This window comes from Apium graveolens, chromosome 7 (genome assembly GCF_009905375.1).
Source record: "Apium graveolens cultivar Ventura chromosome 7, ASM990537v1, whole genome shotgun sequence".
NCBI lineage: Eukaryota > Viridiplantae > Streptophyta > Magnoliopsida > Apiales > Apiaceae > Apium > Apium graveolens.
Window position 1 is genome coordinate 57,235,359 of NC_133653.1, and position 72,089 is coordinate 57,307,447.

Here is a 72,089-nt window from a genome sequence, read left to right on the forward strand (position 1 = left end):
GGGGGCAAACGACTATACCATCTTTGAGCCATACCCGACAGGGTTTAAGGAAAGGCCCGACACTTAATAGCATCATTCACGGACTGCAACAACAGTGTATTAGAGAATGTTCTGACATGATTAGCGGGATCTCCCGTGCCATCATAAGCTTTGATAGTGGGCATCTTGAACTCCCTTGAGATATGGGCATTCATTATCTCTTCAGTAAATGGTGAAGTAGGATCATCAGGATCTCCAAGGGGAAGAAGATTGCTTGGATCAGCTTTTAGGACTACAGCCCTTCTTTGTGACGGACCATCTAGGTCTATGATTGGAGGAGGATTTCTCCTCCTAGGTAATGGGAGTATGGGAGCCTGGTACGCCTCCAAGTCGCGCTTCAGCCTTTGAATCTTGGCCTCGTGGGCCTTGATTCTCTCCTGCACTTCTTGGGGATTCACCCTCGGGTGCTCCTAGGACGTTGGTTACCATCAGCCATCGGCTCTTTGCTACCACGTCTTCTTCTCGGGGCCACTTCATCATCTGAAGATTCGGAGTCTCTTTTAGTGTAAGGACCAGAAAATTCCTGATCCTCTGGGATGAGCTAAACCTTGTATGTAGGGGGTGTTCGCCCTCGTCCTTTATTCCGTTTGGCATGTCCACTTTCTCCAACCTCGGGGTAAAGGGGCATCCCATAAGTGGGTTAGTGGTCACAACAGTTGAATATTCATACCCAACGGGTCGAGAATTCACAGGTGTATGTAGTTGTTGAAGTTCGGGATTCGTACCTTGAGGGGTCGGGGGAATCGTCCCTTGGGTTGAGATTCAGTTGCCTCTACTTGGGCTCCTCCTTGGGTGGCAACATAGGTTGAATGCGGAGGTACCTTCACGGTTGATGAAATCGTTTGGGTTGTCCCCGCTGGTGTTCCTCCTTCAAGGGCGCTGCTTGTTCTCCGTGTTCTCGCCATGGTTGTTGTTGTGCTTTCCCACAGACGGCGCCAAATGTTATGGATAAAAAACGTAGGATGTATTAACTGCTGTATTTATTACTAAGGTTCGGGAGCTCAAGGTCTTTAATGGTTGCTCTCGTGTTTCGTAACTTAACTTTGCCTTTATGAGATGCCTACGTATCTCTGTTAATTAGAGAATCAAGCCAAAAAACGTAGTTCTGATTGATGGGGTGAGTCCCTTTATATAGATGTTGAGAGTCCTTGAATTGGATTAGGGTTAGGAGACTTGTTGATCAAGTTCTCAGACTTTGGATAGACTTTGAAGTCTTAGAATAGAGGAATCAGATTCCTAGTTAGTGTAAATGCCCTTGAGGCTATCTTTTATAGAATTATATCATCGTTAGGACTCATTTAATGAGCTGGTAATCCCCCTTATTTATTAATTACGAAATTAATAAATAATCAGGGTTTTGGACCTCATTAATTGGGCTTCGTTATTGGACCGTATCAGGTCTAATCAATTCAACATTAAATATACTTCTAGGATAATTTTAGGCCCATATCAAAATGCTATTAAAATATGTAGTTAAAAATCGAAGTTAAGTATAACTTTAAAATTTCACCGTATAGTTCTAGTTTTGCATGCACCTAATTACTAATATAAATCTGACGTGTTAACTTACTAATACGATTATTTTAAAGTAAACCGACGCTTGAATGTTCAGCAACAAATAAAAATTGAAGGAAAATAAAATTTACAGAGAGTAGAAGTTAATTTTTGTCAGTTGAGATTTTATAACATAAAATTTTAAAAATAGTTGTATAATTTTATAGTGAGTACCAAGATTTGGGACGCTTATTAATATAGATAGTTGATAACCCGTGCGAAACACGGGCCCGAAACTAAAAATATCGAATTAATATTTGTAGAGAATTATTCATAATCCGTGCGAAACACGGATTAAAATTAATATATTAATATCAAATATTAAATTGTTACTTGCAAAAAATAGTTAATAAATCTGTTACTGTTAAAATATATTTTTTAATTTAAAGTAAATAAATGTTGTGATGGGCAGTAACAAATACGATCGTTAAATTAATAATTTTCAGTTTAAAAGTTAATAAATGTTACTAAAGTCATTTGCTATTACTTAATTATTTTTAAAATAATGTTATAGAAAATAAAGTTTACAGAGAATAGAAATCAATTTGTGTTAATAGTTTACTTTGTAGTTAGTAGTTTTTCAAAATAAAAGTATATATATGTTATTTTACTTAATTTTAACGTAACTTAATAATTTTTTAATATAATTTATAAATAAATAAAGTTTACATAGAATATAAGTCAATTCGTGTTAGTAGTTTACCTAGTAGTTTGTAGTTTTTCTAAAATTAAAAATAAATATAAGTTATTTTACTTAATTTAACGTAACTTAATAAATTTTTAATATAATTTATAAATCATTTAAAAAATATTTTTATTTTATGATGTAATTAGTCGATTGTATGAACAATAACTAAAAAGAAAATAAAATTTACAAAGAATAGAGGTCCATTTGTGTTAAAAACAAAGTTTAGAGAGAATAGAAGTCAACTTATGTCATGTAAGTACTAAAAACAAAGTTTGTTGAGAATAGAAGTCAAACTATGTCAGGTAAGTACCAAAATTTGATACATTGATATTTTTAGCACCGAATTATACATGATTTAGCTTATTAATAAAGAGTATATATTTGATTATTTGCCCATATACATAGTAAAATTTTATGTAACCCAACTTTTTATTGGAGATATATAATAAAAATAGGATTTTATCTTGTTCAAATCGCGTTTTAATCAGGTTTTATCCCAGCCGGGTCAAAACCCCGGTCTTTCATGGGCCTAACTTGGGTTTTTATCGGGGTCGGGTTTTGTTCAAAAATATAGAGCCCTTTAAGAGCCTTAAGCCTGAGCTTAACCGCCTGGCTCGGAATTGACCAGACTTTGAATGGATGGGGCAAGATTTTCTCTCGGGCCCGGGTTTTCTGCGGAAGTCAAAGCTTGTGTTTTCATGCACTAATTTCTAAGGGTGGCGACCCATGAACTTGCACTTTGCCTTGAATTTACACATCGTCCAAAGCCATAATCTTAAACATTCCCTTTTTTTCCATAAAAGAGAGAAAGAAAATAGAAGGGTGGTTATAAAATACAAGAACAGGCAGCTTTTACAATAGAAAGAATGTGGTCCAGTCTATTAAACTTTCTACAGCAGCTGAAACAGCCACACCAGTTTTTATGTGCACGTCGGTCAAAAGAAGCTGTTGGAACTGAATGTGAATCTATAGCAACTGTGTTGTGAACTTTAGAATGGAATAACATGAAGTACAACAATAATATAGGAACTTCACACTGTATAAGAAAACTTCAACTCCAAGAACATTTTAATTTTTCAGCAACCTCGGTCATTTGAAGAAAAAATCTTAATCATATTCCCTACTAAGGTTCCTTGTAAAAATCTAGTAACCTGACCTGTGCTTCTGTGAGTATATTTTTCCAGGAGATAGTCCAGGGCTGACAAGGATCTTGAGCCAATCGTTACCATTGTTCTCTTGCTCTTTCTGAATTTCCCTTGCAGAATTGGTTGCAGCATCACTACACCCGCTTAACTCAATCCACTCAAGCGTGCATATATTACCAAAGTCTTCCGGAATCTCCAACAGATATGGACATCTCAACACTTGCAAGCGCTGAAGCACTGGAAAGTGATTACGAAAACTTGCCCAATTCTCAAAATCCAGTTCATCGAGTTTTAGAAATTTGAGATGAGTGAGTGCTTGGGGACTTGTTTCCCAATCTTTACCAACGAAGGCATGAAATTTCAATTTGAGAACTTCAAGATTAGGTAGCATTTCAAAGACCCAAGCTTCTTTCCAGTGCAGATAAGTATTTGACATGGTAAGACTTTTAAGAGTTTCAGGGAACATAATTGAATCGCTTAATTTTCCTGCTTTGCACAAAGCATCTGTGTTTAGCAGCTTCAAAATTCTGAGATGCATTAAGAGCCCAAGCTCCGGTAATTTCAACTCCCCGCTCTTTGTTGTCAATGGTCCACAAAGACCTAATTTTCTCAAATTACGAGTTCTGGCTAGGATAAGTGGACTCAGCCTAGTAGGGCTCACAAGTGACATGGTCTGCAAGTTGTCTAAGAAGCTTGATTCTTCATTACAAAAATTCACAAGATTTTCCCCTGTTTTTATGCAAAGATGCCTCAACTTTAGCAGCTTCCACGTAGTCTCTGGAACAACTATATTCATCTTTGATGACACAATAAGTGTTTGGAGTTCAGTAAGTTGGTATATTGTTTCGGGAAGGTTACTGGACCTTAACCGAATTTCTAAGTACCTCAAGTATACTAGTTGTAATAATTCACTTGGAATTACGGACAATTCTAAGGATGATATATCCAAAACCCTAATAAATTTGGATGTTTCCATACCAATAGATGAATCCTTAAAGAATGACTGGAAGAATCCAGAAGAATACGAAGAACATTTTGATGGAACAGTAAGGACATTCGGGCTGAGCAAAAGTTGGGATCCTGTAAGAGGATTTGTCAAAGAATGAGAATGTCTGTTGTAGTTGTAAATGTTTGGCAAAAAATTATCCTCAGCTTTTCTAAAGCACAAATCACGCAAGAGGTCGTGGATTCGACAAGTTTTGATTGCACCATTAGTCCCCTTCTTTCCTGCAATAATTAAACTTCTACTTACAAGATCCATCAAGTAATCCTCTGCAACATCCTCTAAGCTCTTTCTTGTGCCATCGGGGGTCATGAATCCTTCTGCAATCCATATCCGAATCAACTTGCATACTGGGATGTCTTGACCTTCTGGGAATGCTCCAAAAGAGAGAAAACAAGGTCTCAAGTGTTGAGGCAGGTGGTTATAACTCAATGCTAGTGTATCCATGTATTGATTTTCATCGGTTATGATGTATGAGCTTACACTTTCCTCAACTTGCGCCCACCAATCAGTCATCAATTTGTGTTTGAGTAGTCCAGCAATTACAACAACAGTTAGAGGCAAACCACGACATTTTCTTGCAATGCTCTTTCCAATCAAACTCAAATCATCAAAGAAATGTTCGGTTACAAAAGCTTTCCTTTTAAGCAGATCAAAACTCTCTTTTTCTGTCAGAAAACGTAGACAAAATGGATTCCTATCAGGCTGTGCATGCAAAGCAACATCGTTGAGCCTGGTTGTCAGCATGATTCTACTCCCAATGTTGTCATTTGGAAAAGATCGTTGAAGATCATCCCATGCTTCGTTAGTCCATATATCATCAATTACAATAAGGTATCTCTTACCCTTCAAAGCACGATACAAGGCATGGGCTAACATATTATCATTCATGCTACAGACTTCATCATCAGTAATCTCAACTACAGACTTTAAAATGGAAAGCAATGAATCCCTCTTACGATAAACCTGAGAGCAAGTGACCCATGCTCGGAGATAGAAGTAAGAAACTACATAAGGATCATTATAAAGCCGTCTAGCTAATGTAGTCTTACCATTCCCAGCCATCCCTACAATTGAGATCACTTCAAGCTGCTTCTTTGTAATACAAGCAAGTTGTTGAAGTAAAATATTTACCTCCTCGTGGAATCCAATGAAAACTTCCTCCTCGTTTTCTCGAAATCTGTTCTTGTCAAAATAAAAGATTGCAGCAAAATCTTTGGGGCCCTTGGAAGAATCTTGCATCCAGGGTTTTTTAAAAGTCAGTGACACTTCAAACGCTAGTCGGTCTGCAACAGGAGTAAGATCCGGAGGTTGATCACATTTCAAAAGGTCAACGCTTCTTGTTCTCAGATTTTTATACACAAGGATCCTAGTAACAAGAATGTTTAGTGTTGGATCAGTTAACAACTCGGACAGATAGCCCTCATGACATGTGTTCAAACTTCCTTGGTATAATCCCTTAAACAAGTAGCTAAGCTGATGAGAGTAAAAAGAAATTTGACATCGTTCTATAGGAAGCCAATCAGGATATGTAAAAAGCCTGTTTACTTCTCCTAACAGACGATAAAACAACAAATCAATTTGGGAATGCATCCAGGATTTATGTCTTGATTCTCTTCCGGTAAGTTCTTCAACCACGGCTTTGAACTGGGAAACTTCAGTGACTATTACATTTATAGGATTTGAGACGTCAACCACTCCAAATGGCTTTTTGTTGATTTTGTGTATCTGTTTCGATGCTTTGTTTAGATCATGAACAACTACTACTGGTTTCTTCATGATTCTGAGTAAAGATCTAACTTAATTATTAGTTGTGTAAGAAAGAGAAGTAGACTTGAAAGAAAGACATGGGAGGTGGTTGACTTTGAGGTCAATATTGGAGCCTTAAATTTTTAGTTGGTCTAAACTTTTTCAAAAGGAAATCTATACATTTTAACCTTTTTAGATTTTTTAAATCAAACAAGGACTACTTAATTTAAATTATTTGATACTAGTATCGACATAACACAAGTGTCTAAGTATATGAACATAATTTAATGAAGGGTTGTGTTCTAAAAAATCTCGCACACACTGCTACTGAACTTGCATTCCTACATATTGTAACAAGTGAGGTAGCTGGAAAAGGTAAAAAGATGGTTTCTATGAGTCGCATCTTAAACTTTCTTCCTTCTATTATGACGTAGTTTATAGTCAGAAGTTGCTCCTTGACAAAGTACTACCGGTGATTGCATCAGATATTCAGCAGCCGTCTTAAAGAATTACCCAAGTCCAAATTACAAGTGATAATCTTGTGTAAATAAGTTTATATTAACAGCTTGTGTGATAAGTGATGACAAACAAGTGTGTGGTGGTTTGTCTGAAACCAACGTTTCTGTGTAGTGTTGGAGGTACAAGATTATCAAAATTGTCAACTCAACAATAATATTAATATATTATTGTCTATTTCTTCAATTGTACTTTTGACACCCTTCTTACCAAAATTCACTCCAATAATTAGGAGTCAAAATTGCCAAAAAAGTATAACTAAAATTAGATATGAAAATACATGTATTTAATAGGATATATTGCATTATTTCTATTTATGGAGTGTGTCAAAAATTGGCTACTTTAATTGACATCTCTAAACTATCTCTAAACTTTCAATGGGTAGCCAACAAAAGTGGCATGCCACATGCTATTTTGTCACCCTTTTTGACGCTCCCATTGAAGATACTCTTATATTACTTATGGAAGGTTGAATATTTACACAGTATTGAAATAAGTTTGTAGACAAACTATTACTACTACAATGCGCCTACAACAATGCGCCTACAGTACCAAACTTAGGGATGAGGTTAGCATGACTAGGAGGGCTCATGTCATTACTACGAGGCAAGAATTTTAACACCCCCTCAAATTGAAGATGGTTAATAAACCAACTTGAGTTTGAAAGTATAATGACAAAACTTTCAGGAGAATGAGATTTCATAAAAATATCTGCGGCATTGTCTGCATAAGGGACACTGCGAAGATGAACTATGCCTTTTGCAACTCATTTGACGTGTGAAATGACAATCAATCTCTATTTGTTTAATTCTCTCGTGAAAGACATCATTGTGAGTAATGTCCATGACACTTTTACTATCACAATAAAGAAGATTAGCTGGGGAATGTGCAACACTCATATCTTCAAGTAACCATCGTAACCAAATCAACTCTTATGTGGTGTCTGCAAGAGCTCGATATTCGGGCTCTGCACATGATTTAGAGGCAAGTGGTTGTTTCTGATTTCTCCAGGAAACGAGGGATCACCAAGAAAGAAACAAAATCATGTAGTGGAACTTTTGGTAGTAAGATCACCACCCCAACACTACAAGAAAAAATAGAACAAACATCACACATTAGACATCGATTATTGAGTGTTATAATGTTAAAAGAGGCGGTAAAATCATCTTGTATTTCTCTGATGTCTTTGTGGTCTGTAAAAATCGGTTATTTAACAACCAATGTCTAAAGTTGACTAAAAAAATGATTGCTTGTTCCTTCATTTTGTTTCCCCCCTTGGTGAAATTTTGTCAAAATTTTCCCTCTTTGTACCAATTATTTCCCCCTTCAGACAAAAAGTGAAAACAATAAAAAAATTAAAAAAAACTAACCCCGACATCTCACATCTCTCTCGTTTCTCACACATCTCTTTCTCTCTCTCATCTCTCTTTCTCTCATTCCCACCGCAAATCACCTCCAACACCATCGTCTCCACTACCACCTATGACCTACTCACCTCTACTCGTACTGCTCTCTGCTTCTCCCTACTCTGCTGTGCTCCACCACCTTCACCATTGACGTGCTCCTGTTGTGCTCACTATTCCCATCTTCTCTACTCTGCTTTGCACGAATCGGGTCTTCTTTAATTTTTTCATGTCTTATCTTCTTTAATTGGTAAGTTTTTTTAAAAACAAAACTCTATTTTCTTAATTTAGGGGTTTTAAAATAAAAATACTAATTTCTTTAATTGGGGGTTTCATTTACTTGTTATACCCTAATTATTTTAAAGTTGGTTTTTTACGGGACCTTTGTCAAAGTATCCATGTAACTCAATAGAAGAGTTGTATGGATAATGTAGTCCATGAAATATGATTCCCTTGACATAACGAAGTATGTGAATGACAGCTGTATAATGAGGAGAACGAGGTGCTGCCATGAATTGACTTACAATGTGAACAGCTTGAGCAATATCTGGACAAGTGACAGTGAGATAAATTAAACTCTCAACCAATTAGAGATACAATCACTACAAGAAATAAAGCAAAAAACATCACCTTTTTACCAGTGGTATGAAAAGGCACTGACGTTAATATTATTTTTTGACATCGCTTGGTTTTTAAATGATGTTGAAGGGTTTGTAAGCATCGGGTTATACAAGCCAAGAATCTTAAGTTAATTGAACCATTTACAAGAGCGGGAATAGGACATTATGAAGCTAAACTTGTCAATCTAAAGTTGTAAAACTTCACTCTTGCCGATAGTCCTGATCAGACTGCTGATCACTTGGACAGACTTGAAGCTCTGATGATTATACGTAACAAATATGATGGTTCTGAACCCAAGCAGAAAATCTTACTTTTATTACAAAATGATCAAGTTCAAGTTCTCTCACTTGATGAACAATTGATCATGTCAACAAAGGAACTGAAATATATTCACTATTTGCTAAGAGTTGAAGGTGAAATTTGTTGTGCAAGACATGCATGTACAATAACAAGACTAAGTCACATTGACAAACCTAAGATTTAATTGTTTGATAATCAATTTTGTATTATGTATTATATTAGTTGAGTTTGTAAAATGGTTAGATGATTAAACTGGAGGATTTTTCTATGAACAGATTAAAGTTAAGGAATAAACTCTGAAAGAAGATCAAACCATGATCATGCCTTATAGAAAAGTGTAAAAGTTTGGAGTTGAATAAAGTTGTTCTATGAAAAATGTTCTAAGTCAAGATATCAGCAAGTCACAGATCAAGTTATATCGAGAAGTCCAGAATGACTTATCGAGAAGTCCAAAATGGCTTATAGAGAAGTCTCATAGATATCGAAAAGTCAAATATAGATGTAGAGAATTGGAGATATTAACAAGTCATTTCTGCTTGTAGAGAACTCAGAGATATCGATAAGTCAAATGAAGATGTGAAGGATTGGAGATATCTGTAATATATAATAGATGATATCAAAGATTACTGATGCTGACAATGTCATTAGCAATCAGTTATATAATAGATGATGTCAAAGATTACTGGAGCTAATAATGTCATTAATCTTCAATGATCTGATGTCAAAGATTACTGGAGCTAACAATGTCATTAATCTTCAATGATCTAATGTCAAAGATTACTGGAGCTAACAATGTCATTAATCTTCAATGATCCGATGTCAAAGATAATTGGAGCTAACAATGTCATTAATCTTCAATGATCTGATGTCAAAGATTACTGGAGCTAACAATGTCATTAGCATGATGATGTCAAAGATTACTGATGCTGACAATATCATTAGCAATCAGTTAAGCTTGGGGCCAACCCTAAGATTAGTTGTATTGTAACCTTAATCTGCAATTTATACTTGTAATACTTAATGTCTGTAAAATGTAAATGGAGCAGACTGGAGCATTTTTCCCTAAACAGTGTCAAGCCTAAGAATTCTATCTGGAAGAAGATCAAGAAGGTCATGCCTCAGAAGAATTATGAAGAAGCTTTGAGTTGAATAATTCTGTTTGGTGAAAAACATTCTAAGTCAAGATCTCTACAAGTCACAGAATTAGTGTTATAGAGAAGTCATTCGAGAACTCAGAAAGACCTTTCGAGAACTCGGGAATTGTCTATCGAGAATTCAGGAAATGCTATTGGAGATATCGATAAGTCAGATACCCATTCGAGAACTCAGAGATATCGACAAGTATACATTCATTAGAGAACTCTGAGTTATCGATAAGCCAAAGTCCATTAGAGAACTCTGAGTTATCAATAAACCAAAATTCACTAGAGAACTCAGAGTTGTCGATAACTCAAGTCAACAATGAAGTTTCAGAGATATCGACAAGCCAACATGCCTATCGAAATGTCGAGTTCTCTACAGCTTAATTGGAGATCTCGAAATGAAGAAATTTTTCTAAGTACAGAATTGCAGAACAGTTCAATATCCAAGGTTGCAAATCAACAAACAATTCACATAGCTGGATTAACAAGTCTACAAAAAGCATTTTGGGAGATGTGCAAGATCACTGGCAAAGATTAACTGACAGAGGAGATTAAAGTAAACACGGGATGCTAAAGATATGCTAAGCCAGAAATGGAAGATTTAATTTTCTATAAATAGAAATGACAAGTGACGGTTTAGAAAAGCTAATAGCATGTTTATTATCCTCTGTGTAAACCAGCAGTTAACTGAGTTATAAAGTTAACACTGGTCCTCTAGTCAGTTGTAACAATCTAGATAGAAAATCTTGTATTCTCTCTCAAGAAAGGAGCTAAGTTCTAAAACAAGAACTTAGAGATTTTGTAGCAAAACACTGCTTGATTTTTAATATAAAATTAAGTGAGTTTTGAAGATCTTTGTTTTACATATTTGCATTGTTATTTATGTTTAACTTCTATTCTACTAAATTATTGATAACAACAAACTGCTAAAGCCAAAGACGATCAAAAGGTAAACATTTAAGCCAAAACACATTCACCCCCCCCCCCTCTGTGTTGTATTCATACCTAACAAGTGGTATCAGAGCAAAATCTGAAAGTAAACAGATTAGATCTTGGAAAAATGAATACACAGAAAATCAGTAGTATCAAGATTCCTCCCCTTTGATAAGGCCAACTACACTTTATAAAAAAAGAAAATGTTGTTGTTTATAAGAATGGCCAATCACCTTTACATTGGTATCCTCAAGAATGGGCCCTTCACTCCTGTGGTTAGAGTTGAAGAAACCACAGATAGAGATATGGTTATTCCAGCTCATTATGCTCCCAAGGATCCCTCTGAGTATACTGAACCTGAAAGAGAGAAAGTTTCCCTAGACAGTGCTTTGCAACTGATACTAATTGAGTCACTTGACAATGTAATGTATAATAACATTATCAACTGTGACACTGCTAAACAGATCTGGGAAAAGATTGAGATACTTTTTGAAGGAACTCAGGAGGTTAGGTCAAATCAAAGAAGGATATTGATTTCTCAGTATGAGGGTTTTATGGCTAAACCAAAGGAGGGTATTACTGATGTATTTGAAAAGTTAAATAAGCTGATAAATGACTTGCAGCTTCACGATAAATTTTATGATGTTGAAGAAGTAAATTTGAAGTTCTTGCTTACTCTCCCTGATCATTTGGAACAAAAGATCTCTGCAATCAGAGAAGGAAGGGATTTGAGTAGAATCACACTGGAAGTGCTCTATGGGGTTCTGAAAACTTATGAACTTGAAATGATTCAAAAGAAATCATTAAGGGCTGGTCAAGGATATGTACTGGATGACTCAAGTGCACTGATTATGAATGATGGCCAGACCTCTAATGATGAGCAAAGATCCCAAACTCCAGAAATTTCTACAAGTGAGAAAAGAGTCAATGACACTAAAGAGCTAGTCATACTGGAATTGGATGAAGAATATGAGTTCTACACTCTTGATGAGCTTGATGAGCTAGACAAATCAATGGCTTACTTGGCTAGAAAATTCTCTAACATTAGAGTGAAGAAACCAAGATTTTTCAAGAGCAAAGGACAGTCCTTCAACAATGACAGCAGCTGGAAAGGAAAAGGGAAGTACACTCCTGATAGCAAAACTGGCTACAAAACTGGATCTGTTGATAGATCAAATATAAGGTGCTTTAACTGTGATGAGTTGGGCCATTTTTCTACAGAATGTAGGAAACCCAAGAAGGCAAAGAAAGATAAAGTCTATCTTGAATTGGAAGCAAAGTATGATGTTCTTCTAAAGAAGCAACAAGGGAAAGCTTATATTGCTGAGGGCAAGAGCTGGGATGATTCAGATAATGATGAGGATGAAGAAGTTGGAAACTATGCACTCATGGCCTTGGAGCAAGGAGACTCTTCATCATCTAAATTACAGGTACCAACTCCTACCACAATTGATTTAAATGTGAGTCAATATAAGGAAACTGTTGAAAAGATGAGCACAGAAATGTTCCACATTCATACAAGCATGGTTGCTGCAAATGAGGAAGTTAGCAGATTGAAAAAGATCAATGAAAAACTTGAGAGTGAAAAATAAGAGACTGAATTGTTGTTGGTTGAGCTTGATACTGCTAAGCAAGAAAATGCATACTTAAAGAACAAATTAAAGTGTGCAACTGAAATTGAAGCAGTATTGAGAGAAAGGGTGGAGAAGAATGAAGTGAAACTAAAATCCTTCAAAAATGCTTCTGAGTTGATTGGCCAATATCATGAAAAGAACAAGCCATGTGCAAACATTGTCATTGGTCTTGATTATGAGGGTTTGAACAACAAAAAGAAGTCTGTCAGTGACAAAGAAAAATCAACTGAAACTGAGGATGTTCCAATTATTTTGAAGAAAGTTGAATCACCTTTGTTCAAGGCATGTGAGGTGAACTTCAGTGAAGAAGAGCTGATCATCAAACAGGAGATAGCTGATAAGGACAAAGAAAAGAAAAATGATGAGACAACTCAGTCTTCCATCTCTGTTGAAACACCAAAATCCAATCAAGAAACTAAGGAGCCTGTGAAGGAGATTAAAGCTGAACAGGTCAAAAAGAAAAAGAAGAATAGAAATGGAAAGATTGGGATAAACAAAAGCAATAATTTTGCTTATGTTGCAGATGCTCCTAGAAAGAGGTGTGAGAATTGTGGATCAATGAATCACCTAACTCATCTTTGTAAAAAGATTGTTAGCAATCCACATAAAGGAGTCTGCAAGTACAATGAAGCTAAGGCTAATGATCCATATTCATTTTGTGATAAGTTTGACTGCATTCCCTGCAACATGAAAGTGATGAAGAGTTGCCACAAATTGAGAATTGATCTCATAGAATCAAAAATTGGTTTTATATCTGAAAGGGAAAATGCTCAACAGTCTATGAATTCCATTTTATCTCAAAATTCTCATTCTACTTCTGCAAAATCAGTTAACAAGAAGAAAGTGCCCAACACAGCTTGGGTAGCTAAACACACTTAATCCTCATTGTGTGCAGGGCAAAGGAAAGAAGGTCATATGGATCATTGATAGTGGATTTTCCAAGTATATGACAGGTGATAAGGCCCTGCTATCACAATTTGAGGAGATGGATGGCCCCTTGGTGACCTTTGGAGACAACAACAAAGGATTCACAATGGGATATGGCAAGATTGTTTCTGAAAATGTTGTCATTGAAGATGTAGCACTAGTTGCTGGATTAGAAGTAAATCTTCTAAGTGTTAGTCAATTTGCAGACAGAGGTTTTCAAGTTGTTTTCAACAAAGAAGATTGTACTTTTATTAGCAAAAAGACTGGTGAAATTGTTCTTAAAAGAGTAAGAAAGGGAAGCTTGTTTGTTGCAGACTTAGACTCAACAAATAAGGATGGAGTGTGTTGTTTCTACACCAAGGCATCAGAAGAGCAAAGCAAATTATGGCATAAGAAGCTATCTCACTTGAATTTCAAAGCAATCAACACCTTAGTCAAGAAGGAGCTAGTGAGAGACATGCCCAATCTGGAATTTGCTCAACTGGAAGTTTGTGAAGCTTGTCAGAAAGGAAAAATGAAAAGATCAAGTCACAATTCAAAATCTGTGAATTTTATAAGTGCACATTTGCAACTTATTCACATGGACTTGTTTGGGCCAGTAAATGTCTTGATTATTTTAAGGAACAAATATGCCCTTGTCATGGTTGATGATTTTTCAAGATACACTTGGGTTGAGTTCATGTACTCTAAAGATGAAATTCCAAACATTATAATTGAGCACATCAATAAAATTGAGAAGCAAGCTGAAGGAGAAGTTAGTGTGAAAAGATTGAGGAGTGATAATGGACAGAATTCAAAAACTCAACATTAAGTGAATTCTGCAAAAGTAAAGGCATTGTTCAAGAATTTTCAGCAGCTAGAACACCTCAACAGAATGGAGTAGTTGAGAGGAAAAATAGAACATTGGTTGAAGCTGCTAGAACCTTGCTACAAGATGCTCAGTTGCCAACTAGTTTTTGGGAAGAGGCTGTTAATATTGCATGCTACACTCAAAACAGATATCTCATCAACAAAGCTCATGGCAAATCACCTTAATCAATCATGTCTAACAGGAAGCCTACAATGAAGCATCTACATGTGTTTGGAAGCAAGTGTTATATTCTAAAAGACAAATCTGAATATGTGGGAAAATTTGACTCTAAAGTTTTTGAAGCAATTTTTCTGGGATATTCATTGGAAAGAACAGCCTACAAAGTTTATGTGATTGATCAAAAGAAAATTATGGAAAGTACATATGTGACTTTTGATGATGACAAGTGTCCAGGATTGGAATGCCTTGATGTAAATGATGCTGAAGCCCTTGCATTTGAGAATCTAACCATTGATAGTGATTTTGATGAGGAAGATGAAGTTGTGGCACAATAAATGACAAATAAAGAGACCTCTGAACAAAATCATGGGAATGAAAGCTCTCTTCAGACACCAGAATTTGATGGCACAAACTCAGAGGGAGAAGAAGAGAATGGAAATGACAGTCATGGTAATACTGAAGAAAATGATGAAGGCACTAGTCAACAGATACACACTAGAAAGTGGGATAGGAGTCATACAGTAGAAGCTATTATTGGTGATCCCTCAGCTGGTGTGAGAACTAGAAGTGCAACTGCTAATGAATGCCTACATGCATGTTTTCTATCTCAAGTAGAGCCCAAGAAAACTGAAGAAGCCCTATTGGATCCTGATTGGATATGTGCTATGCAGGAGGAGCTAAATCAGTTTGAGAGAAACAAAGTTTGGAAATTAGTCCCTGCACCAAAGAACAGAAGCATAATTGGAACTAAGTCGGTGTATAGGAACAAAATGGATGTAAATAGAATTGTTACTAGAAACAAAGCAAGGCTGGTTGCTAAAGGCTACTCACAAGAAGAGAGAATTGACTATGATGAGACTTTTTCTCCTGTTGCAAGACTAGAAGCAATAAGAATTTTTCTGGCATTTGCTGCACACTCAAATTTCAAGGTGTATCAAATGGATGTCAAGAGTGCTTTTTTTAATGGTGAACTAGATGAAGAAGTTTATGTGCAACAGCCACCTGGCTTTGAAGATCCAGAATTTCCTAACTTTGTTTACAAATTACTCAAGGCTCTATATGGATTGAAACAGGCACCTAGAGCCTGGTATGACACACTGTCAGAATTCCTACTCAAACATGGTTTTACCAGAGGTACTATTGATAAGACTCTCTTCTACAAGAAGCATGGTGAATATATGATCCTAGTTCAAATCTATGTGGATGATATCATCTTTGGATCTACAAATGAAAAGCATTGTCAAAGATTCTCTAGGCTAATGCAGAGTGAGTATGAAATGAGCATGATGGGAGAATTGAGTTACTTCCTTGACCTTCAAGTTAGTCAAAGAAGTGATGGTATTTTCATCAGCCAAACCAAATATGTGAATGACTTATTGAAGAAATTTGGTATGGTGGATAGCTCACCTGCATCTACACCAATGTCTACTGCAACCAAGTTGGATGAAGACAAGAAAGGCAAGAGTGTGGATATTTCAAGCTACAGAGGGATGATTGGATCATTGCTTTATTTGATTGCTAGTAGACCAGACATCATGTTTGCTACTTGTCTATGTGCCAGATTTCAAGCCAATCCAAAGGAATCACATTTGATGGCTGTAAAAAGGATTTTCAGATACTTAAAGGGAACTCCAAACTTGGGATTATGGTATCCTAAGGGAACTGGTTTTGAAGCTGTTGGATACACAGATGCAGATTTTGCTGGATGCAGGGTTGATAGGAAAAGTACTAGTGGAAGCTGTCAATTTCTTGGTCAAAGACTTGTATCCTGGTATAGTAAGAAACAACAATATGTGTCAACTTCCACAGCTGAAGCTGAATATATAGCTGCTGGAAGTTGTTGTGCTCAGGTGCTTTGGATTAGAAATCAGCTAATGGACTATGGTCCAGTGTTGCACAAAATTCCTATTATGTGTGACAATACTAGTGCCATATATATAGTAGCTAATCCAGCTAATCATTCTAGAACAAAGCACATTGATGTTAGGTACCATTTTATCAGGGAACATGCTGCAAATGGTACCATTGAGCTCATTTTTGTTCCAACAGAGAAACAATTAGCTGACATTTTTACTAAACCTTTGGATGAAACAACCTTCACTAGACTTGTGAGTGAAATTGGTATGCTCAATTCTTCATTCTAAGGCAAGAACTCAGCTAATGTGTTGCATCATATTAATTTCTAATAAATCAACCTAGTTTGATTTAATTGGAAATTAACTGAAATATGAATTATAAATATTTCAGAATCTCTATATATTTATTTTTCTTAAAAAAACTCAAAAATTAACTTAGAATATTTCAAATTCTAAGTAAACTGCTTTGTTGTTAATTTACATCTTAAATGTGTAAAATTAACACAAGGCAGAATAACAGTACTCAAAGGTACAGAGAACTGAGTTCTCGATAAGTCAAAATGACTTATCGACAAGTCATTTTAGAGTTCTCGAGTGAGTCCTCGATAAGTCTATTTACAAACTTCTCGAATGACTTCTCGATAAGCTTTATGATGACTTATCGATAAGACCATGCAGAGTTCTCTAATAGTGTTAATTCAAAGAGTTCTCGACAAGGATATTTTGAGACTTATTAATAACTCAGAACTAAAAAAATTTAATTCAATGAATTATTTTAGACCAATACTTTTGGAAAATTTATTCTGATTTTAATTTGATTCAATTCAAATAAATTAGAATTATTTTAGTCCTTTTTGGACAAACTGGGCATTTATCAGAGTTCTCGATAAATCATTTCTTAATTCTCGAAAAGAATTAATAAAATGACTTATCGAATGTACCTTTTTCAAATTCAAAATTACTTCACGATAAGTTTAATATCAAACGTTTATTTGACTTCTCGATAAGTATTTTACTTTTTCTATAAATACCCAGACTTTTCGATTAATTTGAACTTGGAATTTTTCAAAATTCTAAGTAAACTGAATATTTATTACTTCATATCTTCAGTATATGAACTCAATAAATAACAGATCAAAAGAAGCAAAAAGTATGAAAAACTGAACAAATTTAATTCATAAATTCCGTTCATAAAAATACTTTTGACATACTTTGTCTCTAATTTCTCTGACTTATTGATACATTTACATGCTTATATGATTTCTTATTTACATGAAAATAACTTAGTCCAATGTTAGTAGACTAGTACATTATCTGTGATATTTTTAGTATGCAGATAATGGTAAATTTATTTGACTGATTGCTGATAGGATGAGTTACTTTTTGTGTAGGGAGTACGTGCTTATTTGCATGGGGAATAGTCACTCTTTAAAGTAAACTAATATTCTTGAGTACTTGCATGGGGAATAGTAACTAGTCTTTTCTAGCTGTCAACTATGCTTATGTGATTATTACTCTTCTTATCCGGGCAACTCAAGAGTCTCTTGGTTTCTATCGTTACTCTCTCTATAAATTAAAATGCCTCACTCTTTATCATTTATCACTACTCTTATTCTCAACAAACATCTACTTTCAAACTCACCTCCTGTTCATCTCTCTCTCTCTCACTCACTCACTCAAATGGATGCCCCAGTCTTTTACAGACTTGTTCATGGAGTTTACCAACCGGTCCATCATTTTGATGATGACCTAGTTTATTTTGATCCTATCGGACTTCGCGTCCATCTCAAGGGGGTTGTTTACAGCCCTTTTGATATTCCACTTGAGGTCTTTTATGAACTCTCGTGAAATGATCAACTCAGCATTCTTTTCTTTGAAGAGGAAGTCTCTCTGGAGATGGAGAGACGTGCAAGGGTAGCTGAACATCAACGCCTTGCTGCTTTGGAGTTGCAGGAGAGGATCATCTCTCTTGCACACTCCATGTCCAGAGCTTACCAGAGTAGGGCAAGGAGGTTGGAGGCCGAGAAGAAGGAGTCTAAAGTAGAGTAGTTAGGATTAGGATTTACTTGATGTATCTGAATCTTAATGTACTCTCTGTTTAATATTAATGAAATTATCTTCTTCTTCTTTATCAATTTGTTTTTGTTGCTTGATTATTTATGTCATGGTTGCCTTGTGTTTACAAATTAATTGATTATTAGTTTTCCTGTTATAATGCTTGTAACTGTATGTCTCAATGGTTATGCCTAATCAAAACAGATAAATATGTTCAATGCATTACAGGTTCAACACATTCCACTCAGACAATAACAGGAGACTCAAAGTTTCAATCAACAGGTATTTGTGTTAAAATGCAGCTAAAACATCTCTAAACCAAGCTGCAGTAATCCCAAATGCAGCAACACAAACACAAACTCAAACACAATCCCACTCAGGTGACTCTCAAAAGCCACATGTTTTACAAAAGGACAACAATTTTATAATGTTCTTCAGATTGTTCTGTTGTTTGAGAAAAGAATCCACCAAACATGAAAATTTATCAGTTTACTGAATATTTCATGAGTATTCCTTATGCACCTTCATGTGCAAAACAGTCTTCACAGACTGAAAGGTTTGAGGGTAGTACTCCCTAGGGGGAGCTATCTAAATCCTCTTCAATTCAATTGGAGGTTCCTCAAGAAGGAACAACTCCCCTCATAACTCTAGCAGAAGTTGTCTTAGCAGTCAAAGCTAGAAGAACAATTGCCTATGACAATGTCATAAGAAGGGCAATCTTAGCACATTCAAGTGCCAGTGTGTTGCAAGACACACAAGGGTTTGAGGCTGGTGCACATGGCAGTAACCCAGTCAAATCCCCTCCAATTCAATTGGAGGTTCCCACTACAAGTGGAGGACAACATACTGTCATAACCATAGAGCAATCTGTGAGTGAAACTTTGACCCCAGTCATAGATGCTTATGCACTCATATTTCTGGTGAAATAAATATGAATAGCCCTATATGGTCTTCCTCTAATCACATTATCACAGATTAACTCTTCCCAGCCACCTCTTATTTCTGTAGGTCAAACAACATTTGAGCCTTTCATGTGAGGATAAGAGAAAAGATTGAGTGACAAAACAAAGAATAAGAGAGGCAGGATCCTTCCTAGCAAAAGGAGAGGTAGATGAGTATATGGATTTAGTAATCCTTGTGAGGGAACTCTGACTCTCAAAAGTCATGCGACTAGTGCAGTGAGCATTGGTGAGACTACTTATTCAAAAGAACAGAGAGCTTAGGACTCTTATCACTAACAGACTTTTTCTGCAGATCTAAGTGAAACTTCTATTCTTTTTGATAAACTCATCACCATGAATCTCATTGAAGCTTGAAGCTGCAGACAGTGTTCCCAATGGATAATGACAGCAGCTTGAACAATGTGCATTTAGATGGATCTTTCTTCCTGGAGATAATGTCAAAAAGGGGGAGAATATATTTCTAAATGCCAAAACAGCTAATGGATGTTGAATAAATCTAAATGCAACTCAACAAAAGAAGACCTGATGGGAAGATTGGTTTTGGTTTCTGCATTTAGTTAAAGTTTTGACATCATCAATCAGAACTTGTGCATAATTTCATAATGAACAAGTTGGGGGAGATTGTAATATATAATAGATGATATCAAAGATTATTGATGTTGACAATGTCATTAGCAATGAGTTATATAATATATGATGTCAAAGATTACTGGAGCTAACAATGTCATTAATCTTCAATGATCTGATGTCACTGTTTACTAGAGCTAACAATGTAATTAATCTTCAATGATCTGATGTCAAAGATTACTGGAGCTAACAATATCATTAATCTTCAATGATCTGATGTCAAAGATTACTGGAGCTAACAATGTCATTAATCTTCAATGATCTGATCTCAAAGATTACTGGAGCTAACAATGTCATTAACATGATGATGTCAAAGATTACTGATGCTGACAATGTCATTAGCAATCAGTTAAGCTTGGGGCCAACCCTAAGATTAGTTGTATTATAACCTTAATCTGTAATTCATACTTGTAACACTTAATGTCTGTAAAATGTAAATGGAGCAGACTGGAGCATTTTTCCCTAAACAGTGTCAAGCCTAAGAATTCTATCTGGAAGAAGATCAAGAAGGTCATGCCTCAGAAGAATTATGAAGAAGCTTTGAGTTCAATAATTCTGTTTGGTGAAAAACATTCTAAGTCAAGATCTCTACAAGTCACAGAATTAGTGTTATAGAGAAGTCATTCGAGAACTCAGAAAGGCCTATCGAGAACTCATGAAATGCTATTGGAGATATCGATAAGTCAGATACTCATTCGAGAACTCAGAGATATCGACAAGTATACATCCATTAGGAAACTCTGAGTTATCGATAAGCCAAAGTTCATTAGAGAACTCTGAGTTATCGATAAACCAAAATTCACTAGAGAACTCAGAGTTGTCGATAAGTCAAGTCAACAATGAAGTTTCAGAGATATCGACAAGCCAACATGCCTATCGAAATGTCGAGTTCTCTACAGCTTAATTGGAGATCTCGAAGTGAAGAAATTTCTCTAAGTACAGAATTGCAGAACAGTTCAATATCCAAGGTTGCAAATCAACAAACAATTCACTTAGCTGGATTGACAAGTCTACAAAAAGCAGCTTGAGAGATGTGCAAGATCACTGGCAAAGATTAACTGACAGAGGAGATTAAAGTAAACACGGGATGATAAATATATGCTATGCCAGAAATGGAAGATTTGCTTTTCTATAAATAGAAATGACAAGTGACAGTTTAGAAAAGCTAATAGCATGTTTATTATCCTCTGTGTAAACCAGCAGTTAACTGAGTTATAAAGTTAACACTGGTCCTCTAGTCAGTTGTAACAATCTAGATAGAAAATCTTGTATTCTCTCTCTAGAAAGGAGCTAAGTTCTAAAACAAGAACTTAGAGATTTTGTAGCAAAATACTGCTTGATTTTTAATATAAAATTAAGTGAGTTTTGAAGATCTTTGTTTTACATATTTGCATTGTTATTTATGTTTAACATCTATTCTACTAAATCATTGATAACAACCAACTGCTAAAGCCAAAGTCGATCAAAAGGTAAATATGGAAGCCAAACACATTCACCCCCCCTGTGTTGTATTCATACCTAACAATATCGACAAGTTAATTTCTCATATAAAGATCTCAAAGATATCGATAAGTCAAATTGTGTATGTAGAGATCTCAGAGATATCGACAAGTCATTTCTACATGTAGAGATCTCAAACATATCGACAAGTCATTTCATATGAAAGGATCTAGAGACCTCGATAAGTGAAGTATACCTATAGAGAACTTAGAGATCTCTATAAGTCATTATACTTATCTAGATGTCACTTCTCTATCGAACAAACCAGAGATCTCGGCATACTTCTCAAATAAAGAATGCAGACAAGTTCAAGATCCAAGATTATCAGTCAACAAACGATCTATTCACTATATTGAAAAGTCTACAAAGTAGCTGGAAGAATACAAGATCAAGGGTCAAGATTAACTGGACAAAAGATGGTCATAAACCTGCAAGATTCTGCACAAATTTGTTAAGCAAGAAATGGAAATGAAAAAAGGTTGCTTTAGAAAGTAGTTTAGTACATTTTAGTGCAAGTCTTGTAAACCCGTACTGTTAGTCTATAAGCATGCACTGATCCTTAGTTCACATGTAACAAACATATCTAAATTTTCTTGTATTCTCTCAAAGAAGAAGCTGAATTCTTATTTTCTTAAAAACACTGAATTTGTAGCAAGACCAACTTAAATTAATACAAATTAAGTGAGTTTTGAAAATACCGTGCTTGTTGATTATTTCTGTAAACACAATATCTCTGCAAAATCTAAACTGCTTTCTTCACCTAAAATCCAAACAAGTTTAAAAAGGCTAAAAATCCAAGAAACACATTCACCCCCTGTGTTGCATTCAACATCTGACAAAACTTCTAGAGAATGGTCAAATATGATTCTTGACAATTTCAGAAAAAGGATACTGGATAATGGTCGACATTACTTTGGATCATACATTCCTTCATACATAAATTTCAAAGGGGAAGAAGTTAATATGAAGAAGGGAGGAGCTGTTATTGAAAATGTTCTTACTCAGAGGCATATAACCATGAATCCTGATGGAGAAAGAACTTGTTATGTGTCACTAGAAGAAATGATGATAGAAAGAACTCCAATCAGAAATCTAAGAGCTGCTATCTACCAGTTGTCTGTTAAAACTGAGTATATGAAGAAATTGAAAATCAAGCTAGAAGAGATTCTGTTGAAAAAGATTGATGACAGAGTTAAAACATTTGTTCAGAGATATTGTAGAGTTTATCAAGAAATATGAAGATCAAAGTCTAAAACAAAGTATGTTTTACACTCTATATTTTGTCTCTCTGGTTTTTGGCACTAGACAATTCTATTAGAATTTATACTTATTCTGCAAAGCATAAATTGGGGGAGATTATTGGGAATTGCCTACGTCAAGAATCAGGATCTGTCTGACAATCAGGATATGATCAACTGTCAGGATATGATTATCCGTTGAAAGCTTCATTATCATCCGTTGACAATTTATTCAGTCATCCGTTGATGCTTACATATGAATATTCGTTGAAGCTCTAACATATATCAGTTGATCAGTTTATCCGTTGAAGATGTCTTGAGTGAAAGTCAAAGCTACGAGATAAATCAGAATATGCTGATTTATAGGATCGTAGTTAATTTAGATATGTATAGAAAGTAGATGAGTTATACTGAAACATATCGTGTAATTGATTGTAGTTGTGTAATATATAAACATAGAATAGGTTATCACTTTAAGTGTGCGCAACTCGAGTATTTTATAACCTAACAGCTCTTAAGAATATTGTTCTTGAGAGAGTTTTATAACAATCTATTAAAAATTAAGATAAACTATTATTTGATTCATCTATGCTTACTTTACTTCTGTGATGAATCGATTTGTTTAGTATTTTCGTCCAGAAGGAAGTTGACTTCTCAAAGTAGATCCCCCATTGATCCAGGAAGTCTTTGTTTTCACTTTAATGTGTATCATCATTATTTTCTGATGCTCCCCCTCAATCAGTGCTTCCGAATTATCATTATTTGCTTCATCAGTATTTGATGAATCAGAATCTGATAGGTATATACTGATGTTTCTTTATTTGAATCACTTGGGTTTGACTCTTTATGTGAATCATGTTGCTCCCCCTCAACTTGTACTTCACTATTTGCACTATTGCCACTGACAAGTGACTCATCAGAGTTTAGAGTGAAATCAGGATTTGCATTATAAAAGTTTCTCAATCCATTAGGATTTAGTTATTCAGCAAAGGGTACTTCATTTTCAAATCTCAATTTTTCATGATCATCCTTATCTTCTAGACCCGTAATCTTCTTGTCATCAAAAGATACGTGAATAGATTCCATGATCACCCTTGTTCTCAGATTATAAATTTTGAAGGCTTTTGTTGATAATATCCAACAAAAATTACTTCATCGGCTTTTAAATCAAATTTTGTAAGCTATTCACGATTAATTTTGAAAACAAAATATTTGCAGTAAAAAATGTAAAAGTACTTCAAGTTTGGCTTCTTTCCTTTTATCATCTCAAATGGTGTCTTTCCATGTTATTTTATTTAAGTTATATTTTGTGTAAAATAAGCAGTTTGCACAGTTTCAACCTAGAAATAGGTTGACAATTTTACTTACTCAAACATGGATCTTGCAATTTTTATAAACGCCCCATTCTTTCTTTCAACAAGTCCATTTTACCGTGGAGTTCTGGGGCAGCTATTATCTATAACTTTGAACATTGATGATTGATCTGTGCTTATACTAAGTTAAGAGTAAAAGAAAGAATAAAAGAAATCAGCAAGGCTCTTGTCTAAAGTGTATCCAAAGCATAAAGCCATAAACATTGTAAACCCCTCGGCGTATTAATGTTATGTGACCTAAAGATGCAAAGTAGAAGAGTAATTACTTCATCAATTATAGTATCGTAACTTCCGTATTTGTAAAATATATTCTTGTGTATAGCAGGCATGGGGTGTCTACCAGATGCCTCAAGGAAAAATTATGTTTGTTTCTATTTTCCCCTTTCTTCCCATTCAACAGTTCCAAACTTATCATCCATATATGTACCAGCTCTGCATTTATCACTGGATTTTGATAGTAGCAATTTGTTCTTAGCAATTCTTGTTCTATTGTTCGTATCATGAGCAAAAAATAAGAAGTAATATATCAAATTTAAAATGTCGATGAATCCCTCTGTATTTACATCAATTTCATCAATAAAAATATTCCAAAATCATAAAAATTAGTGATTAATGTATGTCCATGGACACGATTAGACAAATCCGGAAAGGATATTTTGCTTTATTTGAATTTATAATTATTTAGGCACACAGATACATAAAACAAATATTTTTATTTAAATTTGTACTAATCATTTAGGCACGCAGATACACAGAACAAACGAGCTCCATTAATTTTCAAATTGATATTCGTTTATGCATATGCCATCTCTAGTGTTAGTAATTAGCCAAAGGGAGTAATATCAAAGATAAAGAGATAATTTTGGGAGAGTGTGAACCAAGACAATGGCTATGGTTTTTTTTTTTTGAAATATATCCTGTTAGCTTTCTTCCTTTCATCTCTCTGCCATTAACATCTCTCGCTTCATTCTTCGCTTTTCTACATAACCTAGTAAACATCTAGAGCAATAGCTCATTGATAACCCAGAATACCCTCCTCTATTGTAATATATTGTTTTATCTATCTCAATATTCTTTCTATAAGGCTTTGTGTTAAAATCTGTTGTAGGGGTGGAGTAAATTGTTGTTTAGGAAGTTACTAGTTTTATACCGAAAGCGCTTTTTCAAACAAGGTAAGAAAGAAAGCGTTTTCCAAATTTTTGCATTTAGGTTTTAGTTTTTACCAAACACTCTAGAAGGCTAGTGGTATTTGGAGGAGAAATGTACTAGATGACTACTTCCTGGGCTGCAGGATTCTGTCAGCTATACCTTCTGGTTATTCCCATGAAAAGTGGACACAATTAAAGACTTTACTGTTTAAGGGAAAGAATCCTCTTTTATCTGCTGTAATACTACAATCCACAATTAGTAGCGAGGTTTGTGCATTGAAGTATAATCTCCGGTCATATATAGACAATTCTTGAGGACATCATAAATGGAGCTTGGATCACATCACTGGGAATTCATCTAGATCATTTGCATTCTGGTAATAGAAATGGGAGGGTTCAATAAACATATTGGATTGGCCACATGGCATTCTATCTCAACCATTTTTTGTCATGGAATTAATTGTTCCTTATTAAGTTCTGTTGCAAGCCTCACACAATATTTTCTGTATTGTATTTTTGGTTGAAGGTATGCAGCAGTATGCGGTAGGTTGGCTGGTTGCTGATGCGAAACTAGATCTGCTTATTTCTGCATTATTACATTCTTAAATTCTTGCTCCTCTGGCTCAATACAGTAGTGCTTAAACTTTTAACTTTGTAGCTTCAACTCTTAGGATTACTCTTAGTTTCTTTCAACCGACGATGTTCTTTGTACATTAAATTGGGTTTTACTTGTTACCATAATGGTTCAATGGGGCATCGAGGCTTCCATTTCATATTAAATACACTTTCTAGTTGAGTAGTATTAGTGAGTGATTTTCTTACTACAAATGGGTTGACACTTGACACAGAACTAAAAAGGAACTTTGTTTTGGAAGCTTCACTTTGGATAAATGAAGTGTATGTTACCTGTCTTCCTTTATTATTTATATATATTCCATAAAAAATAAATTTTCACAAGGAATGATGCTTACTCCCTCATGGCTGCCGCTGTGATCCCAGGCCTATGGAGAAGGGTTCCTAGACGTCTGTAAGTGGTTTGAACTCGATAAGTTTTTGTCATTGATTATTGCGTTCACGTGTCATTCTCTTTAATCTATCTTTATTCCTGTTTCTTATATTCTTGTATTTTTGTCACTGTAGGTAGCTAAAATGTTGGCTAAATACCAAGCTGTTGATGCCTTGCGACATTGATGGAGGGGGGAGGTGACGCTGGACACATATTGAATATTCTATAGGCTACTATTTAACAGATCCATGATTATACAGTCTATAAGGGAAAACCACAAGAGAATCGCCCACTAACACAGTGAAAACGTCTCTGAAAACTGCCGAATATTGAAAATCAAGATGATTCTCAAATTAATCCACTAGCCAGACTTTTATAGACAAAAACTGACTTCCGGAGTGATAAATGAAATATTACCGTAATTCAAAAAAATCAGTGGATGTTGTCTGTAAAATAGTGACCTGCGAATTCTTTTGTGGTACTGATATACTATACGTTTGTTTATCTCTCTCTTTTGTGAATGAAGGGTACCTTTGTTAGTGGTACATGATTACATTTTTTTTTAATGTGATGAACTCTTACCTATATCTCTAGTGAAAGGATTGTAATCCTTATAATCTGTACAATATGAAGATTAATTGACCTTACATAGTATAATGCATAAAACACCACCATCTAAATCCAGGCAGCTGGAATAATTACCCTACAGGTATGTAATTTATTCTTTGTAGATTGCTTTCTGTGTCCTTGTTTCTGTCATTAGTAAAGCCTTTCTTAGTAGTAAATATTTGAACAGAAATAATGTCAAATGTATTGCATTCTTGGATTTAGTTTAATAATTTGTGCGTAGATAATTAATGTTTGACAAATTAGACAACGTGATTCCGTGAAGATATATCTTTTGTTATTTGGCCATGAAATGGTGAATAACTCGAAACCCTTGGTGAAAATTTTACAATTCTTCTTGGTCAATCCCGAGATAGTTCTTTCCCTTGAATCTTGATAAACATATTTGATACTTTAGCTGTTGCATCTTAATAAGATTTCTAGCCGGTGACTCTGGAATGCACTTAAACTGGAATGCTTCCTTCAATATTTTCTCTTCACCTTCCTTTTTAGAACTAGAATTCTGTCATATATGTAAAGTGTAGACTACGCCCATTGTTCTACTAAAAGAAATATGAGTTGAGTTGATATATATTCTATTGCAATGCAATGTTGCAATGTGAAGCTAAGATCAAAGTCTAATTGTGCATCATTTTTGTCAGGGAACACGACATTGTGGAAGCTAGCTTATTCTGCATTCAACCATAATAATTCAACATTTACTTTCAAAACAAGATGAAGGTTTGTTGCATATAACCTTAACATATTTTTCTCCCCCTTTTCACTTGTATTAGTCTGCATTTTCATACATCTTGTAGCAGGCTGGTAACCGAATCTAATGTGAGTGCGATTTTGTTGTTTTACAGAAGGGAAGTCGTTTACCTTTAATGAAAAAAAACAAGTTTGTCTGTTAATTTGTAGCTGCTCTTAGGTTTTTAATTCCGTGATTGATTGATGGTAGATCAAATAAGAAGGTGAGGGTAATCCTGCATTTCAATGGAGAAGCATAACACTAAAAAGAAATATAAAATGCATACACCAGTTTCTGTTGTATACCCTTTGTAATTCAATTTTCAAAAAAGCCTCCGAATTCTGATGAACTTGAATCGTATACGAAAGAACTGATTGTTACGAGATTAATATCTTAAAAGGGAATTATACATTCAAAAACAAGACACGGAGATGTACAAACCAACCACTACTTGTTTACCTAGAGAACAAACTGCTGCAAAGAAGTGAACATATTATATATTTTATGCTCCTCCGATAATACATTATTGGATCACCTTTCAGGTAGGGTTTTGTAGTTCTTTAAGCTCATCGAGATCTTAGTTGCCACTCCTTGGAATTTACAGTTTGGATTCGTATAGAGTTAGGTGAAGTCATTGGTCATACCATACCTTGTGCTTAATGTCATATTAGTTTCCTAAACATAGCTAGAAAACGGATAACAAGTCATAATCCAATCGCCTGCCTAACGATAATTCCTGCATTCACCTGCGTCACTGCGTGTTGGGTGTTAAGCTGAGAAGAGTCAGTAATTTCTTAACACCATAAGACAATGACGCTAGAATATGCCTTATTTGCAGAACTAATAGGGATAATTTGCTCAAATGAGAATGTACAACACGATTAAACAAAGCTGAAGTGGGATTTGAGGCAGGTAAGATAGTTGTACTGAATCTGTGAATTATGGATTAAGTTGCCTACTAGCCTCCAAATCCATTGATATGTTTACATGAACATATGCTTGGAATCACTAGAAACAGAAGTAGTAGTTTGATTGTAATTTGTGCCTTGAATCATTACTATCATTTATGAAAACTTTGGGAATATAGAATGAAATCGATTCCAAGTAGAAGATGGCAAAACACTCACTGCATTATCATGTGCTGTACATTTGCATTTCGTCATTGACTGAATTAACCTGTAAATTTTATTGTCAATATTGTCAGCTATCTTATGGCATGTAACAGCTCCTCTAAAAAAATGCGAGTATAATTTCCATCCAAATTACAATCGAACTCATCTGTATTTAATTGTCTTTCGTTCTCATTTATTTATTCTTACTACCTTGGAACGATGAAAACACCATATTTTTGGTAAATTTTTAAGAGCAGGTTCTATGTCTGAAACATTGTATTTGGAATCGATGCTTGATAGCTCAAATACAAGAAATTTTTATCCTCATTTATTCAAAGCATAACTTATAAATTACTTGTATGATTCACAAACAGTTCAAGTTGGTCAACGAGTAGTATGGTCCTTAGTATTGCTAGTGTGACCTTATTAACATGTAAATATGCCGTGCGAGACAGAAAAATGGCACTCTTGCCTTTTAGAGTATCATAAACTGTAAAATCGCCATGTTTGCTTGAAGAATCTTGACTAAGCAATATCGTCAAAGTCATTGTACAATGTCCTTGAGTCTTCACACGACTTAAATTTATCATTAAATTACTTTCATGTGTGAATCTTCTCGTGTTTCCACTTATTGTCAAAAAGCTACGAAAAGATGCATGTATTTCTCAACATTTATATGCATATCATCTTAATGCGGTTATCAATGTGACTGTCAGAAATTGTGATAAAATTAATCATGTTTCGGGGAATTTTACAGTGCTGTGTTGCACATTTACTAGGTGTGTACCTTTTGATATTTTGATCAACCAAAGCTTGGATTATGTTTGTACTTTGTACTGAAAATTTGATAATTCTTCCATATTATTGAATTTTGCTACTTTTTATACTGCCTCATAACTAATGCGAAGCGTGAATTGATTTAAATATTCAACCAAAAAATTTAAGATTTTGAATATAAATAAAATTAATAATGATTATTTTTAAATGGAACTGTATAATTGGACTAGTAATTTGGGATGAAATTCTATAAATAAATAAATATTATTTAATAATATAATTGTAAAAAATTAAAATAAATTATGTGCAGTTTATGTAACCGTAGAGAATCGAATGAAATTAAAAGTGAAATTGAATAACTAAAATTTGGTAATTTGTTATTATGATGGTCCGGCTAGAGCTATAATTCGAGTCAGGTTCTGGGCTCATTTAAGAACCCATTTAAGTGGATTTAAGTGGGTTGACTTAAACAAGCCGAGTTCGGGTTGGGATTTAGACTTGGTTAAGTGTAAAATTAAATGAACCGGTTTGCCCAACTCATTAAAACCGGCTCGTTTAGCTAAACGAGCCAGTTTAACTCGATTCATGAAATTAAGCGATCGAGTGCGAGCAGAGGTTTAGACTCGATTAATTAAAGGAGCCGACTCGACTCGACTAATTTCGGCTCAAATTACGCTCGGTCTGAATTACAGCATTAGTTCCAACATAAAGAATATTGATTAACTATCTTTGCTATATTATAAATTTATTTTATTTTTATAACACAGAGTATGAAAAATGATTATTTCATAATCATCAATTTATAATTGAAAATTATCAAAATATTTATCTAATACTCCTAATTCACACATAAATCTTAACCTTGAGTTAAGACTAGCTTTAACGTATATATATAACGGTCTTTCTAATGTATGTCCAAGACCACACAATAAACACTAAATTTTATAAGTTTGGTATATTTTTATTATGGAGTTGTTGTAAATATAGGGGGTTCATCAATATTTATAATTAAATGATCAATCAAAATGTACTAAATTAACAGTGATTATTGCACATATTAGAAAACCGGAATATATAATATTTGAGTTATCACTACCCATATATTCCCGGAACATTTGATGTTTCTTTATTGTGAGTGGTTCCGAATTTCAAGGCTTGGTCCATTTTATTGAAATTTTAGCATTTTGGAAGTTGAGAATTAATGATGTTCCACAAAAATTACATAAACTGTGGGCATTTTATAGCATCATTCGTACAATTATACATTCTCTAGTTTAGTTTATTTCTGATGTATGCATTTTTGAATTTGTATAATTATAAACAGATACATACAAATATTTACATTGACATTTTAATTAAGATATGTATCAATTAATGAGATAGATAAAAAGATTTAGATTTTCATAATAATTATTATATGATGGATTAAAAGATAATAGATTGGCATAATACCTAAGATTTGGATTTGAAAATGAGTGAAATATGTAATTGACCTTTGATTTGGGAAAAATTGACTGCATCATGATCACAATTCACAAAACTCACAAGTTATTTAACTGAGATGGGTAAAACACAAAAACTTAAAAACACTCGCAGGATAAGCAGAGTCCAAAGTTAAGACTCAGAGTAGACTCAGTTTGGTCAGTTCTTTCAAACACCAAATACACATACCTCTCCAACTCCCTCCACCATTTCCCCCTCCATTTCATCTTCCAGCCCCCTTAACACACACACAAAACAAAACACACATATAAAAGCACTTTATTTCTCCATCCTTTTTAAGTTGAAACTGCTATGGCAAGCAAAACAATCTGCAAGAGTTGAAAAAAGAAGACAGTTTTGAGTATTCACAAGATGAAGATGTTGTACAAACTAATCATTTTGTTCTCACTTGCAGCATTTGTGGAATCCTCATGCAACACCAAAGACCAAGAATTGTTAACCAAAGCCTTCAGTTCAGTCAATGGATTCAACTCATCTTGGTTCAAATCCATGGATTCCAACTGCACAAACCCTCATGTTACAAACATAAATCTCTCCTCAAGAAATCTCTCTGGCACACTTTCTTGGATCTTTTTTCGAAACTTATCTCAACTTCACACCATCAATCTCTCCGATAATTCTCTCAAAGGCTCTGTTCCAGGTTGGTTTTGGTCTATTCCTACACTCACTGAACTCAATCTCTCCAAGAACAGGTTAGGAGGCACCATTGGGTCCGGACCCTTTTCGGGTCCTGGCCAATCTTCATCAATTCAAGTCTTGAATTTGTCACAAAACAGGTTCACAAGCTTGGCTCATCTGTCTATCTTCCCAAACCTCACAAGTCTTGACCTTTCCAACAATGACCTCAAAATCTTGCCTTTTGGTTTCAACAATTTAACCAAACTTCAATATCTTAGCATTTCAAAATGCAACATTGTAGGAAATCCAAAGCCAATTTCAGTTCTTCATGGTTTGAAATATTTAGATGTTTCAAGAAACTATATGAATGGCACATTTCCAAATGATTTTCCTTCACTTCATGGCCTCAAAATTTTGAACATCTCATTCAATAATTTCAGTGGTCATATATCCAAAGAAAATGTTCAAACCTTTGGTCATTTAGCTTTCATTCAAGCCGGAAAATTTAACAACAAAACTTCTCAAAACATCCAAAATCTTAAAGTCAAGCCTCATCCAGTTTCACCCCCACCTATCAAAAAACCCTCAACTCAAAAACCCATAAAAACAAAACACAAAAACAAAAACACCCATCTCATATTAGCCACAACACTTGCATCATCACTTCTTGTCTTGACCATGCTTTTATGTACTTATTATATGTACAGAAAAAGAAAACTAGCCAAAATGAACAAATGGGCCATCTCAAAACCCATCCAAACACCATTCAAGATAGAAAAATCAGGCCCATTTGCATTCGAAACACAGTCAGGAACCTCATGGGTTGCTGATCTAAAAGAACCATCTTCAGCACCAGTAATAATGTTTGAAAAGCCATTAATGAATTACCTCACATTCAAAGACTTGATAGCTGCCACCTCACACTTTGGAAAAGAGTCCTTGCTAGCAGAAGGGAGATGTGGGCCAGTCTACAGAGCAGTTTTGCCAGGTGACCTCCACGTGGCAATAAAAGTACTTGAAAGTGCCAGAGACATTGATCATGAAAAAGCTAAAGTCATGTTTGAAGATATCTCAAAGCTTAAACACCCTAATTTATTGCCTATTTCTGGCTACTGCATTGCAGGTAAATTTAAATTTGTGTTGATATTTTTGTGTTTGTGTCTAAATTTTCACCATTTTTTGGTACAGATTTTTACTAGTATTGGTCAGTAGTTTACCTACTTAAGTTAATGAGACTCACGGGGGTACAATGCATGAGAGTGACAACTTGTCGTACTAACCAAATTTTGTGTCACGAAAACTTGTAGACTACAGTACCACCTGTGATCTTTTTTAGGCTTTCGTGTTTATTTAAAACTATTTCAATTTCAAACTTCCATTTTTAATCATGATTTTTTGTTTTTCTATTAAGTGTAAACTGACTGCAACTCTGCTACATTGGTCTGATTTGAATTTGTTAAAAGAAGTTGATTTTTTATTGTATTATCTTTTTCTTATAAAATACCTTCACTTGTGGATTCCTATATGAAGATTTTGTAGATGTGTCTCGAGTATTTCTTGATCATTTTTATCCAAAATTAAAATGATTTATATTAGAATTGTTTGTTCGGTGCTTATATCACAATATTCGATATGAGGAATCAGAAAATTAGCTATGGAAATAACATTTGCCGTTTCTTACTGTTACACAACATAATATAAGAATCACCCCGTGATTGTTACATGTATATTGAAACACAGAAAAAGAAACAGGTAATTTGATAAAAATTTGAACAAAAGTCATGATCTTTCAATAATTTAAGATTTATAAACACATTGTTAGCATATCATGTTGTTGTACCTTGTTACCTAATGTATTAGCAAAATTTACAAAATTAATGCAGATGTAACAATTTGTTTCTGGTGAATTTAATTTTATTTCCATACTTATTAATGCAGGCAAGGAGAAGTTAGCATTATATGAGTTTATGGCAAACGGTGATCTTCATCAATGGCTTCACGAGGAATTACCAACAGGGAGACTTGACTTGGAGGATTGGAGCACTGACACATGGGAGCATCGCAATGATATTGAAAACCGATCTCCCATTTTAGCTCCTGAAATAACTGTGTGGCGCATTCGCCATCGCATTGCGGTGGGGATTGCCCGTGGGCTGGCTTATTTGCACCACGGGCAGTCTAAACCTGTGGTTCATGGCCATTTTGTACCATCTAATATATTATTATCGGATGAGTTGGAACCCCGAGTCACTGATTTTGGACTTAGTCAAGATGGAGTTAGCGGGTCAACGGAGGCTGATGTGTATAGCTTTGGCACTGTGTTGGTGGAGTTGTTGACGGGTCAACCAGGATCAGAGGAGACAATTGAGTGGACAAGGAGGTTAGTTAGAGAGGGAAGAGGTGTTGATGCATTGGACTCTAGATTAAAACTGGGTGATGACTCATTGAGTGAGATGGTGGAGTGTCTCAGAGTTGGATACTTGTGTACAGCAGAGTCACCTCGGAAAAGACCCACAATGCAACAAGTTGTGGGTCTGCTGAAAGACATACATCCTGTGATGGATGTGTTGAATTGAATATGGTTTTGGTCTATCATTTGATTTGAGTTGAGTTGAGGGTTCCCTCTCATTTTTTGCTACCTTTTGAATCTTCAAAGTACATAATGTGGGTAATGTTTGTCTCATTTAGGAATTGCAATGTTTGTGGTGTAACTGCTTGTCAAATTATTCAACCACATGTTGAACATTTGAATTTGAATCTTCGACATTTTGTTATTTCAAATGCTAGAATTTAAAACGTTGATTTTCATTATCGACGTATGTGATGACTTGTAACATCATGGTCTACGTTACAAGAACAAAACTTGTACGCGAACAAAATGTTTTGATTTGTGGATTTGGTCAAGTATTTCTTACAAGAGAGCTTAAGCGTAATTCGTAGAAAAATGCAGCACTATATTAAATCAAGTAGATACAAAAACTGGTGGAGTAGTTGTCATTTGTGAAAAAAAGGAGAAGGCAGAGAATCCCACTTATTGCTTGTCTCTTGTGAGAGGTTCATCCATCACCAACTCCTTTATTTTCCTTTCTTTAATCTTGTTAGTTCGCTTTAATTACCCTTTTTTCTTGTTTTTTCTTTGTTCCGTTTTTCCCTAAATCGAATATTCGATTCTAATTTTAAAACTGACAAAGGAATCAATTATTTTATAAGTTTGCAGAATTTAGCGGGAAAAACCATCCTAATCTGACTAGGTTAAGGAGTTTTCTGCAGTTATTTCTGGGAAATAAAATGGTACAACAAAGACCAAAGAACACAATCAGAGATAATCATGAGCAAGCTATTGTTGCAACATATTATCACGAAATTTCCGCTTGTAATTGATGATTTGATCCCTATGTATGCCATCAAAAACCCTTCAAGAGAATGATATATTGCAAAAATTGTTTGTCTTAAACCAGCCCCCAAGAACAACTTAGACTTAATGTGGACCTGCAGAGAGTGACAGTGGTGTGCCCTAAACTGGAATTCAATGGAAGCTAATTTGATTTTTAGTTATTGGCATTTAACATTAGGAATTGAGATGCACTGCAAGTACAAGACAACGGACTGGAATTAGACCATGTACAACTTCACAAATTATCTATATGTAGGTCAGAGAACATGTGACCAAATTCTCCTAGTGGACATTACAGTAACAAAATCTAGATTTAAATTCATTTCAACTTTGGGCCAAGATCCAGTTATAGATATATGAAAATCTTGAATTGCGCCAATGAAAACAAAATTTTGATGTACTTGTTTAGCTAAGCAACTAACCAAACTTGTGCTATGACTTAAATGCTTAAACACAATACATTATTTAGGATTAAGAACAACAAAAGATTATACTCATAAATCTGGATAAGCACTACTTGATACACTCCTCAACATTCGAGAGGTAAGGCTCTCCAGGTCTGTATCTCACACAATTCCTCCATATCCTAATTGTTTCTCTTTTTCAGCTTATTTTCCCTTCTCACTCTAGTGTGGTGTAATTACTTTTCTGTCCCAGTTTTCTCTCTGTTATTCCAGTTGTACCCCTGTGCTTTATTTTTCCTCGAGTAAATAATTAACCTGGGTGCTTCTACGTTACTCATAGCAACTTGTTGATTTCTAAAAAAAGGTACAAAAAAGACGCCAAATAAACTCGTTCAGACAGGGGATAAGAGGAGAGCCACACAAGATTTGTAACACCTCAAAGTTGACTAGTACTCCAACAAAGAGTCTTCAGGCCTGGAGATTTTTAAGAAACATACACACACAGAAAGATTAAGAAAAGATGGCTGATGCATTTGTAGCTGATCTTGCTAGTGGCCTGGTTTTCAAACTTATTTCTCTTGCTACTGATGAATTGATTCAGGCTTGGAATCTTCATGAAGATCTGGTAACATTGCGCGAAAGGTTGGAAACAGTTGATGCTCTCTTGTCTGATGCTAATGCGAAAAAAATAAGCATGTCTACTGTCCAAACCTGGTTCAACAAACTTGAAGCTGTTGCTCATGTCACTGATGTTTTTTTCAATGAACTTACATATCAAGTTACTCGAGAAAAGGTGGAAAATCATCATAAGGTACGGGACTACTGCATTCCTTCTAAAAATAAGATAATATATCGTCTTAAAGTAGCTCGTAAGATCAAGTCTATTCATAATTCCTTTGACAAACTTTTCAAATCGGCTGGAGATCTTGGACTTCAGCCCCTAGCACATTTAAATTCAATTTTGAACTTGAGAGAGATCCGCCAGACCCCGCCCTTTGAAGACGAGTCGCTAATAGTTGGGAGAGATGAGGATATATTATTTTTAGTGCAAACTTTATGCAAAAATCATGAAGAAGAATTACCTATCATTGCTTTAGTAGGTATGGGAGGTCAAGGCAAGACAACTCTTGCTCGTATGGTGTACAATAGTGATGATGTAATGAAAATGTTCCCAAAAAGGATGTGGGTTACAGGATCAGATGATTTTGATTTCATGAAAATTTTAAACCAAATGGCAGTATCACTCACTTCAACCGCTTCAGTGTTGGAAAGTACAGAAGGACTCATCAACTTTCTTCAAAAATTCCTCAAGGGTGTAAAGTTTTTACTCGTAGTAGATGACGTGTGGAATGAGAAACCTGAGATGTGGGATGATCTGAGGAATTCTTTGCTTGGAGTTGGTGGTGCTAGAGGAAGCAATGTATTAATTACCACCCGTAAACAAGAAGTTGTTGATGCTGCGAGATGTTCTGTTTCTTATCGGTTGACAAAATTATCACAGGGAGATAGTTGGGCATTGTTCAAGAATAGAGCATTTTCACATGGAGGAGTTTTAGAGACAGAGGAATTTGCCGCTATGGGGAGAAGAATGGTGGAAAGGTGTGGCGGACTGCCTCTAGCAATAAAAACATTAGGGGGTTTATTGTACTCAAAGAAATCCGAGCAAGAGTGGTTGCTGATACAAAATAGTGAAATGTGGAAATCAAAAGGTGTGCTATCTTCGTTGAGGTTGTCATACGATAACTTACCTAGTTCATCATTGAAACGTTGTTTTGCATATTGCTCTATTTTGCCAAAGGATTCTGTTATTCATATAAATGAGCTGGTAGAAATTTGGATGGCATTAGGATTCCTTCTCCCTCCTAAAGGTAGCAATTTATTGATGGAAGATATGGGCATTGAGTACTTCAACATTCTTTTTTGGAATTCTTTGTTACAGGATGTTGAAAGGGATGAATTTGAAAACATCACCAGTTGTAGGATGCATGATCTAGTGCATGATCTTGCACTAGATATATCTAAACATTATTCAGTGACTGTAAATGCAAATCATGAGATGAATTATATTTCTGGGGCAATGTATTTGAGGCTTAATAAAGGGGTGACAGCTATAGAGCCAACAATCCTAAAGAAAATTTTTGAGAGAGTACATGTAATGTATGCAGGAGCTAATGGTGCTTATGTGTTACCTTACCTCAAACACTTGACTGTTCTAGTTTTGAATAGTAATGAAATTACTAATGAGTTGCCAAGCTCGTTGAGCGAGATGGAATATCTTAAACATCTAGATATATCTTTGGTCTATAGATTGCCTAGTTACATCACTGAACTTTACAACTTGCAGACACTGAGAGTTAGGTCTCTACAGGAGCTTCCAAAGAAATTTTGCAACTTAATTAACTTGAGACATTTGTACATTGGGAATCCATATACGAGATGCATGTTTACCGGAATAGAGAGGCTAACTTGTCTGCAAACACTGCCTCATTTTGTTGTAAGTAAAGATCAGAATTGCCACCTTAGACAATTAGAAGGGCTTAACAACCTTAGTGGTAAACTTGATCTCTATGGTCTTAATGACGTGGAAAATATTGAAGAAGCAAGCAAGGCAAATTTGTGTAGAAAGTCCAATATTCAGCGTCTACTTTTGGACTGGAGCAACAATGAAGAAGAAAGGGCAGACAGAGAATACAACGATGAGGATGTGATGGAAGAACTAAGACCTCACAAAAATCTAAAAGAACTGACGGTTGACTACTTTAAGGGAAAGAAGCTGGCATCATGGATTACAATGATGACAAACTTGGTGAAAATTACATTGAGATGCTTCAGAAGATGTGAAAGATTACCACCACTAGGCCACCTCCCTAAATTAAGGGAGATAAAGATAATAAGGATGGATAGTGTCAAGGTTATCGGGAGTAATTTCTGTAGCACTATACTTAGCACTCGAAGTCAGCTGAGTGAACATGTAGCGCCAAAAGCAATTACCACTTATCCTTCACTAACAATACTTAATTTTTGTGGTTTGCTAATGCTAGAAGAATGGCTAGAACCAGTTATGTGTGGAGACGATGAAGATCAAACTACTTTATCGTTTCCTAAACTTGAGGTGTTAAAAATCCGGAGTTGTTTTAAGTTGAAAAAGATTCCCGTTAGTTGTTTTCCATCCTTAGCGAGGTTGGAAATCACAAACTTGTACAATAGCATGATCCTAGAAACTATAAGCAGAAATGTCAGCTCTCTCACATATCTACGACTATGGAATATTAGTGGTGTTGAAGGAAACTCTACTAATATGGATTCTATCATAAACGAGCTCTTAAGGAACAGTTCTCCGTCTTTAACAATTTTGGACCTGTATGACTGTCAGGGTTTGACATATCTCAACCTTGGTGTCGCTGTTGAGGAAATTAAAGTGAGTGATTGCCCTGATCTAAAATGTATAAACATTGTTGATGAGTCGACTTGTCTTAAAGATCTTATGGTTGAAAGATGCCCTTCTTTTTCAGAATGGATGTTTGGCCAAAGTCTGAGTTCCACACTTGTAGAATTAAAATTAGGCCCGTTCTCAGAGGAATCAGATGAATTTCCATGGCCCTTTGATTCTACTTCTTCCTCCATAATTTCATTTCCTAACCTAATCTTGCTAGCACTGCATGGATGGGAAAAAGTATCGTCAATACTGCCTGCAGGGAACATTGATGATCGTATCTCTGCTACATTTCCTGCCTTGACTGAACTGAACATATTTAATTTTGAAGGACTAGAAGCTCTTCCAGATTCACTAGCAAAATTACCATCTCTCAAGGAGTTATTTATTGAGAACTGTAAAATCTTGGAAATTTTACCCACATTTGACGAATCACATAGCCTTCAGTGCCTGCGGATTTATGGTTGTCCTGTTCTGACTGAAAGATGTATGAAAGGGAGTGGTGGAGAGTGGTTCAAGATTCAACATATTCCATATGTATATCTGGTATAATTGATTTCGGATTCAAGAATTTGAGGTATTTGACAAGTTTTTTTTCACCATTTGGAAAGCCTTCCATACCTGCAAGTTATATGCTTCTGTCAAGTACTTAAGAACTGGAAAGAACCTATATGTAAATTTAAAGGAGAAAGAACTTATGTGACATTTTTCTTATTGGTGTTTTATTAATTTGTTCTGAGTTCTTTGAAAGCAAAAAGAAAAAGGTATTGACATCCAAAAAAAAAGTAGTTAACAATGTTTGATAGAATATGTATCTACATAACATTTAAGTTTGCTTGTCATTTTATCCTTCATGTTCCCCGCAGTTGGCTTGATTGATCATGAGAATTCCTTTTCAGTAAAAATTCTTTTTTTCTTTCTAGTTATAGCTCAGTTGCATCTTTTTAGTGAGCAACTGAGCTATATGCTGAATTTGTTTTGGTTGCTTAAGAGGCGTATCATTTGCCCGGTGGTAAGTTACTTCCGATTCCTTCTTGTGTTGACTTTGTAGTTCCTGGTGAAAGGTCGACTATGAAATGAAAGTGTGATAAGGTATTTATCCAATTGTATAACAAAATTTGTTATTTCTTCTTCTCTAGTTCTGAATAGGAAGTACTACTGTAACCACAAGATGTTTTTTGGTAGGGCGGTAGGCACTTATCATAAGTTTGATACTAGGAAGTGGATGTGATTCAGGTCATATGATATGATCTCCTTGGATCACTAGCACTTATGGGATTACAGTTGGGGTATTTCCTTGAATCTTACACCTGACATATTTTTCTCCGCACAAGAATTGGCGACAGGTTCTGGAATAATCACAAAAAGAAAAGAAAAAGAAAAAAACCAATATAGAAAGCGAAGATGTGAAGTGTGTAACACTGTGATTGGCCATCATGTGTTCATATAATTGTTACAGGTAAATGTTGTCTGAAGAGATCCTTTGCCGGTTGCAGGCAAGGATTCATACCTAAATAATTCAGATCTGGTGCCAATGCTGGTATTGTGTCCTGGGATACACTGATTTTCGGCAAGTTCTTATGTATACAGATAATCTTTTAAAATCTCCCTTTTGGCAAACTTTTCTATCTGCCCTAGTACTCTTGTAATCAACTCCACACACCAAGTATGGGAGCGCAATCAACTAAAAGATCGCAAGGCCTGCCACAAATATCTGAAAAGCTATTGCGCATAGAAATTAACAAATGATTGTCTAACCAAAGCACAGTAAAATTTACATCTCAATGTTGAAATTGTCGTATGGTTGTGTACTATCTGAAGAACTTGAGTGATTCATTTTGGTTATTTTTAAGCACAAAACCAATTTGTTTAACGTTGTTTTTGCCAAGCATTCTTAACCAACCTGCTTAACATCGTTTTTTTTCAAGCAATCTTTAGAAATTTGACATTATAAGTACTTTATATACTTTAAAAAGTTTTCAGCAAAAGGAATTTGAAGGGAAATCAGACTGTGGCAGTGGTGCCAACAAAAAAGAAATAACAAAATTTCGTCATTCTATTCCTTATAGTTGATTTTAGAGTACAAGTATTATGTATAGTAAGAATTGCTTTCTCTGCAATCTTATGGTTCAGGAAACTGATTCCCACGGTCAAAATAAAACCTTTGGCCTGTTACAAGCTTGTTTCCCACCGTGTAACTCAGATAATTTGTACTTAGCAACGCTGTCTGTTTTGCTAATCAAACCTGCAATGGGTTGTATAGCTCAGAATTCAGAATCAGATAATTATGCTATATACTTTAGTCTTTAAACATTTGTGCATTGAACTGAAATATTCTTTCAAGTGGTATGATTGAGTCCTGTATATGATGAATAAGAATATGCAATAGATTTGCTGTTTTAGCTTTGTTACCCTGGATACCCTTATTCTTTTTTAACTTGCCAAAGATTTTCAAGTATGGAAAAATTTTCTTCTATTTTTATCTCTGTCTAAATCAAATCATACGTCGATTATAGCAACTATTCTAACATTGCATTAGATTCTTTCATACATCGACTATAGCAACAATTCGCGAGAATTCTAACATTGCATTGGATTTGGTCATTATTTTCCCCTCAAACTCATATTCTCCTTCCAAAAAGAACTAGGCAAAGTGATCAGGTGCCAATACTAAACAAGGAAAACAGGAACTCTTGTAGTCCTAAGGTTTTAATCTCCTTTATAGGCTGTAACTTTGACTCCTGTCTCTATAAAAGCCAAAGCAAAAACATTCTTGAAACAATTATTACTTATAAAGAAAGTGACAATTTTTAGCAATTTTGTTGATTGTACTTGTCACCTGTAGTCAATATCCATCCCTACCCAAATTCACAGATCCCAGCCGAAAGATGAACACTTGCTACAAAATAATTCATAAAGTAGAGATATTGGGACTTATTTATCTTGCTTTTTCTTATCTCTGTATCACCTTAATTATGCATTGCCTTTTCTCTTCTCTTGTTAGCCAAGATACCATTTCCCACATTTTTTGTAAAGTATATTCATCTCCTCTTGGTGCTGTATTCCTTCCTATGTTACTTAGATGCTAATCTACTTGCTTTCTTCTTTAAAATGTTTCAGTCCTTTTTGCCTCCCACCTTTATTTTTTTCTTTTCAAGTTATGTCATCATTTACGATTCGATTTTTACTCATATATGGCATGATTTACGATTCCATTTTTACCCGTATACGGGACAGAGGAGGAATCTTTCACCAGGTAACCAACGGATTAACAGAAATTAAACCATAATTAACTTTATAACCAAGAACAGACCAAAATTGTTAGGAGGCATAAAAGGACTCATCTGCATACATTTGAGAGACAAATTGTGTATTAGTAGTCATAGGCAAATTGTGAGTTTTTTGTATGATGAGTGACCCCCCTATGAGTCATCTTGGCAGGTGGTAGCTGAGTAATTTAACAATTGTGAGGCCCATAATATTTGCATCAAGAAAGTAAAATTTTTGAATTTCAGTTATTTGTCACTACAGTATTTTACCATTATTTTGTTACCTTACTTGTCACTAAGAACACAATTTTTTTGACAAATATTACATGAAACTAATTAAACGTTGGATGAACATATGTGCACACACCTTTGCAGAACAATGTATGTTAAAAGTTTTCAGTTCAATATGCCACCATTTGAATAATTTACATTTGTAACACATGACACGTTCTTTTACTAGTTATCTTCGGTTAAATAGACTTATATACTCCATCAAATTCGAATCCTCAATATTTTATGATGAAGCGAGAGAAATATATATATTACACCAAAAATCGTTGGGTAATCTAAGATACATTTGTGATCGATAATAAGATATATTTCGATGCATAACGACTATCAAATGAAAATTTGTGACGTTACCGACACTCGTGTTAAGTATAATAAATGGTAGGAATAGTTTTAGTTTTATTTTTATTTTTTGCTAAATAATGGTAGAGATAGTTAGATATATTATTGCTCTGTTCTTCTTCTGCGAGACTGTGATACAGAAAATGTAGCTGGTTGTGGTAGCTTTGAAAAAAGAGACGTTAGAGGTTTGTTTTTACTGATTCACGTGGAAATAAACCAAAAATGACTCAGCTATTACTGTACTAGTCTCCTTTCTCTCGCTTACTAAATTTTGCAGCAGACAAGTACACTACAAATATACACTTATTTATTGATAAAACAACAAACTTCATTTCAGGTGCTTTCAAATCTATCCCCCCCACCCTGTCTGTCATGGCCGCTATATTTAACAAACAAGCTTACAATGAAGTGAAAGTTACACAAGCAGTTGGTATAGAATGCATGTTTTTTTTCCAATTTCAGTTCAAATCATGAATTATCAGCTACAACGATCCCAAAACTAATCTGTAATGAGCCTAAAACTCACCTGATCTCCCTGTGTATAGTAAACCAGTTACAATGATCTTGCATTAATCCTATCATGAAAACACATAAAATTCTCCACAAGTACCACTTAGGACACAAAAGAGGTAACACCATATACACCATAGAGTGACATTCATTCATTCTATGTAAGTCAGAATAATTAATTAAAATGTATGCTAAGTCAAAAAAATAAATAAATTATAAAGTAGGACGAGAGATAAGCTGACTAGTGACTCCAATAGATTCCAGCAACATTCAGCATGTCAAGTTGTCAACTAAAGGTGATAGAAAATTATTGTAGTGAATTACATAATGATGGTGACATCCTAATGTTTTATGTACGGGCCTGGCACACCACTAAATCTGCCAATTAATGGATTAAGTAGCCGGTTAATTGGAATTGGGATGAATCCTTTCTACATTAATTGAAAAAAAATATAGCTTTTTCAAAAGTCGGTCAAAAATTGGTTGATTCGGTCAAAAATCGGTTGATTTGGTCAAATGGTGAAATAAATAAATAAATTATTTTTTTAAGCAAAATTAAAAATCAAAATAATAATAATTGTTATTAATATTTAATAATAATATATTGACTTATATTGATTATCTTGCCCCTTAATCCTAATTTTTAATAATTGAATAAATTTCTTCAATTAAATTACTCTTATTTATCTTTCACAATCTTGTGTAGTTGATTTTCTATTTAACTAATTTTAGCAGATTACGAAGTTATATCTAATTATATAATAGTTAGTAATTTCGAACTCCTAAATAGTTTGTAACGCCCCAAATCCGGGGTCAGAGGATTTGGTCGTCACGATGAAAGCTCAATCCAAATTAACCTATTAAACAAATAAATAAATGCCAACAGTCGAAATATAGCATTTGTGACCCCAAACTACACCAAGATCTTTTCAGGTTACAGTTCTAGAAACAAGATATCCAAATTCCACAAATAATTTTCACTTTCTTTTCAAACTCTTTACCACATTTTACAAACTCAAAACTAAACCTGCTAGTATAACTTCGAAAAGAAGTATACTGGGTCCAAATGTAAATACACAACTATAATTTAATATAATATAAACAACTTTACAGAACAGAACTTACACTAGTTCACAAACCCTGGACCAACCACCTTCCAAAAACTTCTTCCTTGCTTCCTCGAATTACGCGGCTAAACAGCGCAAGTTAATCCTCACTGGATGTTAAATTTGAAAACAGGCAAGTATGAGCGAAATAAATACTCAGCAAGATCATTGTAATATATATATATATGGTCGTTTTGATATAAAATCGACATCTGCAATAGCGCATAACATTTGAAATCCTAATTGCTGAAATAGAAAATTTTAATTAAGGAATCCCTGAAATTGGTTCCTCATTTGTAGTCAAAACCTTTTTTGATATTTTCGAGCGAGCTTTAAATCTTTACGAGAATTGTTTACGAAAATATCATAAACAACAATAACATGAAACAATGATTATGGATTAAATCATAAACTTTATTCAAAACCGAACTCTTGATATTAATACTTATTTTGTTGTCATATCAAATTAAATATCAATACGAATTTTGATCCTCACAACATCCCATACTGAAGTCAATATCAATCATCTATACTAATACCACCTTTGATATTTAACAACAACCTAAATATCCATATCAACTTAAGTCGAACTTATAACTTATAAGTTGATAAATTGAATATTAGTAATAATATGTATTTTTTCTACCTATTTTGATATTTTGTTTTTTCCATCAAATATAGTTTTAAAATATATGTTTTAAATTGTTACTATAATTTAAAATTTATGAATTAAAATAATTATATATAAAAATTATTTATTTTATTGCATTAAAGTAAAGAAAATGACTCATAAGTAAAATTATTCAAACACTTAAATAATTTATGAATATTTATCTATTTATCAATTTTAAATCACTTATTAATTTTAAATTACAGAGAATATGGTTTATTTATATTATTGAGTTCATTATCTTGCAAAGATAAATGTTATTTTCGGAGCCAGTTTTTTATTTTTCAGACCAAATAATTTGCTCGTGCATATACAATAACAATAAAGAAAGAAAAACAATATAATAATAATTTTATCTTTTCATGCTTTTCAACTTTACAAATAAAAAATTTGATCCATAAATAACATTTCTCATTAGAAAATGTGGTTGTGCATCACTTTTATTTATTTTTACTTTTTTTATTACTTATTTTTTACCTTTCCCTGCTTTCAAGATGAAGTATTCAAGAATATAGACAGCATAAATCAAACAAAAACACACACATAAACTAAGGTTCCTCCCCATATAGATTCTGTGGTTCCTCCATTTATGTCCTTAAATATCAGCACCTGATTAATAAAATTAAGGTACGATTGTACCATAATCTACATAAACAAAAGTGACATGCAGATCATCCATACACTGTGTGCCACTGTGTGTGTAAAATACAATAAAAAAAGTAGCTGCAGAAGTAACGGTAACATCTGGTTTTGGAGGTTACTTAAAGGTCACTTTGGGAATTCACATAACTTAACGGCAAACTTATTACAATAAAAAAACAGAAGCAAACATGAACTAGACTAAAAAGACTTGGACAGTGAAGACTTGGACAGTGGCAACCAACTGAAAAAAAACATATATAAACATACATATATAAATTAAGGAAATTCCACTCCCACCTTCACTTGCTCTTTCTTTCTTTGCTCCCCTTTTTTTCTTTTTCTACTTTTTCCCCCATTCTTTGATTCTTTAGCTTTAATTTATCTTGGCATTTTCCATCTCTTTTCATCTCATTGATTCACTAAAGTTTCAATCTTTATTCTTCCTTGTTCTTCAATTTTTCATCTTTGATTCATTTCTTGGTAGCCCATTTGAGTAAGAAACAAAGAAAGGGGTTTAGTGAGGGTTTTAGTTGTAATGGAAGCTCCAAAAGTTGAAGAGATTAGCCATCCTCCAATGGACCAACTTCAAGGCTTGGAGTATTGTATTGATTCTAATCCTTCATGGGGTATGTTCAAGTTTCAATCTTTTTTGTTTATAACCCATTATCAAACAGAAATTATGTCATTGTGTGTATAAAGATTTCATCTTTACCACATTTTCTTGCTCAAATGGAAGCTAGTTTGTCAAAGTTTCAACCTTTTTTATCAAAACCAATATTTCTGATTATTATAAATTTGTACTGAAGTTTCAATCTTTTTGTTTATGACCCATTATCAAACATAAACTATGGCAATGTCTGTGTAAAGATTTCATTTTTACCACATTTTCTTGCTAAATTGGAAGCTAGTATATCAAAGTTTCAATCTTTTTGATCAAAACCCATGTCTCTGATTTTCATATATTTGTGCTAAAGTTTCAATCTTTTTGTTCAAAAACATGATAAAAAAAATTACTCAATGTGTGTGTATTCAAGTAAAGATTTCATTTTTGGCACATATATTTGATGAAACAGGGGAAGCAATAGCTTTGGGTTTCCAACATTATATACTGGCTTTAGGGACTGCAGTGATGATCCCTACATTTCTTGTTCCTTTGATGGGTGGATCTGATGTGAGTATATTGTCGATTTTTATTTTTATTTTTGGTTTATTGAGTGTTTTAGAATAATATTGGTGGCATTTTTTGATGGTATTAATGTGATTCTGTTTTTCTTTTTTGTGATTAGAATGATAAAGTGAGGGTAATACAAACTCTACTATTTGTTGGAGGAATTAATACACTCATACAAACGCTATTCGGAACACGATTACCTACTGTCATTGGTGGTTCTTGGGCATTCATGGTCCCCATTATGTCGATTATTCATGACAGATCCTTAACTGCAATCCTTGATCCTCACGTGGTAAGTGGATTAAATTTCATGTTGTTGACAATGTGTGCATTGCTCTGTGTAACATCTGATTTAGTTCATTAAGTTAAATGTGCTACTAAATTAAACAGCATAACTTGGAATACAATGATTTTGTATTTTTGATTGACAATATCAATGCAACTGTGCTAGTTTCCGGATTATAACTTGGTGTTGGGTATACCATTTTACAAGAAAAGTTAGACATCGACTTGTTGAATGGTCGGACTCTTTATACTAGGCTGCAATTTTTATTTCTCCCTCATACTGGATTGTCTCTGTAGTGAACTTTGGACCCTTTGTGTAAGTGACACAATGTAAATAATGTGTCTTCTGTATATATAACTCGCATACTTCAACCAAGTTGCATTCAGCATTTTACAATTTCTTTAAAAAATGGGTAAATTTTAGCAGAAAATCTTCACTAGTTTGTTCATGACCTGGATGTGATCATTTTTTACTGCTGCACAGAGCAAGTTTTAAAAGGTATGAGGCAATAAGAAGCTGCTGCTCAGTCAGTTTGATAAGTTTGTTTTTGTACTTCCCATTAAACAAGACAGAAAAGACCCAGGAATAAAATAAATACTGGTACTAAATAAATGAATCATGGAAGTAAAAACATTGTTCATTGTATCATGCGCAGATTATTTTTCATCATACAAGACATTGCAATACAAGTACTTTTCCCGTCGGAAATAATAGTGTGTGTGTGTGTGTCAAAATCAAAAGATGGTTATAAAAACTTTAAGATTCTATTTGCACTTGTAGAGATTTCTTAGTACCATGAGAGCAATACAAGGTGCTCTAATAGTAGGATCAAGCGTGCAGATAATTTTGGGTTACAGTCAGCTTTGGGCTATATTTTCCAGGTAAAATTTTGAACTTTTTCTAACGAATTTCATTGACAAACATAAAACTATTTCTTAACTGTATGGTGGCTAATCAGATTTTTCAGTCCACTTAATATGGTTCCTGTGGTGGCATTGGTCGGTTTTGGGTTGTTTGACAGAGGCTTCCCTGTGGTATAGTGAAAGTTCATACATGTTTTACATCAAATTCTTTTAATAGAAACTTAACATCAGATTAAATCAAATTTGACAAATGGTTTTTGACCATTTCACAGGTTGGAGAATGTGTGGAAATAGGTGTTCCAATGCTTATCCTATTTGTCGCCTTCTCCCAGGTGCTGCAGTTGTTCTTTGCTTTCATTAAGCCTTAGCATAATCTCAATGGCCTATCAATAAATATAAACTGCATGCTGGAATACTCTAGGATTTGCTTACACATAGGCTGTACTTATGCTCATTATATCTTTACCAAGAGAGAGAGAGGCAATGCCGCCTGCATGTTATATCTTGGAGTGTGCATTTAGTGAATCCTTGAAAAAAGTAGTATAGATCGTCATGTAAATGTTGTTCTGATTTTGCTCTTTTTGTGTTGTGCAGTACCTAAAACACTTGCAGACAAAACAAGTTCCGATATTGGAGCGCTTTGCTCTTCTTATATCAGTAGCAGTTATATGGGCATACGCACACCTACTGACAGCCAGCGGTGCATACAAACATCATCCAGAGGAAACTCAAATGCACTGCCGCACTGATAAAGCCAATCTCATTTCTTCCGCACCATGGTTAGAACTTCTTTAGTTATTAATTGATCAGTAAAAACATTGTCTGTAGAAGTTTAGGGTATGTATGTGCATGTTGATTAACAAAAACACCAGATATACGGATACTGATGGATAATACATGATATGAATGTTAAGTACGGACAACAAATGTTTTAGGCAATCGTTATGCAAGTTACTGCCAGCTCAAGTTTGTGCCTTTTGAATTTTAACTGCTATAAATTCGTGTCAGTGATGTGTTGCACAAAGTACAAATATAATACAACATTTTTTTATAATTAATCATAAAATTATTTTAACAGTTTGAGGTTTCAGGAAAATCTAATAAACTTATTAAACATTATCGTAATCAAATTTCTTAAGCATTACTTATGTTAGAATTGTATTTCCCTTCAGGATAAAAATTCCTTACCCACTTCAGTGGGGTGCTCCTACTTTTGATGCTGGACATTCGTTTGGAATGATGGCTGCTGTTATAGTCTCCCTCATAGAGGTAACTCACACTTGGACGATAGGTCAAAAAAATTTCAATCCAGAGTCTAATTTTGTGAAGATGCTGCCTTAATTATTGTTTCTTAAACAGTCAACAGGAGCATATAAGGCAGCATCTCGTCTGGCAAGTGCTACACCACCACCTGCTCATGTTCTCAGTCGTGGGATTGGCTGGCAGGTCTGTTAGAATTACTATATTTATTGATTCTCATCGTCAATAAAGTGGATTTCACATTATAGGACATGCGAAAAACAGTTTTGAAACTAGTGTGAATGCGCGCTTATATGAAATAAATATACATAGGGAATTGGAATCCTTTTGGATGGACTCTTCGGAACACTCACCGGTTCTACTGTCTCTGTGTACGTATTCTTACAACTGTCATGAACTTTTAGTTGTTATTTTTGAAATGTTACATAACAAGTTGATCGACAAACAGGGAAAATGTTGGCCTCCTTGGGAGCACAAGAGTTGGTAGTCGCAGAGTGATTCAAATATCAGCTGGCTTTATGATATTCTTTGCTATATTAGGTGAGAGATACAAGCTTAATAAGCTTAACCTCTTCATAAGAAATGTATTACTGCGTGAAATGTAACTTCTACAATCATCAATCACAGGTAAATTCGGAGCCCTATTTGCATCGATACCCTTCACAATATTTGCTGCTATATACTGCGTCCTATTTGGCCTAGTTGGTAAGTTCCTATAATTCAAGATATCGACATTCGTACATACTCTTACTAATAATGTTTCTAATAATAATGTTTTGGCAACAATTTCAGCTTCAGTAGGATTGTCATTTTTACAGTTCACAAACATGAACTCTATGAGAAGCTTGTTCATTGTTGGTGTTTCCTTCTACCTCGGGTTGTCTATACCTGAGTACTTCAGGCAGTACACAGCTGGTGCTCTTCATGGTCCTTCACATACCAATGCTCAATGGGTATCGATTTATTTTCTCTGCCCGTATGCGTTTTTGTATCATAAAAATTAAACATGAATATATAATTTAAGTTTTTGTCCAAAATGCAGTTCAATGATTTTCTGAACACAATATTCGGATCATCACCAACTGTTGCGTTGATCGCCGCTGTGTTCCTTGACAATACACTTGAATATAAAGAAAGTGCATCAGACAGAGGAATGTCATGGTGGGCCAAATTCAGAAATTTTAAAGGTGACAGTCGCAACGAAGAGTTTTATACTCTTCCTTTCAATCTCAACCGCTTTTTTCCTCCTTCGTGATTGATTCAAGAACTGCAACTGATGTAGAAAACCAAATCTAAAATACAACCAGAAAACGTTGAGGAAGTCAAAAACCGCAAAATGGTTGCAAAGAGGAGTGACAATAGAGATGGCCAGATGAGCGTGTTTGCATGATGAGTGAATGATATCTCTATCACTCTTTTTCCTTGGGAGGATTTCATTTATTTTAGCTCATGTTATTAGATAAATCCAAATAAAACAGTGATTTTTTTTGGTGTGATTGTTTCATCTTGCTCGGTGAAGTAGAAACAAATAGAATTTGGTAGTCACTATCTAAACGAGATAAAGAAATAGAAACTCAAACAAAACCGCAGGCATGCAAGCTCGGCGTATCTTAAATGGGGGCTTCTTTCCTTTAAAAAAAAATTGTGGGCTGGTTTATTATTTTCCTCCTACATATTAGGGGTGAGCGAAGAAATAGAATAAAATCAAAATTGAATTCGAATCCGAAATCGAATTCAAAATCAATTAAAATTGACAAAAATTGATCCGTATAAAATTGATAACCAGTTGGATTATGTCGGATATAAAAATAAAATACTTAATAGCTAGGTATTAATAAAATTGATCCAATTCGGTACCGGTTATAGGATAAACATCAAAACCGGGCTTTTAAATAAAGTTTTGGGGTTTCGAACTTTTGTTTACTCGTACTACGAGAAAATATAGCATTTTAATCAAAATATATCGTATATTGAAAATATCTTGTTTACCGGGATGATTAAATAATATCGAAAATTTGTATCGGGAATCGTACAGGTAAATCCGTACTTCGGATCGAAAAAGTTAAAAAACACAAAATGCTTGGAATAATCAAGTTAGGCTAGGGGTAGTAAAAACGCATAAATCGTTGAAGTTGGACGGTTCCCGAATAATCAAAATAATAAATAATTAAATCTAATAAATCAATTATAAAATCATATAATAACATATAAATTACTAGAAAAATATCAAAATAATCTATACCTCGTTCTGGGAATATGAAAATTAAAATTTCACGAATTTTATCACATACAAACAACAAACACAGGTACCAATTATCACATAATTTAACACAAATTCATATAATAATTACACGATACACATCCCGGATATTACAAAATATGTTCATGAAAATCTTGAAAAATCATCTACAATCACTAGTGTTGTATAAAACATGTATGTACCTTAACAAGACTAAGATAATTTGTCAACCCTAAGTAAATTGTATTATCTAAATTTGTATTTTGTACTTGTAACACTTAAAGTCTGTAAAAATGCAAAGGAACAGACTGAAGTCTTTTTCCTGAAATAATATCAAGCCTAAGAATTCTATCTGGAAGAAGATCAAGGTGATCATGACTCAGAAGAATTTTGAAGAAGTTTGGAGTTAAATAAATCTGTTTGGTTAAAAATACTCGAAGTCAAGATCTCTACAAGTCACAGATTTAGTGTTATAGAGAAGTCATTCGAGAACTCCAAAAGACTTATCGAGAAATCAGGAAAGCTACTAGAGAACTTAGAGAGATATTGACAAGTCAAGAAGACATGAAGGTTGGAGAGAGAACTCAGAGTTATCGACAAGTCTACATTCATTAGAGAACTCTGAGTTATCGATAGGTCAAAGATCACTAGAGAACTCAGAAATATCGATAAGTCAAAATTCACTAGAGTACTCTAACTTGTCGACAAGTCAAAGTGAAGACATGATGCCGATGGATCTCGACAATCCAAAGTTTCATTCGAGAACTCAGAGACCTCTATAAGTCAATATCACTAGAGCATTAGAGATATCGATAAGTCATTATACTTATCGAGATGTCAAGATCTCTATATGCCTAATTGGAGATCTCGAGTAAAATTCTCAAAGTACAAAATCACAGACCAGTTCAATATTCAAGATAAACAATCAACAAACAATCCAACCAGCTGGATTGACAAGTCTACAAAAAGCAGCTTGAAGAATGTGCAAGATCAATGGTGAAGATTAACTGACAAAGGAAGATCAAGATAATCACAGGATGTTAAAGATATGCTAAGCCATAAATGAAAGATCTACTTTTCTATAAATAGAAATGACAAGTGACAGTTTAGAAAAACTAATAGCATGTCTTATTGTACACTGTGTAAACCAACAGTTAACCGAACTATAAAGTTAACACTGGTCCTTCAGTTAGTTGTAAGAATTTAGATAAAAATCTTGTAACTCTCTCAAGAAGAAGCTAAGCTCTTTAAACAAAGAGCTTAGAAATTTTGTAGCAAAACATTCTTGATTTTTAATATAAAAATTAAGTGAGTTTTGAAAAGATTGTGTTCTTATTTATTGCATGTTTATTTACTGCATTAACACATCGTCTCTACAAGATTAAATTTACTTTGTTCAACCAAAAATATTCAAGAAAAGCTCAAAAACAGAAAAACACATTCACCCCCCTGCGTGTTATTCATTTCCTAACAAGTGGTATCAGAGCAAAATTTGAAAGTAAACAGATTCAAGATCTTGGAAGAATGAATACACAGAAAATCAGTAGTATCAAAATTCCTATCTTTGACAAAGCTAACTACACTCTTTGGAAAAAGAAAATGATGTTGTTTATCAGTATGACCAATCCACTCTACATTCAGATCCTCAAGAATGGGCCCTTCACTCCTATGGTTAGAGTTGAGGAATCTACAGATGGAGATATGGTTATTCCAGCTCATTATGCTCCCAAGGACCCTGCAGAATACTCCGAGCCTGAGAAAGAGAAAGTCTCCCTGGATAGTGGCTTGCAGTTAATCTTAATTGAGTCACTTGCCAATGTAATGTATAACAACATTGTTAACTGTGACACTGTAAAACAGATCTGGGAAAAGATAGAGATATTGTGTGAGGAAACTGAAGAAGTTAGGTCAAACCAAAGAAGAATACTGATTTCACAGTATGAGGGGTTTATGGCAAAGCCAAAGGAAAGCATTACTGATGTGTTTGAAAGATTCAATAAGCTGATAAATGACTTGCAACTTCATGACAAATACTATGAAGATGAAGAAGTGAACCTAAAGTTCTTGCTTACTCTCCCTGATCATTTGGAACAGAAAATCTCAGCAATTAGGGAAGGGAGAGACTTGAGCATAATAACACTGGAAGTTCTATATGGAATTCCCAAAACATATGAACTAGAAATGATTCAAAGGAAATCATTGAGATCTGGTCAAGGACATGTTGTAGATGGCTCAAGTGCTTTAATTGTAAATGAAAGCCAAACATATAATGATGAATCAAGATCTCAAACTCCAGCTGCCTCAATAAGTGAGCAAAGAACAAATGATTCACAGGAACAAGTCATTCTGGAATTGGAAAAAGATGAGTTCTACACTCTTGAAGAACTTGATGAGATAGATCAGTCAATGGCCTATTTGGCTAGAAAATTCTCTAATATTAGACTAAAGAAGCCAAGGTACTTCAAGAGTAAAGGACAGTTTTTCAACAAAGACAGCAGCTGGAAAGAAAAAGGAAGTACAATTCTGATAGCAAGAATGGATACAAAACTAGATCTGTTGACAGATCTAAGATAAGGTGCTTCAATTGTGATGAACTAGGCCACTTTGCTATAGAATGCAGGAAACCCAAGAAGGCAAAGAAAGACAAAGCTTATCTTGAACTTGAAGTAAAATATGAAGCTCTTCTAAAGAAACAACAAAGCAAAGCTTATATTGCAGAGGGTAAAAGTTGGGATGACTCTGAGAATGATGAAGATGAAGAATTTGGAAATTATGCACTCATGGTCTTGAAGCAAGGAGAATCATCCTCATCTAAATCACATGTTCCAACTCTTACCACAATTGATTTAAATGTGAGTCAATATAAGGAAACTGTAGAGAAGATGAGCACATAAATGTTTCATATCCACACAAGCATGGTTGCTGCTAATGAAGAAGTTAACAGACTAACAAAGTTGAATGAGAAGCTTGAAAGTGAGAAGCAAGAAACTGAATTGTTATTGATGGAGCTTGAAGCTTTAAAACAAGAAAATGCATATCTAAAGAACAAGCTCAAGTGTGCAAGTGAAATTGAGGCAGTGCTAAGGGAGAAGCTGGAAAAGAATGAAGTAAAGCTGAAATCTTTTAGAAATGCATATGAACTGGTTGGACAGTACCATGAGAAAAACAAGCCATGTGCAAACATTGCTATTGGCCTTGACTATGATGCTTTGAATGACAAAAAGAAGACTATAGGTGACAAAGGGAAAGCAAAGAAAACTAAAGATGCTCCAACCTTTTTGAAATAGGTTAATGCACCTATATTCAAAGCATGTGAAGTCAACTTCTGTGAAGAAGAATTAATTATCAAGCAAAAAATTGCTTATGAGGATAAAGAGAAGAAAACTGCAGAATCAACTCAGTCTTCCAATACTGAAGAGAAGCTCATGGACAAATAAAGTCCCAAGACACCTATTAAAGAAACCAAAACTGGAGATGCAAGAAAGAAAAAGGAAAATAGAAATAGGAAAATAAGGATAAATAAAAGAAACAATTTTGCTTATGTTGCAGTTTCTCCAAGAAAGAAATATGAAAAATATGACTCCGTGAATCACCTAACTCACCTTTTTAAAAAGGCAGTTAGCAAGCCAACTGAATGAGCCTGCAAATACAATAAAGCAAATACAAGTGATCCCTACTCCTTCTGTGACAAGTTTGACTGCATTCCTTGTAACTTAAAAGTGATGAAAAGTTGTCACAAACTGAGAGTAGACCTTAAGAGACAAAAATTGGGTCTACATCAGATAGGGAAAATGCACAACAGTCATTGAACTCTATTTTATCTGAAACTACTCATTCTACTTATGCTAAATCAGTTAACAAAATGAAAGTATCCAACACTGCTTGGGTTGCTAAACACACTTAAAACTCATTGTGTGCAGGGCAAAGTGAAGAAAGTCATCTGGATCATAGATAATGGATGTTCCAGGCATATGACAGGTGATAAAACTCTACTATCACAGTTTGAGGAGAAAGCTGGCCCTTTGGTGACCTTTGGAGACAACAACAAAAGATTCATAATGGGATATGGGAAGATTATTTCTAAAAATATTGTCATCGATGATGTAGCACTGGTAGCTGGTTTTAAAGTAAATCTTCTAAGTGTTAGCCAATTTGCAGATAAAGGTTTTGAAGTTTTATTCAACAAAGAAGAATGCACTTTTATCAGCAAGGAAACTGGTGAAGTTGCTCTGAAAGGAGCAAGGAAAAGAAGCTTGTTTGTTGCAGACTTGGACTCAACAAATAAGGATGACATTTGTTGCTTCTACACCAAGGCATCAGAAGAATAAAGCAAGCTTTGGCATAAAAAGCTGTCTCATTTGAATTTCAAGGCAATTAACATCTTGGTCAAAAAGGAGTTAGTAAGAGACTTGCCCAAACTGAAATTTGCTCAAGTTGAAGTTTGTGAAGCTTATCAGAAAGGAAAAATGAAAAAATCAAGTCACAAGTCAAAAACTGTGAATTCTATAAGTGCACATTGCAGCTCATTCACATGGACTTATTTGGGCCAGTAAGTGTCTTATCAATTTCAAGGAACAAATATGCACTTTTGATGGTGAATGATTTCTCAAGATACACTTGGGTAGAGTTTATGCACTCTAAAGATGAAACTCCACATATCATAATTGAGCACATCAAGAGATAAAAAAATAGGCTGAAAATTATAATTGTGTGAAAAGATTGAGAAGTGACAATGGAACAGAATTCAGAAATGCAACTTTGAGTGAATTCTGCAAAGGCAAAGGCATTGTTCAAGAATTCTCAGCTGCTATAACACCTCAACAAAATGGAGTAGTTGAGAGAAAGAACAGAACATTAGTTGAAGCTGCTAGGACAATGCTGCAAGATGCCAAGTTGCCAACAAGTTTCTGTGAAGAAGCTGTTAACAATGCATGTTACACTCAGAACATATATCTCATCAACAAAGCATATGACAAATCACCTTACTCAATAATGTCTAAAAGAAAGCCTACTGTAAAGCATCTTCATGTGTTTGGAAGCAAGTATTACATTCTGAAAGACAACTCTGAATATGTGGGAAAATTTGACTCAGAAGTCTTTAAAGCAATTTTTCTGGGATATTCACTGGAAAGAACAGCTACAAAGTTTATGTGATTGATCAAAAGAAGATTATGGAAAACACATATGTGACTTTTGATGATGACAAGTGTCCAGGCTTGCAATGCCTTGATGATAATGAAGTTGAAGCCCTTGCTTTTGAAAACCTTAACATTGATAATGATTCTGATGGGGATGATGAAGTTGATGCACAACAGATGATAAATGAAGAGACTATTCAGTAGGAAAATCATGAAAGTGGAAGCTCATCTCAGACACCTGAATTTGATAGCATAAATTTAGGTGGAGAATGAGAAGAAGGATATAGCAGACATACCAACAATGAAGAAAATGATAAAGGCACAGGTGAATAAACTCATACAAGGAAGTGGGATAGAAGTCAGACTAGAGAAGCAATCATTAGTGATCCTACTGCTGGTGTGAGGATTAGAAGTGCAACTGCTAATGAGTTCCTACATGCATATTTTCTGTCTCAAGTAGAGCCTAAGAAAATTGATGAAGCTTTTACTGGATCCTGATTGGATATCTGCCATGTAGGAAGAGCTGAATCAGTTTGAAAGGAACAAAGTTTGGAAATTGGTTCCTGCACCAAAGAATAGAAACATAATTGGAACAAAATGGGTGTTTAGGAACAAGATGGATGGAAATGGTATAGTCACCAGAAACAAAGCAAGGTTGGTTGCAAAAGGCTACTCACAAGAGCAAGGAATTGATTATGATGAAAAATTTTCTCCAGTTGCAAGACTTGAAGCAATAAGAATCTTTTTAGCATTTGTTACACATTCAAATTTTAAAATATATCAAATGGATGTCAAGAGTGCCTTCCTGAATGGTGAGCTAGAAGAAGAAGTTTATGTGCAACAGCCACCTGGCTTTGAAGATCCAGGATTTCCAAATTTTGTATACAAGTTACTCAAGGCTCTATATGGACTAAAACAGGCACCTAGAGCTTGGTATGACACATTGTCAGAATTCCTTCTGAAGCATGGTTTTACTAGATGTACCATAAACAAGACTCACTTCTACAAGAAACATGGTGAGGATATGATCATAGTTCAAATCTATGTGGATGATATTATCTTTGGTTCTACTATTGAGAAGCTTTGCCAAAGATTCTCTAAGCTTATGCAAAGTGAATATGAAATGAGTATGATGGGGGAACTAAGTTACTTTCTTGGACTTCAAGTCAGTCAAAGAAGTGATGGTATCTTTATCAGCCAAATTAAGTATGTCAAGGATTTATTGAAAAAGTTTGGTATGGTTGATTATTCACCTGCATCTACCCCTATGTCTACTGCAACAAAGTTGGATGAAGATAAAAAGGGCAAAAGTGTAGATATCTCAAGCTATAGAGGGATGATTGGATCATTGCTTTATTTAACATCAAGTAGACCGTATATCATGTTTGCAACATGTCTATGTGCAAGATTTCAAGCCAATCCAAAAGAATCACATTTAATGGCTGTAAAGAGGATTTTCAGATATTTGAAGGGAACTCCAAACTTGGGATTATGGTATCCTAAGGGAACTGATTTTGAAGCTGTTGGTTACACAGATGCAGATTTTGCTAGATGCAGGGTTGACAGGAAGAGTACTAGTGGAAGCTGTCAATTTCTTGGTCAAAGAAGAAATAACAATCTGTATCAACTTCTACAGTTGAGGCTGAATACATAGCTGCAGGAAGTTGTTGTGCTCAAGTGCTTTGGATTAAAAATCAGCTAATGGATTATGGCCTAGTGTTACAAAAAATTCCTATTATGTGTGACAATACTAGTGCTATATCTATAGTAGCTAATCCAGTTAACTATTCTTGAACAAAGTACATTGATGTAAGGTACCATTTTATTAGAGAATATGCTACAAATGGTACCATTGAGCTCATTTTTGTTCCAACAAAAATATAATAGCTGACATTTTTACTAAACCTTTGGATGAAGCTGTTATTCCCAAGGAACTAACAATGAGATTTACAGAAGGGGGGTTGAATGTAAATCTCAAAACTTTTTCAAGTTTTGAGTAGTTTCAAAGGCTAAGTGTTTTGCTGAACAGTTGTGTGTGAATTGCTTTGAGCAGGTGCAGACAAATATATATTCAAGACACAAATGTAAAGAATACAAAGGCTTCAAAAACTTTTCTGGTGGATTTGTTGTTCCACCAGAGATGTGTATTTCAGAAAATCTGTGATTCAAAGAATTGATCACAGCTGCGTCCTAGTACAAACTGGATGATTTTCTCTCTGGATTTTTCTAAACAGCTCTGGAAAAATTCACTATCTAATTACTAGCTGCAACTTGGTTTATATATCACCAAGTTTACAAGTGAAGACAAAAGTACAAATACAATTAAAAAGATTCTTCACATATTTCTTCTTCATTTCTCTATCCAATGCAATCTAGGATAATCTGTGAATCTTTAAATACTTCCTTGTTTGCACCAGAATGGAAATGCTGCATTTTCTTGATTCCTCCAAGAGGCTACCACATTCCAATTATCTCTGTCAACCCATGTGCCTCTGTCAGCTTATGAATTGTCACTGTCAACTGCTATTGAACTGAGCATCCGTTGAATCTTTCATCCGTTGATGGCTTTATCCTTTGATGCATTAATAGTTGAAGCTTTATTCGTTGATGCACTCATCCGTTTATGGATGTTATCCGTTGAAGCTTTAGAGACATCCGTTGAAGCTTTGTTTCTCATCAGTTGAAGGCCTTTAATTTATCAGTCGATACTACTTCACTTATAAAAAATTACAAGGCATGAAATATTTACAATTAGCCCTCCTATTTGCATATCCACTAGTAGTCAACATGACTTATAATTTCCCACAATCATCTAAGAATTATAACTTAAATACAGAAACTGAAATATGCTATAATACTAAACTTATTTCTAAGTAAAGCTACTCCATCAACGGATAGCCAGAATGGTCTTATCCGTTGAGGCTACAAACACTAGATTTCTACTTAAGTGTTTTGTTTAACTTATCATCAAACTAATACATATATTCCTAACAGAAGCAACTTTCACCAGGTTGTAGGTGAAATTGGAATGCTTAATTCTTCATCCTAAGGCAAGAACTCAGCTAATGTTTTGCAGCAGATTAATTTCCAGTAAATCAAAATTAAATTCATATTAATTGAAAATTAACTAAAATATGAACTATAAATATTTCAGAAATCTCTGCATATTAATTTTTTCAAAATTCTAAATTCAACTTGGAATTTTTCAAATTCTAAGTAAACTGCCCAATTGTTAATTTACATCCTTAAATATGTAAAATTAACACAAGGCAGAATTACATCAATCAAAAGTATATAGAGAACTGAGTTCTCGATAAGTCTAAGTGACTTCTCGATAGGCTTAAAAATGACTTATCGATAAGTCCTTGTAGAGTTCTCTAGTAGTGTTATTTCACAAAGTTCTCTACAAGTACAATTTTTGACTTATCAATAACTCAGAACTGAAATAATTTAATTTAATAAATTATTTTGATAAAATACTTTTGGAAAATTTATTCAAAATTTATTTTGAATGTATTCAAATAAAAGTTGGAATTAATTCATTCCATTTTTGGACAAACTAGGTATTTATTTGACATCTCGATAAGTCAATTTTTAGTTCTCTATAAGAGTAATTTAAAATGACTTCTCGATATGTATTTCATTTCTTAAAATGACTTCTCGATAGACAAACTCCAAATATCTATTTTTGAGTTCTCGACAAGTCATTTACTTTTACTATAAATACCCATACTTCTCGATACATACACTTACTTACAACTTTCGAGATCTTAAGTGACCTAGCTTTCAATCCAAAACCGATTTGTCTCTAGTTTTTCCTTATTTCTCACAAATCTCTTTTATCCACTAAATCTCTTTTAAGCTGGTCTTCAAGTCTGAAAAATCTTCTGACTCCTTTATTGTCTCTGAACTCCATCAACCAATGAGGTGATTTATGAATTGTAATTCCATGCTCAGGTATGAGTAATGTTCTAGGCAAGAAATTAGACTCCCACCAAGTTTTCCTTATGCTGACAATCTTGTTGAGAATCTCAGTTTTGGAAGTCCTGGTAAAGCCAGAATCCCTTTTGATAGCTGAGTAGACTCTAACCAAGGTAGAATAGCCTTCATTCAGAATTCTTTGAAGAGGCCAAGTCCTTTCCTCACTTCCTTTATACTTGAACACTAGTCTTTCTGGGAGCTATTTGTATGCACTTATTCCCCTAACTTCCTCCAGCTCATCCAGATAGAGTTCAATATCTGTAAACTCTTTTATGTCACAAATGTGAACATAATCATCCTTTTAGGCTTGTGGCTTAGGCTTAGGTTTGTATTTCTGAGTGAATTTACTTGAGGTTGGGGGAGGTGTTGATTTGGATTTTCTTTTCAGTTTCTTTGGTGGTGGAGAGGTAGTTAGGAAGGTAGGCAAGTTGATGGTGTCCCAATCAATAGGTTCCTCTTTAGGGATGATTGGTTCACCATGGACATTTATACTAGGATCAGCAACAAGATTCATGAATGGAAGGTAGTGGTTTAGATTTTGATTGGGTTTCCTCAGTATCATCTCCACTCTTCCTTTTTGCATTGGCCTTCTTTCTGTTCCCTCTCTGCCATTCCTTTATTTCCTCCACACTCTCACAAACCACATTCCCCATATCCATATTTCTACTTTCAATCTTGTCTTCTTCACTCTTGTCTTCAATCTTCTTCTTTTCTTCAGTCTGACTTGACTTTAGCTGTTTTTCAAGCTTTGCTTGTGCTCTTTTGTCAGCCTTCAGCTTTTTAGCTTCTTCCTTTAACCTCATGGTTTCTTCCCTCTTGGCTTTTGAGAATTTGGGATATCCTTACATCACACAGATACTCTTTCCCTCTCTATAAATGATAGCCATATTCATTCTTTCCACTACATCATTGGTCTCTTTGTGCTTTATGATGCTACCACCCAAAACTTTGTCTTCATCAGATTTTGGAAGAGGAAAATCCACTTCTTTTGGTTGACCAAAGTTTAGAGGGTTCTTTGTAGAGTCCCTGTTGAGTCTAGTGGATGGCTTGAGTACCATGGGTTTCAAATTCCTGAAAGAAGTTTCTCCAACCTTATTCCTCCTTACTGGCTTGTGCTCCATAATGATTGGCTCAACCTCTGTGCTATGTTTCACATATAATGATTTTGAAGTTGTAGAGCCAAACACCTGTTGCATCCTTTCATCAATTTTTCTCCTTTGCTCCTTCACCTTCATCTCAGCTGCTGCTAGCTGGATTAGATCAATTCCATCAAGCTTTCCTTTGATTTGAAGTGTTGGAGAAGTAGTGATGGAAGGAACTAGCACTTTGGATATTTGAATGTTTGTAGATGGCTCCCCTCCCCCTTCCACTTTATTCTCCCCCTTTTTGTTATCATCAAGGAGATGAGTCAAGCCTTGTGCTTTAGCCAGTTGCATGAGTAGACTTGTTTGAGACTGTTGATTTTGAAGAATGGTGACCACAGAGTTTTCAATGACTTGAACTCTGTCTTCCAATTTGGCCAGCCTCTTTTCAACATCTGATTCTCTTCTCAGTCTCAATAACAAGTCCTGCATGGTAGCATAGGGTATGACTGAATCCAGCTTCTTAGAATTGTAGGACTTCAAGTCAGCTATATCCTTCTTGAGTTCATCCACACTCAGATTCTGTCTTAATTGCTGTAGCTTCATGAGATGTAGAGAATCTAGGTGGGCTTGAAGAAGAGCCTTGGTACCAGCATTGGAGGTGTTCTGAATGGCTTTTTGGATAGATATAATTTGTTTTACTAAGGAGACATTGAATTGTCCTGGTGTTGACTCCTTTGTCAATGCCCATTCAGGTAAGTCTGGAATAGAACTTGGGCCTTCATCTCCCCCTAAGTTCATGCTTCCATCAAATGAAACAGAGTCATCATCATTAGAATTTACTCCAAATTCTTCAGATGGCTGACCAGCTGTAGAAGGCATCAAGTTGACAGCAGCTTTATCCCTTTGTAGAGATTCTGAAGTATGTACTAGATTTAAAGTCTTTTCTGCCTCCTCATTGCCCTGAGTAGCCAACAATTGATAGGCTGACACAGGATGAGTAAAAGTGTCAGCATCCAAGGAAATATTATCAATTACAACTTTGTAATGTTGCTGAAATTGTCTTTCCTTTTCAGCATCATCCACAATCATTGACTCATTAGCAATGGCTGGATCCACCCTTATACCTTCTATTCCTGCTTTTCTCTCAATTTCTCTCTTTTCTTGCATCAGGGGCTCCCCCTGGCTCACACTCCTCACACCCTCACCTTCACCTACTAAGGTGGCACTCCTCTCACTTTCTTTTGCCATGCTGGAAGAAATAGCAGGCATATTTAGACTCTCAAGCTCTCTTTTTGCCTGGGGGGTTTCTTGATGGTCACCCTCCCCTCACCACTCACACCCTGTTCACTCCCCTCAGGGTTTATGGTAGTTGTTACAACTGTTGTCTTTTGAGAAACAATATAGGTGGCTTTCTTTGACTTTGGTCATGAAACTTTAGGTTTGGTGGCTTTGGTAGGAATCTGTTGGGACAAAGACACAGATTCCATGGCCACACTTGAAGGCAAAGAAATAATGGGGTTGGAAGTATTAGGAGTTGAAGAAGTATTTACCTAACTTACCTGAAGTGCATTCATTATTGGTAAATATACCAATGGCACCTGATTGTTGAGGTTAATTCTCAAAAGGTCTGCAAGAACCCTTTTCTCTTGTGCCCAGCGCTTGAGTTTATTACTCTCATTGGTTATGACCAAACCTTCAGCAACATGGTTAGCCAATAACATAAAGAATCTAGCATAGTAGATGTTATGAGGTCTATTAGCTTTGTTACCTAACCTGATACCCAATTCTAGCATAACATAGTTGCAAAAATTAAAATACATATCAGAAACTAGCATATAGAGCATATTAACAAGAGATGAAGTTATTGCATCAAAATTACTTATTTTCCCAGAGAAAACCTTGATAAAGGCATCACCAAGAAAACTCCATTCTTTCCTAAAGCCTTTTCTTCTAATACTCCCTAAACTAGCTGAATCAAAAGAATAGCCTATGGAATCTAACATGCTAGATACATCATTATCAGTGTGTGGTGTCATGTCACTGTAATAACCCCAAAATTTTGAACTTTTTGTAACCCTTATGAGTGTTTTTGCTGATATTGCTGAATAAGAAAAATTTTCATGCCACACTATGTAGGGGTTCTTTTATGGATATTCTGAGATTTTATTGGTACTCTATATGATATATAAGTGTATGTAAAGATCGTCAGAATCCAAATTTGAACCTTTTGATTTTTCCCGAAAATCCACCAGATATCGAAAGAATTGAGTATAAGGTAACTGGATAAAAAGGATTTAAATTCAAGGATTTTAAGAGAGGATCAAAAAAGGAATATAATGTATTGAGAAAGGTTAAGGGAACCTAAGTAATAAGATCCCGGGTATGATCCCTCAAACGATAAACGAAAACGAAAGTTAAGCGAACCGTATAACAGATCAGCGGTCATTAGCCAAATAATTAAAAGCTAATCAAAGAGATTAGTGGGGATGATGTCATCAAACCAATAAGAAGAGGACAAAGGTGGGAGGGTGACATCACATGGTGACATAAGCATGACCAATCAAAGTGTGTTGTTGGTTGAATTAGAACCACACAAAAGTTACCATGGTAAAAGGTAATAAAACAAAACAAAACAAATCAAATTGCTAACCAACCAAGCCAAAACATTTCATTTTCACCAAAAATACAAAATTATTTCATCTTCTTCATCAAAGCTCTCGGCTTTTCTTCTTTTCCAAAGAAAGAAAAATCAAAATCCTAGTTCCAAGCTTTGTTAATTAGCAAGGTAATTATCTAAAACTCCTTATGCATAGAGCTATCCTACAAGTTTGAGCTCCTAAATCATTCACAATCTCTTCCTAAAAATCATGGAAGAAGATGGTGAATAGTGTTTTTGAAGAACTAAAATTTTTGTTCTTGAAGTTTTGTTTAGATTAAGCTTGGATAAGGACTTTTAAGGGTGATTCCAAGCTAATTACTTGATTCTCCACTCTCAAAGGAAGGTATAACCCCTCCAAACCCTAACTTTATTTGAGTAATTAGGTTTAGTTTTGTTGTTATAATTCATGAGAGGCTTGTTTGTTGTGAATGTAGAGATTAGTTGGTTTTGTGAAGTTTTTGGAGTGGTAATTCTTGGATTGTTGATTAATGAACTTAAGTGTAGTTTAAATTCATGTTTAAGAATAGTATAAATTGATAATGTTGAGTTGTTGGGGCTGTTATGGTGAAGTATGGATGGATTTTTGATTGGGTTGTGATTGTGGGTTGATTGTGGGTTGGTTTGGAGTAGAATAAAATTGGTAATCGCGTAAACATAGCCGTCGTAATGTCCGATTTACTTTAGACTGTTTTTGTTCTTAACATTAGGACCCGTGAACTCACTGCTAGGTTTTGACCATTGTCATGATTAGATAGTTCACGTTACGAGCTTCGTTTTGATATGTAGTTCGTTTGATTCCGATGTACGGTTTAGGAGAAACGACCGTTTTAAGTAACGGCGTTTCCCGAACGAACCATTACCCCTCGCCTTACTTTGAAATATAGGTTAAAGACCTTAAAGGACTAATTGGAGTATGAAACATTTATGTAAAGTGTAATAGGCAGTTGGTAAGACACTCGCGAAAGAATCGCCTTAAAACTCGTAATGGTTAATTTATTAAAAATGGTGGAGCCGAGGGTACTCGAGCGACTTAAGAGAATCAGTAAGCGCAAAGCGAGCGTTAGAGTCTAAATTGGTTAAAGTATAGATTTATAAGTGACTTTGGTTTAATTCCAACTTATATGTTGTTTATAGGTTACAGACTCGTCCCAAGCCATTTGTAACCCCCAGTCGCTCAGGCAAGTTTTCTACCCGTATAACTGTTGTTGTGATGTATATTTGTATATGCATTATCTTGTGATAGATGTATGATTGTTATTAGCAAATTGTTGCGATATATTGGAGCATGTGATATGGTATATATGCATGTCTATTTCGTAATCTTGATATCTAATTGTTGATTCAATTGCTTATAAGTTGCATAATACCCATGCTAGAGATAAGCAGTAGTTGCGTATACCCTTAGTATAGGAGACCCAAAGGTGAACCCTTTTCTAAAACCGGGACTAGATGTTCCCGAGAATATGATATATATATTTATATATATATATATATTGATATAGTTTTCAAAACTATTAATCAAATAAGGTTTATTCGATAACTTTATATTATTTAATGAATATTACTTGAATATTCATTCGAGGACTTATGACTCAGTTTATATTATTTAATGAATATTACTTAAATATTCATTCGAAGACTTATGACTCAGTTTATATTATTTAATGAATATTACTTGAATATTCATTCGAGGACTTATGACTCAGTTTATATTATTTAATGAATATTATTTGAATATTCATTTGAGGACCTATGACTCCGATTATTTACTGAATAATATTCTTTATTTTATTAAAGAATAATGTGTCGATAATCAAACTTACTTTTGATTATTCAATTAAAGATATTACTTTCGTATAAGTATATCTTTGGTTATTTACTATTCATTTCAAGTATAAGTTTTACAACTTCTACTTCAATTATTTTTATGAAGATTATTCTTTATGGGAATATTATTTAAATAATAATATTCAGATATTTTCTAATATATTGGGACTGATTTACTTTATTAAATCAGCATTACTCCAAACACTCTTTAAAGTGTTTTCGAGTCTTTAAAATGATTTTTAAAAGTTAGAGCGGATCCCAAAACACATTTTTTTATATATTTAAGATCTTCCTTTTAAAGGGGATTTAAATACTCGCTCAAAACCGAAGGGATCCTGCTCTGTGGTGTATTTTATATTCGCAACAAGGTTGCTGTTTTGATAAATGAATTGATTACTTACCCAACGTTCGGGAAGTAAGTCTATCTATCGAGTCGGCATAAGCAACATGGGCTCAGTGGGCGTCCATGAAAGTGTAAGTGGCTCAGTGGGAGTCCATCAAATGCGTAAGTGGCTGAGTGGCAGTCCAGCATAAGGTCCTATTGCGACGAGGGTGATGACCAGTGGGGAATTCGTCCATCTACTAGTAGACAAGGTTACTTATTGGTATCTTTGCCTGATCAGCAAGATATCGGGTTTATGCCACAATTCTTTTCCTTTCCAAAAATTTATTGGATGTTACAAACTCTGTTCATACTTTACATGACAGAGGTTTTCAGGAAATGTATAAAGAGATATATATGTGGATATATATATCGGGACTTAATGAAGTATATCATAACTTCATTTCATTCAATAATACTTCAAAGATTTAATCTATTCAAATCTTGTCTTGTAGTCTCATCTATGTGATGAACTGTTGAAAGCTCATTATACTTTGAACAGTGGTAGTTCAAGTAGCTTTATAAATGATATAAGTATAGTGAAGTATTTGGTAAATTCATCCCTTGCTTTTGCTTATATCCAGTAAGTAATTATCTTACACTTGATAAAGGATTTTAGTAAGTTATCCATTTAGATACTTGCATTATTGTTTACACTATATATTATCTTGCGAGCTGTAATGCTCACTCTTGCTTTATTTCTTCATCACACAACAACAGTTAGGAAAGATGGCCAGACTCAAGCAGACCCAGCGCAAGCGCGTGGGAAGCGTCCCGCGTCTTCCCGTTGATGTTGTAGCTGCTATAGCTGCAGAGGTAGATCTATCTGTAGATCAGACCTTCTACTTTTGGGAATCAATTATGTATAATTATAACTTGTGGCAGATAATGGCAATTAATTGTAAACTTATCAAGTAATCATTTTGGGTTGTAATAACATTTAAATTAAGGATTCAAGGACTTCTACTTATTTCAATTTCATTTCTGAGACTATAACGGGTTGTGGTGTGTGTTAGTGTGGGGTCACAGCATGAGGTTATTTATTATTAATTAAGTGAAGTGATATTGTGGAAAGAAAGACCGTGATGACCCGGATCCCTGACCCCGGATCTGGGGATGTTACAGAAATGGTATCAGAGCCAAGCGTTATAAACCTCAGAGATGATGCGATGATATAATAATAAACTCACAAAGATAATAAGAACTTTTGCCAAGTTCATGGTCAGACTACTTAAAGTAGCGCTGACAGTTAAAACCCTTACGGGAACCCTTATAAGTATCATGATAGTAACTTAGCTCGTTTAATGTGTAGGAACATGAGATAGAGGACCCTGAGATGTTCGAGCGTGAGCATGATGGGGCACTGCTAGATGTCGAGGATCAGGAGGAGCCTGAGATGGAGGAGGATGAGGAGGACCCCTCAGAGGAGTCAGAAACAGAGGTCATTGCTATTTCAGATGAGGAGGACCCGGATGAGGTCCCAGTAGCTGAGGAGCGTGTCGGAGCTATGGTAGTGTACACTGGTACCCCTTTACCCACACTCCCGGTGGTCAGAGCTCCTACCCCTCCACCACTATCCTGGAGCCCATATGATGACAGCTCAGAGACCCATACTCCCGAGCCTATGCAGATCGAGGAGGCACCCCCAGCGGCTCCGGATTCACCACCTCTCGACCCTGCCCATAGGCAGTCCTTGTTAGCCCACGGCTATGTTCAGGATGTACTGAGGACCCGAGTGGCTGTTGCTGAGGCCCGGCTGGATAGGTCAGGAGGGAGTTGGATGCGGAGAGGGCGGGTAGGCGTACCCGAGCTTATGAGACTAGGGCTACTATACCCTAATCCTTGAGGAGGGAGCTGACGGGGATAGAGCTCACGTCCCGAGCGAGACTCAGATCACTCCAGGGGGACATGCATGGTAGGATCTCCAGGCGGCAGGCCGACTATATCTTCCGTCGTGCGATGGAAAGGGTATGGGAGCTGACCCGCTCCGGTGTGTGATTCAGGACTGACAATGGGATAGTCTAGTTAGTCGAGGCCTTAGTAAGAGCCAATTTTCCGGGATAGTTGACTTGTATATAGCATCCCTTTTTCTGACTAGACAGATAGACTATTGTGTATCACTTTTGGGACAGATGGCTGTAGCACTGTTGTACTTTTGACCAGATCAAACTATGTATTTCTCGCATTATGTAGATATTTGTTTCCTTTCAGTTCAGTTCCATAGTGACGAGATCACTGTTTTTATCATTATTATTACTGCACTTCTTATTAGAAATGTCATAATATAATAGAATTGCGAGATACATTCTCCCCATTATAGATCTGTGCAAGGCACAATGTTGTGTATGATTGTGACCTAACATGGAATTTCCCAAATATTTATCAGTATCATGCCGCCAAGAAAGATTGGAACTAGGGCGAACCCTAGATCTGAGGACCAGGGAAGCCATAACCAGGACGGTAGGAACCAAGAACACAGTGAAGAGGAAGATGAGGATTATGTGGAACAGGATGACTCCCTGTATGAAGAGGAAGAGGAAACATATGATGTTGAGGGATTTGAGATAGAGGCTGAAGAAGGAGAAACTGAGGTTGAGCAACCAGTACCAAACCCAGGCATGGATCCCATGGGCCAGTTCATGCAACTACTAAGGCAGAACTTCGAACGTCAACCCAACCCACCCCCTCAAGGAAATAACAATGCTGTGGCAAACTCTTTCAGGGCTTTTAAGTCCCTTAAGCCCCCTGAGTTCCACGGATCAGCCGACCCAGTTAAGGCAAGGGCATGGCTGAAGGAAATGGAGAAATCCTTTGAGATTCTGAGTACCGATGAGGCACAAAAGACTGTATTTTCTACCTACCTTCTGAAAGGAGAGGCCAACTACTGGTGGGAGGCCAAGAAAAATATGGAGACAGATGCTATCATAACCTGGGAGAGGTTCAGTCAGTTGTTTTTGGGAAAGTATTTCCCGAGGTTTATGGAGAACCAGATGGAGCTCAAGTTCTTGGAGCTAAAGCAGAATAACTTATCCGTAGCAGAGTACGAAGAAAAATTTACTGAGTTATCAAGGTTCGTGCCGGAGTTTGTGAGCACCGAGGAAAAGAAAGCTAGGAGGTTTCAGCAGGGACTGAAACCGTGGATTCAGAATAGGGTGGCAATCCTTGAGCTTACTGATTATGCCACTCTGGTGCAAAAGGCAATAATTGTAGAAGCCAGAAGTGAACAGATGCAGAAGAAAAGAGAGAAGAAGGGAATAAAGAGGAAAAGTATGAGCATGGGTGGAGGTTCAGCAGGAAGGAGCTTCCCAACTAGAGTTAATCGAGGAGCAGTGTCCCTACCGGGACGGAACACTGGGTTTAAGCGGCCAATGAGCGTGAATGTGAGCCAGAGCGGCCAGAAGTTAAGAATGTCCTATTCCAACCAGTCTCGACCCCCATTTTCAGCCTGTAATACTTGTGGAAGGATGCATACTGGGGAGTGTAAAGGAAAGCCAGTAACCTGCTTTAAGTGCGGTCGAGAGGGTCACTATTCAACTAAGTGCCCTTCATCAACCCCTGCTGTCATTCCAACCACCACTTGTCATCAGTGTGAACGCCCGGGTCATTGGAAGAGGGAATGCCCAATGAACAAACCAGCAGCTTCAGGAGCCAGCAGGGCTGCCTCCAATAAGCCACCTACTGCGAGGACTTTCAACATGACAGTCCAGGATGCTATGAAAGACTCATATGTGATAGCAGGTACCCTTTCTCTAAATTTAGTCAGTGCAAACGTTTTATTTGATTCGGGAGCAACTAAATCTTTTATATCAAAGGACCTTACGCGTAAGTTAAGACTTAAGGCTGAACCCTTGATAGAACCCTTACAAGTAGAAATAGCCAATCCTGAAATTATTCCTGTTAACCAGATTCACCCCGCCTGTGAGTTAGGCATATGGGATCAATCTTTTAGTGTTGATCTGATTCCTTTTAAATTAGGGGAGTTTGATGTAATTTTGGGAATGGACTGGTTATCTAGCAATGATGCTCAGATAGACTGTAAGGGGAAGAAAGTTAAGTTAAATATCCCAGGAAAGAAAGAAGTTATATTTAGAGGAAAGAGGCAGACGGAGAAATTTTTGACTATGGCCCAGGCCAAAAGGATGCTACGAAAAGGAAATGAGGCTTACCTAGCCTATATGGTGGACACGCAGAAGGAGGTGCCCAACTTACAAGATATTCCGGTAGTCAACGAATTTGAAGACGTATTCCCACAAGACCTTCCGGGATTACCACCCGATAGAGTGATTGAATTTGCTATTGAGCTGGCCCCAGGGACGGCGCCAGTTTCAAAAGCACCTTACCGGTTAGCCCCATTAGAAATGAAGGAATTAGCTACCCAATTGCAGGAAATTTTGGATAAGGGTATGATAAGACCCAGTGTGTCTCCATGGGGAGCACCAGTGTTATTTGTTAAGAAGAAGGATGGGAGCATGAGGCTGTGCATCGACTATCGAGAGTTGAACAAGCTAACCATAAAAAACAGGTACCCGTTACCTAGAATAGATGATCTGTTCGACCAGCTAAAGGATGCTGTTTATTTTTCCAAGATTGACCTGAGAACTGGATATCACCAACTAAAGATTAAACCCGAAGATATTCCCAAGACAGCGTTCCGTACCAGATATGGGCACTATGAGTTTTTGGTAATGTCCTTTGGATTAACCAACGCCCCAGCGGCTTTCATGGATTTAATGAACAGAGTATTTAAGAAGTACTTGGACAAGTGTGTGATAGTTTTTATCGATGATATTTTAATCTACTCAAGGACTGAGGCAGAACATGCAGAGCATTTGAGGATAACTCTAGGAATACTCAGAGAGGAACAGTTATATGCCAAATTCTCGAAGTGTGAATTCTGGCGGAATGAAGTACAATTTTTAGGACATGTGATCAATAAAGAAGGAGTATTGGTCGACCCCTCCAAGATAGAGGCGGTCTCAAATTAGGAAAGGCCAACCACACCCACAGAGGTAAGGAGTTTCATATGATTGGCCGGCTACTATCGTAGATTTATATAGGACTTTGCGAAGATCACAGCCCCTTTGACACGACTTAATCGTAAGACAGAGAAGTTTGAATGGACGGAGAAATACGAGAACAGTTTTCAGGAATTAAAGAAAAGGTTGGTAACGGCCCCGGTGTTGGCATTGCCCGACGGAAAAGGAGATTTTGTGATATATAGTGACGCGTCGCACAAAGGATTAGGGTGTGTGCTTATGCAGCACGGTAAGTTGATTGCGTATGCGTCGAGACAACTGAAGGAATACGAGATTAGATATCCTACT

At 35.3% G+C, this 72,089-nt stretch overlaps 4 protein-coding genes and 1 long non-coding RNA gene across 7 annotated transcripts; 4 read left to right on the top strand and 1 right to left on the bottom strand.

The window, feature by feature from the left end:
* Positions 1 to 3,026: 3,026 nt before the first annotated feature.
* On the bottom strand, positions 3,027 to 6,305 carry LOC141672845 (putative late blight resistance protein homolog R1A-3). Its single transcript, XM_074479527.1, has one exon. The coding sequence runs from the start codon at positions 6,206 to 6,208 to the stop codon at positions 3,425 to 3,427; it is 2,784 nt and encodes a 927-aa protein (XP_074335628.1). The 5' UTR covers positions 6,209 to 6,305; the 3' UTR covers positions 3,027 to 3,424.
* An 18,817-nt stretch (positions 6,306 to 25,122) lies between these two features.
* Positions 25,123 to 29,488, top strand: LOC141670848 (uncharacterized). 3 transcript variants are annotated; one of them, XR_012554780.1, is made up of 4 exons: positions 25,123 to 25,820; positions 25,970 to 26,470; positions 26,584 to 27,796; positions 28,645 to 29,488. It is a non-coding gene; the product is annotated as an uncharacterized LOC141670848 (long non-coding RNA). The 3 variants fall into 3 exon arrangements; XR_012554779.1 differs by having other exon boundaries at positions 25,123 to 26,470; XR_012554781.1 differs by lacking the exon at positions 28,645 to 29,488 and adding an exon at positions 27,922 to 28,606 and having other exon boundaries at positions 25,123 to 26,470.
* A 1,784-nt stretch (positions 29,489 to 31,272) lies between these two features.
* Positions 31,273 to 34,709, top strand: LOC141672960 (calmodulin-binding receptor kinase CaMRLK-like). The gene is made up of 2 exons (XM_074479661.1): positions 31,273 to 32,939; positions 33,755 to 34,709. Exons 1-2 carry the CDS (start codon positions 31,550 to 31,552, stop codon positions 34,390 to 34,392), a joined length of 2,028 nt encoding a protein of 675 aa, XP_074335762.1. The 5' UTR covers positions 31,273 to 31,549; the 3' UTR covers positions 34,393 to 34,709.
* Positions 34,710 to 35,739: 1,030 nt separating this feature from the next.
* On the top strand, positions 35,740 to 40,879 carry LOC141671892 (putative disease resistance protein RGA1). Its single transcript, XM_074478323.1, has 2 exons — positions 35,740 to 40,139; positions 40,233 to 40,879. The coding sequence occupies exon 1, from the start codon at positions 36,135 to 36,137 to the stop codon at positions 39,597 to 39,599; it is 3,465 nt and encodes a 1,154-aa protein (XP_074334424.1). The 5' UTR covers positions 35,740 to 36,134; the 3' UTR covers positions 39,600 to 40,139; positions 40,233 to 40,879.
* Positions 40,880 to 46,132: 5,253 nt separating this feature from the next.
* On the top strand, positions 46,133 to 50,951 carry LOC141672749 (nucleobase-ascorbate transporter 2). The gene is made up of 14 exons (XM_074479406.1): positions 46,133 to 46,500; positions 46,948 to 47,045; positions 47,161 to 47,337; positions 48,112 to 48,212; positions 48,290 to 48,365; positions 48,467 to 48,526; positions 48,789 to 48,973; positions 49,367 to 49,463; positions 49,554 to 49,640; positions 49,767 to 49,825; positions 49,903 to 49,994; positions 50,082 to 50,159; positions 50,247 to 50,407; positions 50,497 to 50,951. The coding sequence occupies exons 1-14, from the start codon at positions 46,410 to 46,412 to the stop codon at positions 50,707 to 50,709; spliced, it is 1,575 nt and encodes a 524-aa protein (XP_074335507.1). The 5' UTR covers positions 46,133 to 46,409; the 3' UTR covers positions 50,710 to 50,951.
* Positions 50,952 to 72,089: the final 21,138 nt, after the last annotated feature.

Excerpts from the sequence above, each read along its gene's own strand:
- LOC141671892 (XM_074478323.1), top strand. The coding sequence starts at position 36,135 with ATGGCTGATGCATTTGTAGCTGATCTTGCTAGTGGCCTGGTTTTCAAA.
- LOC141672845 (XM_074479527.1), bottom strand. The coding sequence starts at position 6,208 with ATGAAGAAACCAGTAGTAGTTGTTCATGATCTAAACAAAGCATCGAAA.
- LOC141672749 (XM_074479406.1), top strand. The coding sequence starts at position 46,410 with ATGGAAGCTCCAAAAGTTGAAGAGATTAGCCATCCTCCAATGGACCAA. Across the intron at positions 48,213-48,289 it reads CTTTGGGCTATATTTTCCAG|ATTTTTCAGTCCACTTAATA; the intron begins GTAAAATTTTGA and ends GTGGCTAATCAG. Across the intron at positions 50,408-50,496 it reads CACATACCAATGCTCAATGG|TTCAATGATTTTCTGAACAC; the intron begins GTATCGATTTAT and ends TCCAAAATGCAG.
- LOC141672960 (XM_074479661.1), top strand. The coding sequence starts at position 31,550 with ATGAAGATGTTGTACAAACTAATCATTTTGTTCTCACTTGCAGCATTT. Across the intron at positions 32,940-33,754 it reads TTCTGGCTACTGCATTGCAG|GCAAGGAGAAGTTAGCATTA; the intron begins GTAAATTTAAAT and ends TTATTAATGCAG.